Here is a 72089-nt window from a genome sequence, read left to right as displayed (position 1 = left end):
TAGATTAAAGTGCCTTCTATCTAAATCTTTAATCGAAAAATATTTTTATAAAATATAGAATATTTTCAGATTAATTATTTACAAATCAGTGCACAGACCTGAGACCTATTTCCGATTGTTTTCAAATCAGTGCACAGACCTGAGACCAATTTCCGATTTTCAGACTTTAAACGTATACTGTGGAATCAAAAATTTTGGTTTTGCGTTAATTCTTTTTGGAAAAGTTATGATTAAGTGTCTTCTATCTAAAATTTAATCGAAAAATATTTTTATGAAACACAAAATATTTATGGATTATTTTAAAAACGGTGCGCAGACAGTTTTTGGCAAAAATTTTAATGTTAGATTTTAGCACTTCTTTTATTTTTAATAAATAGTAAAAATATTATTTTGGCCGTGGTGCCTTTATAAAAAGTGATCAAAATTATGTTTTATACGTACTGGAATAGTTACAGAAATTTTCTCAGAGTTTTAGTTTTTCACCAAAACCCTAATAGCCAAGGGAATTTTGGTAATTTCACATTGAATGTCGTTTCTGAAAACTTGCAACACAGATTAGTTCAAAATAAAATACGATAAGTATATGATCTGAATGAGTTAATAATATTTTTTTTATTGTTATTATGTGATTGTTGACATATGTGTTGTATGGTATGATATGATAAATTATGAATGATATGTTATGTATGCGGAGTTTATGATATGATATAGTATAGTATGATATGTAAAGATATGATATGATATGATATGGTATGGTATGATAAATTATGAACGATGTGTTATGTTATGCTGAGTTTATGCTATGATACGGTACAAGGGAGTCGTACCGCCTCGAGCTACAGAGGTCTAAAGGAGAATTTCTCGAGCCGACTTACGGGCCCAAATGGGGAAATTTCTCGGGCGGATGCCCTAATAAGTTTATAAGATAGAGCGAAGTGTGCGACCTTGCAACCTGTCACGCCCCGGGAAAAGATGAGGCGTGATTATTGTATAAAATGAAACACTAATAAACTTTGCATAACTATCCCACGATGCATACTCAGTTGATTACTTTACAAGTCCAAAGATAAAAGAAAGAAAACGAAACAAAACAAACCTTCGACACTTGATAGTCTATCCAGCGAAAACTTTCAAACTCTTGACCACACTTAATCTCGAGGTCTTCCTAACCCTTATCCTTCTCACATCCTGATTATAAGAAAAATTTGAGGAAATAGGGGTGAGCCTGAGGCTCAGTAGGTGCTATAGTAATGGTTTGATTTTTATAAAGATTTTCAAAAATAATACCTACTTTATAATAATAATATCCTTGTCACGCGTAAATCACCATACACGTACAAGTATAATAATAGTCTTATACGTGTAAATCACCATACACGCACAAGTATAACTTGCAGGAATGTAAATTGCATGAATGTAAATGACAGAAATGTAAATGACGGAATGCTGATGCTAGAAATGCAATTGAATTTAAATGTGCATCTACGCCCATTTAAACTTATGCTATTTCCTGAGCCCCTGTCAACATAACCCGTGATAGTCCTCTAATCAGAATGGTGCACTCTCCACACCCTTATATATATATATATATATATATATATATATATGTATATATATACGATTACACTATCCGCTTCATATATATACGTTCCCGGCTCTATCAGGATATACAAAACATTTTATTTCGCAAATACGGGATATATGTATAATATCGAAATATTCTCAACTTCATGATCAGATATCCTGAGATCAAGTTACTCCACATTTTCTAAAAACGGTTTAGGTTTCGTGGCACGTTCACAACCATTTTCATTTCGAAAAAAATATATCCTTGAGGCCAAACCATAAAATCAGGAGAGAAGGGTTATAATAACCTACCTCGAGAGTAAGCATCTATGTCGCTCTTCCACGAGACGTTCGCTCGTCCTGTGAACCTGAACGTTCACTAAAACCGAGAATCCAGACGTTCAGTTACTCCGTGAACCCTCTAAACGACTTTCAGTCTTGAGTCCTATCACGGTAAATCAAACCGATCCTGAATCAGAATTCTACGAGTAATCCACGATACTCAAACTCAAACGTACGATTTAAAAATCGTATGACTCAAAGACATATCCAACTATAAAGAATCCAAGTCCTCGGAACAAAACCTCAAACGATACGAGAACGTGTAAACTCGAACGAAAACTACGATCAATCTCAAAAACCCGAGAAGTAATCCTAATAAACAAGCCTCGTTCTTCTCTTTTCTGAATTCCAAACGAAATGCTTAAATCCTCTTATTGCTACGCTTGAGAAACCGAGAAATTAAACGTTAAACTAAAGTCGAGATTTAATTTCTAAAAATCCTTAAACGAGCTTCGTGAATATGATAAGCTCACCCATTATTACATTTTGTTTTCCTTTTCAACTTGCATTCGAACTCGACTTAGAAAATAAAATAAAACGTCTTAATCTAAAATAATTGTACAAAATAACTTAATGTCGCAATTACAAAATTATAAAAACGATAACTCGTTAAATCTAGACGAACACTTCGCGAGTCTTCGAGCCTAAACCGAAACGTTGTTATTCACCCGGTCTCGGTCTCGCCTCGTCGACGCTCGCGCGATAGTTCCGTCGTTTCCCGGTCATGCCCTCGCCGTCCCGAACTCGCTGTTTTGGGCTCTACGTAGCCCACCTATACCGTACCTAGACCCTTGGCAATAACCTCGTAAACGAAGACTAACACGTTAGCTTGTCATACAAATCTCCAAAACGTCATAACCCGTTATTTCCGACCCCGAATTCCACAACAATTATACCCAAATCAACAATTATTCATACTCTGAACTTCAAAATCAACACCATACAATTATTCTCCTCGGCGTTGTGGTTGTTCCTCGGACCCTCGCGTTCGTATCTCTCTCTCTCTCGCGCTCAAGCTCTCTCTCTCTCTCTCTCTCTCTCTCTCTCTCTCCCCTTTTGTTTTCTCGGTCGGTTTCCTCAAGAGCTCGGGCTCTATTTTTTTTTCTCTGTTTGCTTCAGTATTTAACACGTCCAAGAAGATAAGGAGGAAGAGAAGAATTGGTTCAATATAGGATAAGGCTGAAGCAATTTTTCCAAAATTGCTACTAGATCCTTCCTTTTCTGCAACTTTTAATTTTCCATCCCGAATCGATGGAAACAAAGTTTAGAAAATTAATTACATAATTTTCTATCCATAAACTCTTATCGATATTTTATTTCCATTAACCACTGATTTGTGTCCATTCAAAATTCTAATTTGCAACATTTTTATCTTTTAAATTTCGAGATGTTACAGCTCTCCCCTCCTTAGAGAAATTTCGTCCCGAAGTTTAAGATCTAACTGGGCACGTGGAATAAGTACGGATATTTTTCCATCATATCGCTTTCCAGTTCCCAAGTCACTTCTTCGCTTCCGTGATGTGTCCACGAAACATTCACCAACGGAATCTCACGGTCACGAAGACTCTACATCTTTCTATCGACAACTTGGGTTGGAACTTCATCATAAGTGACATCCTCTTGGTTCGCTACATCTTCAAGTTGAACGATAGCTGTAGGATCAGGTTCGCTCTTCCGAAGCATTGATACGTGAAAAACATCGTGCACAAACGATAATTCTTGCGGTACAGCAAGTCGATAAGCTACAAGACCTACTCGTGCAGTAATCTGAAAAGGTCCTACATGTCGAGGAGACAATTTCCCTTTCTTTCCAAAGCGGGAAATACCTTTACGTGGAGATACTTTTAAGAGCACGTAGTCTCCTACTTCAAATTCGAGTGGCCTTCGTCTCTTATGAGCATAGCTCTTCTGTTGACTCTGAGCTGTCTTCAATCGCTGCTGAATGATGGCGATTTTCTCATTAGTTTCTTCGATAATTGTAGCTCTTGTTTGAACATGGTCTTCTGGTTCAATCCAACACACATGAGATCTACACGGTCTTCCATATAGAGCTTCAAAAGGGGCCATGCCTATGCTGAACTGAAAACTATTATTGTATGTGAACTCAGCAAACGAGAGATTATCTTCCATTTGTTACCAAAATCCAAAGCACACGCTCTCAACATGTCTTCCAGGATTTGAATAACTCTCTAAGATCTCCCATCTGTCTGTGGATGAAAAGCAGTACTGAAATTCAATATGGTTCCCATGACTTCCTGGAAACTTCTCAAATAATGAACAACAAACCGTGTATCCCTATCTGAAGTAATGCTCAAAGGAACACCGTGATACTTCACCACGTTTTCAAGATACACATCTGTTAGTTTCCTCTTGAAGTACGTTACCTTGATCGGAATGAAATGTACAGACTTTGTAAGCCGATCCACGATTACCCAAATCGTATCAAAGCCTTGCTGCGACTTTGGTAGATTGGTAAGAAAATCCATAGTTATCTCTTCCCATTTTCATTCAGGTGTGGGTAACGGTTGTAACATTCCTCCTGGCTTCTGTCTCTCAGCTTTTACTTTGAGATAATCCCGACAACTCCTTACATAGTCAAGGACGTCTCTTTTCATATTGCGCCATCAGAACTTTTTCTTCAAATTCTGATACATCTTATTGGCTCCAAGATGAATGGCGTAACGAGACTTATGAGTTTCTTCCACAATCGCTTTCTTAATCTCATTTACGTGTGGAACAACTAAGCGATTCTTAAAATACAAGCTACCATCCCCTCTAACATTCCAATGTTCTAGCGTCTCACCATTCTTCAATCTTGTTAGAACGCTCAGAAGATACTTATCTTGCTGCTGATTCTCTTTGATTTGCTGAACCAAGTACAGTGGATCTACCAGATTATAAATCACCGCTGAATCACGACTATCGAAAAGCTTGATATTGTAATCCCTAATTACCATTTCTCTTTTCCAATCCAGCAATGCTAGCATGCTAAAACACTCGCACATTTCATACTCAGTGCATCAGCTACATCGTTACCTTTGCCAGGATGATATTCGAGAGTGAAATCATAATCTTCCATGTACTCAATCCTTCGACGTTGTCTCAAGTTCAGATCTCGCTGAGTGAAGAGATATTAAAAACTTTTATGATCAGAAAAGATTTGAAATCTTACCCCGTAAAGGTAGCATCTCCATATCTTCAACGCAAAGATGATGGCTGCTAACTCCAGATCATGAGTAGGGTAGTTCTTCTCATGAGGCTTTAATTGACGAGAAGCATAAACGAGTACGCATCCATTTTGCATCAGAACGCACTCCAAACCTTATGTAAACCAAAAATCACATTCCTTCTTAGCATATAACTGATGCTCCTGAAGAGTCTGTAAACCGATTCTAAGATGTTGCTCATGCTCTTGCGCATCCTTCGAGTAAATCAAAATGTCATCAATGAAGACAATGACAAACTGATCCAAGAATGGTCGAAAAACTCGATTCATCATATCCATAAAAGCTGCAGGAGTGCTCGTTAATCCAAAAGGCATTACCAGGAACTCAAAATGACCATAACAAGTCCTGAAAGCCGTCTTGAGAATATCCTCTTCACGAACCTTCAGCTGATGATACCCAGATCTCAGATCTATCTTGGAAAGAATCAAGATCCTCCCAATTGGTCAAACAACTCGTCAACTCTTGAAAAGGTATCGAGGATAAGATCAATACATAACTCTATCTCCCAATCAGGCGGCAGACTAGTTAACTCTTCTGGAAAACGTTGGGAAATTCATCCACAACAGAAATAACTAATCATGTATTAGCGTCTTCTATGTCGACTTCTGATGCCGAAAGAAGTGCATAACATGAAAAGTTTCTTCGTCCTTCAATGTAGGACTTGATGATACAATTTTGCATCCCCTGACCTTATCCTTCCTGATAAGGATCTATCTCCCTAGATTCCATACGTAGCGTAACTCTTTGCCAATGGAAATCTAACTGAACTCTATACGTTGACAACCAATCTATGTCAGAACATTACCTTTCACGTACATCGTATTTTCCCGATTCAACCAACATTTCTAGGCCATATCCTAGAACACTTTCCAAGTCCAGCTCATCCTTGTTCATGCGCTTGGCTATCTTTAGACAAAAGCCCCCAAACCATCCTCAAACCTTATGCACTTCATGTGCTTGGTTTCGATAATGAAAGTGCAAAACGCACTCAATCGTAGTCTTGTCCCTTATTGAGACGTTATCATCTTCCTTTATCAAGGTCTACCAACTTTCATCCAGAAAGCATTGTACGTAGAACAATCCCTCTATTTGTTCCTACGTTATGAGCATCGTACATTTCCTTGAACAGTCATTACGTTAAACTAGCACGAGCTTCGTGCTTAGCTACCATGAACTCTACGCAATACTCTAGCAGAGTTCTTATCATATCCAACTGCATTACGATATTCTGAACCCAATGACCTACAACTCGCAGAGCCATATATCCTTATATACGTGAATATAGAAGTCCTAAAACTTTCAAAGACATCGACTTCTAGACGTACTAACACGCGCTTCATCCTAAACACGTGTTGTCACTTCCTGAAAAATGATTCATTACTCGGCCATACTCAAGAGGCTCGGGTGAACATAATTGTCACGCCCCGGGAAAAGTGGGGTGTGATTATTGTATAAGAATGAAACACTAATAAACTTTACAAAACTAACCCACGGTGCATACTCAGTTATTTACTTTACAAGTCCAAAGATAAAAGAAAGAAAGCGGAAACAAAACCAACCTTCGACACTTGATAGTCTATCCAACGTAAACCTTCAAACTCTCGACCACACTTAATCCCGAGGTCTTCCTAACCCTTCTCCTTCTCACATCCTGATTATAAGAAAAATTTGAGGAAATATGGGTGAGCCTGAGGCTCAGTAGGTGCTATAGTAATGGTTTGATTTTTTAAAAAGATTTTCGAAAATAATACTTACTTTATAATAATAATATCCTTGTCACGCGTAAATCACCATACACGTACAAGTATAATAATAGTCGTATACGTGTAAATCACCATACACGCACAAGTATAACTTGCAGGAATGTAAATTACATGAATGTAAATGACAGAAATGTAAATGACGGAAGGCTGATGCTAGAAATGTAAATGCAAGAAATGCAATTGAATTTAAATGTGCATCTACGCCCATTTAAACGTCTACTATTTCCTGAGCCCTTGTCAACATAACCCGTGACCGTCCTCTGATCAGAATGGTGCACTCTCCACACCCTTATATATATACGATTGCACTATCCGCTTCATATATATACGTTCCCGGCTCTATCAGGATATACAAAACATTTTATTTCGCAAATACGGGATATATGTATAATATCGAAAATATTCTCAACTTCATGATCATATATCCTGAGATGAAGTTCCGCCACATTTTCTAAGAACGGTTTAGGTTTCATGGCACGTTCACAACCATTTTCATTTCGAAAATAATATATACTTGAGGCCAAACCATAAAATCAGGAGAGAATGGTTATAATAACCTACGTCGAGAGTAAGCGTCTATATCGCTCTTCCACGAGACGTTCGCTCGTCCTGTGAACCCGAACATTCACTAAAACCGAGAATCCAGACGTTCACTTACTCCGTGAACCCTCTAAACGACTTTTCTTCTTGAGTCCTATCACGGTAAATCAAACCGATCCTGAATCAGAATCCTATGAGTACTTCACGATACTCAAACTCAAACGTACGATTTAATAATCGTTGAACCCAAAGACATATCCACTATAAGGAATCCAAGTTCTCATAATAAAAATCCACACAATGGGGGAACAAGAAAACTCGAACGGAAAATCCACAATCAATTTCTAAAAACCCGAAAGGTAACTCTAGCAAGCAAGTATCGTTCATTTCTTTTCCGAATTCCAAAGGAAATATCAAATCTTATTATTACTAAGCTCAAGTAACCGAGAAATCCAACATTAAATCAAAATCGAGTCTGAACTCTTAAAATCCTTAAACGAGCTTAATAATAATAACGAATAATCTATATTTTTTTTCTTTTCAACTTTCATCGAAACCGACTAAAAAAAAAGTACTAACGTATTAACTCGAACCGATTCGTACAAAATAACTTTAAACTCTGTAAATTACAACATAATAAATAAATAACTCGCTAATCCTAAACGGATGCTTCACGAGCCTCCGAGCCAAAACCGAAACGCCATATCTACTCGACGTTCTCCCGATCTTGTTCGGCCTCGCCTCGTCGACACTCGCGCTATAGCTCCGTCGTTTCTCGGCCACGTCCTCGCCGTCTTGACCAGCCGTTGTGGGCTCTGCGTAGCCCGCCTATATCGAGTTTAGACCCTCGACAAATAAAACTCACAACAAAGCGACAAAATACGTTAACATGTCACAATTCTAATCATCACTACGAACCCGAGCTAACAAACCGTAGTAAATCATTCTAAAAAATTTAACCACCCAAACATCAAAATTTCAAAACAAACATCACACGGCCAAGAGATACACTAACGGCCAAGTCCAAAAATTCAAATCAAACCGTCCAAAATTCAAGAATAAATTCAAACCATCAATCTCAATCACACCCTGAGCACAGAATCACTCCGAGAACATTCCAAAATCGTCAACAACAACTCAGAATCACAAAGCCCCAAATCACAAATTCATAAACCCTAATATCTTAATTTTCGGCCAAAAATCCACAAATCTCAAACAACCATCTCAAATTCACATATCCATGTGACAATTGTTGTCGCACGAAAATGAACAACTATTTAAAACCTCGGGCAGTTCGATCCAAGGCCGGACCAAGTGATCGCACCCGGGCCAAGAGTGTGAACTCGATAGTCTCGAGCTAGGGTTTTCTCCGATCAACCCGCCTCTCGGAAGAGGTAGGGGGTGAGGAGGAGGAGTGACCGTGCCTTGGTTGTCGGCTGCCTACGTACCCGTGCGTGGGATCAGGTCAGAACGTAGTTCAAGCGTGTAGGACGATGCATGAGGTGTGGAACCTTGGTGGAGAGACGTGCTCGACGAAGGAGACGGGGCGCGAGGAGTCCTCGGCAGCGTTTTTGAACTTCGGAGATCGCGTATGCGAGAGAGAATGTGTGTTTTCCCTCTTTTGGAGACGTGGGAGACTCTAAGTCAAGAGTTCCTTGTTGTGGCGGAGAGTCCGGACGCGTAGGCGATTCCTAGTTGGAAAAGCCGGACGCGTAGATCGCGCGTGCGTCTAGCGTGTTAGACGCGCGAGGGAAACTCTAGTCGATAACCCTAGGGGCGTGCTTGAGCACCGGTGAACGTTTGGTCAGAGGGAGCGACATCCGGGAAGTCCCCGTGAGTGCTTCGGAACCTCTGAGAACGGGGGAGAGAAAAGAGAGACTGCTTCAGGCCAAATATGGCATCCAGAGAAGCAGTTGTGAGTAAGAAATCGAGCGTGTCGATAGGAGATGAAGGGATTTTTTGGATGGCTTTCCCCTCAATGGGAGGGGGTTTATATAGGTGTTTGGGGGCCTTAGAAGGGTCCTTTGGCGTCCATGTGGGACTAGGAACGCGCGCGGCATCAATTGGAGGCGCACGGAGCGCGCGGCGCACAAAGAGCGGCGCACAACGCGCGGCGCGCGTCGCGCGGCGCAGGGGGCGCGGCGCGCGGGTCATCTGGCGCGGCGCGCAGGTCACTGGACGCGGCGCAGGATGCGCGGCGCATGGAGCGCGCGGCACGGGCGTGTCTTGGCGCGGCGCGCACCTGCCTGGCGCGGCGCGCTGCTTGCTGCACGGCCGGCCGGCGCAGCGTGCCGTGAGCGCGGCGAATGGCCCGTCTTGCCGGACTCTTGCGGGCCTTTAGGGGTCTTCGAATACCATTCTTCTCACGTGAAATATGAAGGTTTCCACTTGACGAGAGTGACTCGACTCGAGGAGCAAGGCTCAACTCGACGAGAGTGACTAGTGGCTCGACTCGAGGAGCGACTCGAGAACGACTCGAGGCTCGACTCGAGGAACAACTCAAGGCTCGACTCGAGGAATAACTCGGGGCTCGACTTGAGGGGCATGAGGATTTGGCACGAGGACTTGTCAGTCGACTCGTGAAAGAAGGCTCGCCGCTCTTCAGGACCTCCGGCCTGACCATCGGCCCTTTGAACGACGTGTCTTCTTGGCGTCTCGGGTTTTCCGAAAATGACCGACAACATTAGCCCCCCAAGTTCATTGCTCGGGAGGCCCCGGGCGGTGAACTTTTAGTTGTTTCCGCCGGGTGTTTGAGGAAAATAGACTTCCCAAAGCTTCACTGTTGCGAAGCCTTTGTGATTATAAAGAATACTCTCACAATTGTAAGTGTTCTTTCTCGCTTTTCCGTCTTTCTCGACACGATTGTGTGATCGACATGTGGAGGGGGATCCAAGCGGATAGGAGGCGTAACTCAACGTGGGCGAGGCGAACGCGCTTGCGTAAGTCGCTCTAGCCCCGGAGCAAATGGGATATGCATGCGCAAGTGGGGCGTGCATTTGTGTAGAGGCGTATCGGCACGTTACGGCCAGTTGATCTTTGGGTGAGGTCATGCCCAAGTCTTTCTTCGATGGCGTTTTGTTTGATGATATCATCAACCCGGAGTCCATGGGACTCGACGGTGACTAGCAGGGTGACGATTGTGTAATCGTGACCTATTAGGGGAAGATCATGGCTCCCGTCTCGGCCAGCTTGGAAGGCGACTGCACTTTTGCATTTTGCAAAGGCGTGCTCATTCCGAGGTCTCGAAGACGGAGGTTGATGCTGCGGGCTGATGCTTCGAGAAAACGGAGTGGCACCTGGCGGAAGGCTCTGCCGCACCGGAGGGCTTCGATTGCTCGGGGATAAACGCTAAAAGTTTGACCATGCATCAAGCATAAGTCGGCCTCACGGGGCATCCGCCATTCCCGCCTTGGTGACGCTTCTTCGTCTACGTTCGGAAGATCGGCCCTTATTCCCCAGACGCTTCTTCAGGTCGCTCCAGGTGTTTGTTCGAGGAGCGGGACTCGACTCGAGGAGACTGACTCAAGGCTCGGTTCGAGGAGCGAAGCTCGACTCGAGGAGACTGACTCAAGGCTCGACTCGAGGAGCGAAGCTCGACTCGAGGAGACTGAATCAAGTCTCAACTCGAGGAGCGAAGCTCGACTCGGGGAGCCGACTCAAGTCTCAACTCGAGGGGCTAGGCTGACTCAAGGAGATTGGCTGGATTTTAAGGAATATGACTCTACTCGAGGAGCGATGCTCGACTCGAGGAGTATGACTCGATTCGAGGAGCAAGACTCAACTCGGGAAGAATGACTTGGTGAGTGATGCTTGACTCGAGAGGGATGACTCAAGGAGAGTGACTCGACTCGAGGAGCATGGCTCGACTCGAGGAGGGTGTGACTCGACTTGAGGAGGATGTCTTGACTCGAGGAGCAGTGCTCGACTCAAGGAGAATAATTTGACTCAAGGTGCAAGACTCGACTCAAGGAGCGTGACTCGACTTTGAGGAGCGAGGCTCGACTTTGAGGAGAATGACTCGACTCGAGGAGCGATGCTCGACTTCGAGGAGAATGACTCGACTCGAGGAGCGAGGCTCGTCTCGAGGAGAATGACTCGACTCGAGGAGCGAGGCTCGACACGAGGAGAATGACTCGACTCGAGGAGCAAGGCTCGAATCAAGGAGAATGACTCGACTCAAAGAGCAAAGCTCGACTCGAGGAGAATGACTCGACTCAAGGAGCGAAACTCGACTTCGAGGAGAATGACTCGACTCAAGGAGAATGACTCGACTCGAGGAGCGAAGTTCGACTCGAGGAGAATGGTGCGATTTGAGGAGCAAGGCTCGACTCGAGGAGAATGACTCAACTCGAGGAGCGAGGCTCGACTCAAGGGGAATGACTCGACTTGAGGAGCGAAGCTCGACTCGAGGAGGATGACTTGTCTCGAGGAGCAAAGCTCGACTCGAGGAGAATGGCTCGACTCGAGGAGCGAAGTTCGACTCGAGGAGAATGGTGCGATTTGAGGAGCAAGGCTCGACTCGAGGAGAATGACTCAGCTTGAGGAGCGAGGCTCGACTCAAGGGGAATGACTCGACTCGAGGAGCGAAGCTCGACTCGAGGAGAATGACTTGTCTCGAGGAGCAAAGCTCGACTCGAGGAGAATGGCTCGACTCGAGGAGCGAAGTTCGACTCGAGGAGAATGGTTTGATTTGAGGAGCAAGGCTCGACTCGAGGAGAATGACTCAACTTGAGGAGCGAGGCTCGACTCAAGGGGAATGACTCGACTCGAAGAGCGAAGCTCGACTCGAGAAGAATAACTCGACTCGAGGAGTGCGTCTCGACTCGAGGAGACTGACTCGTTTCAAGGAGCGAGATTCGACTCGAGGAGAATGACTCGACTCGAGGAGGTTCTACACGACCTCATTTGTCGCATGGGACTCTTCCAGGAGGAGCTTGCTCGAGTGAAGTCTCAGCTAGCTCAGGCCGAGCGAGGTTCTCACTCAGAGGTGGAGTTTACGAGTTTTTACGAGAAGCTTTGATTAGCTCGCACGGAATGGAGAGTCTCCCAAGGCGGGTGTGATCGTGCTTAGTCGGCGGTGGTGAAGATGGCATGAGCTGCGCCTTGTATGGCTGTTCAGGTGCGTTGCGATTAGTCATCGTACACAGCGCCTTGCGGTGACTCAGAGCGCGTCATTAGAGACGGCTGTGTGCGTTGCTTTAGGCATCTTGGGCACGTCGCAATGGATGGCCTAGATGCGCTAAGTAGGCTACTTAGGTGTGCCATGTAGGCGTCTTAAGTGCGCCATGTAGGCGTCTTTGGTGTGTCGCGAGGGACGGCTTTAGCCTGCATCTCGGGGATGTCTTACGGCGCGCCGCAGGGGCGTCTTAGCCTGCATCGCGGGGATGTCTCTTGGGCGCGCCGCGGAGGCGTCTTTAGCCTGCATCTCGGGGATGTCTCTTGGGCGCGCTGCGGAGGCGTCTTTAGCCTGCATCTCTGGGATGTCTCTTGGGCGCGCCGCGGAGGCGTCTTTAGCCTGCATCTCGGGGATGTCTCTTGGGCGCGCCGCGGGGGCGTCTTTAGCCTGCATCTCTGGGATGTCTCTTGGGCGCGCCGCGGAGGCGTCTTTAGCCTGCATCTCGAGGATGTCTCTTGGGGGCGCCGCAGGGGCGTCTTTAGCCTGCATCTCGGGGATGTCTCTTGGGCACGCCGCGGAGGCGTCTTTAGCCTGCATCTCGGGGATGTCTCTTGGGCGCGCCGCGGGGGCGTCTTTAGCCTGCATCTCTGGGATGTCTCTTGGGCGCGCCGCGGAGGCGTCTTTAGCCTGCATCTCTGGAATGTCTCTTGGGCGCGTCGCGGAGGCGTCTTTAGCCTGCATCTCGGGGATGTCTCTTGGGCGCGCCGCGGGGGCGTCTTTAGCCTGCATCTCTGGGATGTCTCTTGGGCGCGCCGCGGAGGCGTCTTTAGCCTGCATCTCGGGGATGTCTCTTGGGCGCGCCGCGGGGGCGTCTTTAGCCTGCATCTCTGGGATGTCTCTTGGGCGCGCCGCGGAGGCGTCTTTAGCCTGCATCTCGGGGATGTCTCTTGGGCGCGCCGCGGGGGCGTCTTTAGCCTGCATCTCGGGGATGTCTCTTGGGCGCGCCGCGGAGGCGTCTTTAGCCTGCATCTCGGGGATGGCTTATGGCGCGCCGCGGAGGCGTCTTTGCCTGCATCCTTGGGATGTCTTACGGCGCGCCACGGAGGCGTCTTTAGCCTGCATCTCGGGGATGTCTTACGGCGCGCCACGGAGGCGTCTTACGTGCACGCTTGTTCCCGTTTTGTGTTCGGGTGTTTTGTTTTGATGGAGCGTGCTTTCTTTTTGTGGAGCGTACTTTCTTGAGGATTTTGAGCGTACTTACCATTGCCTATGGCACTAGCCCCCCGAGGTTTGTGTTTACAAGTGTAATCTTTGATGATTAAAAATCTTTGATAAAGTGGATTTTGAAAGAAAAACATCGAACTTTATTAATATTGCAAAAACTTTGAAATCCTAAAGCGTTGGCTCGTAGGCCTTATTGAATATTTAGAAAGCAAAGAAATAAAATGGGGGGAGCGCTGGCTAGTGGTAGTACTCTCTTCAAGTGTTCCGCATTCCACAGGCGATAGATCGGTGTCTCGTCCATATTGAGAGGAAATACCATTTGATTCGAGAGATCGCGCAACGCGGAGACGTGGAGTGAAGTAGATCTCTGGAAGATCCATTCACCAAGGCCCTAGCGAACATGGTCTTCGACCAACTTCGAGAGGGATTAGACATGTAGGACTACTCACATCTTCTTTGAGTCAAGTGGGAGTTTGTTGTCAATGGTGCCCACAAGAAGAGTAGTAGTGTCCATTTATGTACATTTGATGTCATATAGTCTTACGAAGACTCTTTCTTGTAATTGCTTATTCATTAATAAAAAGTTGAAACGTTCATTCAATCTTCCTTGTCTGAAGCTTTATGATAAAACCATAGTCTTTTAGTCCATAAACAAACTTAACAGCTTACGAAGAGACAAATGTAGATTTGCATGAACAAACTCTTCGTAGTTTGCTTAAAATGATATATTCGCAATCTTAGGGTCAAAGGACTATTGACCTCAGTATGATTGCTAGAAGAATCTATGATGTCTGGTTATGAGGCATTGAGAGTTGGAGACTCTATAGTTCTTCTAGGTATCTTCCGAAGGTACTGAATTGACCAGTGCACTTCTAGAGACAATATAAGAACAAACCATTTAACCTCTTATGTCTCGAAGTCACTATGTATGAATTGCATCATGCTTACCTTAATCCTGAAATGAGACATGCCATTTCACACCTTAGTATTCTCATTTGAGAAAGTCAGAGTTCGGACTCACTATGTCATTTCGAACAGGGCCTATTGGTGAAATACTAAGTTGTGAGTATGTCATGAGTAACTTTGTGAAGTTCTCATAGATATGGAATTCATGTACAAGATTGCTGAAATGCAATGTATGTCACCTCATGCTTTGTTCCTTGGAGTGTGAATAAATGAACTGGCCAGTGTCCAAATTGAGTCCTGACTCTTTTGGATGAAACAATGTGACTTGTTAGCTCCTCGTCAATACATTGTTTCTAACTTATTCACAAGCGACAAAGGAGTTGAGGAAATAACAGCTAGAAGGGTAAAATGGTAATTTAGTAAATCCCGACTAGCTGATGACATTCATGAAGGGTAGCATAGATAATATTCAGTGGATCCGCTCATCATAATTAGGTCGAATTCTTGAGTAGAAAATAAATTCATTTGAACCGAGAGATTTTCAGTGTCAGCTCTTTAGTGGAGTCAGTTGGCATTAAGCTAAACTTGGAAAAGGTTTGTGAACTTTTGAGTCCAAGTGTTTAGCTAAAGCTTTGTTCATTTGGGTCCATGAGGTCACTGTCACGAATCACATCGATAGGAATAGTTAAACTGGAAGCTAAGTCAAAACAAGAACGAAAATAGTTAAAAGGGTATTTTTGTCTTTTGAGACAAAGGATGAAATGAATGTCAATAAATTTTTTGACAAGGTCATTTTGTGACATGTTTCACTCGGCCATGACTTGATCATTGGGCCTTGTGGATTAATTTCATTTCATAAGAATTTTATTGAAAATTCTTAATGGGCCTTTTTCATGTTGTCATGAACAAAATGGAAAAGCTTCTAGAAGCCCCTTCTAGAAGGTGATAGGCGCCCATAATACCCATAGGAAGAGAGAATATTTTGTGCATAAATGTATCAAGATACTTGCCAAAAGAAAAAGAGGAAACAAATTTCCCCTAAGAGGAAACATGGTGGGCGCCCAAATGTGGTCAAGAGAGAAGCAAACAAAAGAGGAAACAAATCCAAGGACTTACTTGTTTTGTCTTGGACGTGCACCTCTTTGAAGGAAAAGGGAAATTGGCTCATGAATATGTGATATTCTATAGAAGAGGAAACTACCTTATTGAAGGTGAGACCTCTCCTATAAATAGGAGCCTCATTCCACACTTTTCATTCATGCAAAGTTTTAGAGATTGAGAGCTTCTCTCTCTAGACTTGGCCGCCCCTTCCTCTCTCTCTCTCTAGTTTATATTTTCGATTATTTCTTGTCTTGGCACCTAGGTCCTCACTCGACCTAGTGTTTAGCTCTGCGACTTCGAGACTCGTTCTCAAGTCGTAGTGTTTAAAAGTGCCCACTCACTGATTCCTTCTTTTCGAGTGATTTAGTGATAGAAACTTTCGTGGTTGCTCGAGGTGCCGAGGAAAGAAAGAGAGACGTGCTGCGAGGGGAGACGAGCGTTGCAACTTTCCAAAAGCTTCTACAAGGTTCAAGCTTCAAGAAAGGTTAGTAACTTTAATAGCTCATATTAGTTTTTATTTACATGCATATGCTCTTGTCTAGGTTAGTAAAAACTAGTTTTACTTAAAAAGAAATTTTTTAAAATTCCGCCGCTTAACGAAGCGTTAAACTTTTTCTCAAACCCTAGATCGATTCCAACAAATGGTATCAGAGCTATGGTCAAAGGAATGCATGTGCATGTTTTTAAATTATGAGCTTGAAAATCGTTTTCGAAAGTTTACTAATTTTGTGACAAGTTAGAATTGTAATCTTAGATTTTTTTTAATTTATTGCTCATGCCTTTAAATTAAAAACCATGTTGTTTTTCTATGAGTTTGGGATGATGTTAAAACACATTAGAATCAGTTCTAAAAGTTTTTAATTTTTTATATTGAAAAACGTGTTTTAAAGGTTTGAGAATTTTCGAGTAAATTTTGTGACTAGTTTTATTTTCTTGCTAGTTTCGTTTATTTACTTGAATCGTTTTATGCATGTTGTTATTTCTTTTATTCTATGTTATTACCCTGCTAATAAAACACAAATAAAAGCTTTAAACAACTTCATAAAACGTTCCGTTACACTCGATTCTTTTTCGCACCTAAAATGACAAAGCTTTAATTTATTTCTTTTTCTTCGAGCTGGAATGTAAACCCGCATTAAAAGCGGAATAACTCTCTGCTCAGAAATCTAAATTTAATGATTCTTGAATCAAATTAAAGCTCTGTCTGTCCTCTGTCCAATGCCACCGGTTTCGGCTCTAAAGGACATCGGAGCCGCCAGATATGGCGATTTTACTCCGAGGTGCGCGGCTGTCTGAAACTCCAGTTTTTTAGAAATCCGGATTTTCAAACCCCACTACCATGAGTTATAGAACTCTAATGAGAAAACTTTCTTGAGCAAAAATGTTTTTCATATGATTATAAACATGATGTGTAAAGATTAAAAGTTTTGATTTTTGAAAGATTAATTGAAATTGAATTTTTACAAAACTAGTTTGAATTTTGAAAAACCGTTTTCACTTTCAAACTTGAAAATATTTTGTCATCCAAATCAAATAAGTTTTCAAAATGTTTTCAAAACTATATCTATATCACATATGTTCAAAATCTATATGCTCTTGAAATTTTGAGTGGGAGGTCTCTTTGTAGACAAAGCCGAAAAATAAAAAGATGTGTAATCTCAAACTTTCAAGTGTTCGAGTGAGTTGAAGTTCACACTTCCCTCACGCACTTTCCCGAAATAGAAAATAGGAAAAGATCGAGTATGTCCCTTGTGCCTTTATGCACTAATACTGCTCTGAACATGTCGATCTAGGATTCTCTTCTAGTTGTCCGCTCTGTCGCTCTCTAACTAGGAAATTTGTTTCCGAACTTAAAAGAGTCGATGAACCATCTCCAAAAACTAAGTGGGAGGGTTATACTTGTTGTTTGTAACCCACGATCCCCAACACTAATGAAAAGTGCAAGTGTCGCCGGACTAAGAGTCACCCTCGTGGCCCTCTCTTAAATGAGAGTACTCAAGGGCGCTTTGCTCTGATCATTGCTCAATGAGCTACGTTCGAGAGTGAGACGATGATGACAAGACCTCCCCTCGGCGGATTGTTTTTCAAAGTCAATCTTTTGGACTAAGTGGTTGGTTACACACTTAGACTCAATCCCTAGTAATCCTCCCTCGAGGCCCTGCGAAAGGATGTGAGTGATCAAACCAATTTACAAGGTGGCTAGTCAAAATTGATGTATTGACATCTTGGCTATGCATTAATGATGAGTCATTTACTTATGAAAGGAGACTCGTTGCGGCCTTCCCTCGAAGGAGTAAAGTGTCATTTCGTTCATAACACCTTTGGATTTTACAAAAGTCTTAATGAAACTTAAATCCTAAACCAAAGACTAATCATAAACTTGTTTCAACTTACATAAGCAATATGTCTCTCAACCATCTCTCGATCTTTCTTTCCTCGATCAAACTCGAAAACGAAAACTACGTAGATTCGAAACGTAACCTCGACATAATACCTACCGTTAACAAGCACAAATGGGTACTCACCACCCCGTGTCCTCCTCTGACGAATGATGATTCAACTCAAGAGGACAATGACGCCTTAGCGGCCTGGTTTCGATCCGATGAGATTGTGAGGTGCTATATTTTGGCATCTATGAACAATATGCTGAAAGAGCAACATCATGACATCGAGACTGCCGCTGACATGCTCTACAATCTCCTTGAGATGTTTGGAGGGCAAAGGCATCAAACAAGGCTACAAGCAGTCCGACAGTTTATGAACTGTCACATGAAGGCTAGGACTCCTGTTAGGGACCATATGATGCTGATCATTAGTTACCTAAATGAAATGGAAATCCTAGGATCTGAGAGTAATGGGAAGAATATCATAGATATGATCTTAGAAACTCTCCCCGAGTCTCTTGATACCTTCATGCTGAACTACTCCATTACAAAGCTAAAGTACACTGTTACCGAGCTTATGAAGGAGCTTCACACTGCTGTAGGTCTCAATAAGAGAAAGAGGAATCAAGGAGAGGCACATGCTACTGAGCAAAAGGCCTCCGCCTCTGGAACTAAGAAGAGACCTCACAAGGCCGATAAAGAGAACTGTCCCGCCTATCTCAAAGCAAAGGAACATAGTATTATACTAGTTACCGAAGCATGCTTAGTAGCTGATAATGTATCAACGTGGATTCTTGACTCCGCTGCTACTAACCATATTTGTTGTTCCTTGAATGGTTTCAAGAAAACCAAAAGCTTAGAGGAAGGCGAGTTCTGTTTCAAATGGGGTGATGGGAGCCTGGTGTCTGCGAAGGCTGTGGGATCCGTGACGCTGTCTTTTGAAGACCGCACTTTAAACTTGAATAATGTTTATTTTGTTCCTACCTTTGGGAAGAACTTAATATCCGTTGCTCGTCTTCTAGAGCAAGATTATTGTTTAAAGTTCATTAAGAATGGAATTCGTATTTCGTTTCCTGATAATTCTTTTGTCACTGATGCATGTATGAAGAATGCTCTTTTCTACATCTATCCCACTAAACCTTCTCTTTTAGACACCGAAATAGATGACGATCTAATCAGGGAGCCAAAGAGGATCAAACTTTCTTAATCCTCCGATCTAACAAAATCAACATACCTCTGGCACTTTAGACTTGGTCATATCAGTCTAGATAGGATTAAGAGACTTGTGAGGGATGGTCCACTCCAAGCCTCTGCAATAGGCTCACTACCTACTTGTGAATCCTGTATAGAAGGAAAAATGACTAAGCGACCTTTCTCCGATAAGGGTCGAAGAGCCACTGAGTTGCTGGAACTAATACATTCTGATGTATGTGGTCCGCTCAACCAACAGGCACGTGGAGGATACGAATACTTCGTTACCTTCACTGATGATTACTCAAGATATGGGTTTGTCTATTTGCTTAAACACAAATCCGAGACCTTTAACGTATTTAAGGTCTTTAGGGCTTTAGTGGAAAAGCAAACTGGCAAAGTGATCAAAACCCTTCGATCTGATCGAGGTGGTGAGTATATGTCTGGAGAGTTCGATGACTTTCTTAAAGAAGAAGGTATCGCTTCTCAGCTTACCGCACCTGGCACACCTCAACAAAACGGAGTGTCAGAGAGAAGAAACCGAACTCTTATGGAGATGGTTAGATCAATGATGAGTTACTCATCACTCCCGCCTTCCTTTTGGGGATATGCCCTCGAAACAGCCGCCTACATTCTGAACCAAATTCCGTCCAAAACGGTTCCTGGTACTCCTTATGAACGATGGACTGGCCGTAAAATGAATCTTGGCCGCATCCGAATTTGGGGTTGCCCTGCACACGTGCTGAGGCAAAAGACTAGCAAGTTGGCTAGTAGGTCAGAATTGTGCCTGTTTGTAGGATATCCGAAGGAAACCAAAGGTTTTACTTTCTATAGTCCCGAAGACGATAAGACTTTCGTTAGCACGAATGCTCGTTTCCTTGAGGAAGACTTTATGAAGGATGCGAAACCTAGAAGCAAAATTGTGCTTGAAGAAAAGTTGGGTGAGGAAGCTTCTACCTCGTCTGTAAGAACTGTTCTTACCCCAACTGAAACACAACCTAACTCAACAGAATCTCGTCAAGTAGTACTTCGACGTAGTGGGAGGGCTGTTCAAAAGCCTGACAGGTACATGTCTTATGGAGACTCTCTTGTAGCCGTCTCCGACATGGATGATCCTGTTTCCTATAGCCAAGCAATGGCTTGTTCTGAATCAAACCTTTGGCTTGACGCCATGAAAGTTGAGATGCACTCGATGTATGTCAACAAAGTCTGAAAACTTGTAGACCTTCCTGAAGGGATTAAACCCGTAGGGTGTAAGTGGATATACAAGAAGAAAAGGGGTCCTGATGGGAACGTTGAGACGTTCAAAGCACGACTTGTGGCGAAGGGTTATACCCAACAAGAAGGGATTGACTATGAAGAAACCTTCTCGCCAGTCGCGATGCTTAAATCCATCCGCATACTCCTATCCATAGCTGCAGCTCTCGACTATGAGATCTGGCAAATGGATGTCAAGACAGCCTTTCTGAATGGCAATCTTGACGAGCGCATTTACATGGCTCAACCAGACGGTTTCGTGGATAAAGGTCAAGAGACCAAGGTTTGTGAGTTGCTTAAATCCATTTATGGACTAAAGCAAGCATCTAGGTCATGGAATATTAGATTCGATGAAACTGTAAAGAGCTTCGGCTTTGAACAGTCAATAGATGAGCCTTGTGTTTACAAGTTAATACACGAAGGCAAAGTTGTGTTTCTGGTACTATATGTCGATGATATACTACTCATTGGTAATGACGTGGGTAAGTTATCTGAGGTTAAGGTCTGGCTAGCAAAGCAATTCGATATGAAGGATCTAGGAGAAGCCGCGTACATTCTGGGAATCCAAATCTTTCGAGATAGGAAAAACCGGACCCTGTCGCTCTCTCAAGCATCTTATATTGATAAGGTGATGGATCGCTTCTCGATGCAAGACTGCAAGAGGGGTCAAACACCCTTTAGGCATGGAGTTTCACTCTCTAAGGACCAGTCTCCCAAGACTGCACAAGAGATTGAAGACATGAGAAAGATTCCTTACGCCTCTGCCGTGGGAAGTCTCATGTATGCCATGCTTTGCACTAGACCTGACATCTGTTTCGCCGTTGGCATAGTTAGCCGTTTCCAATCCAACCCTGGACCCGAGCACTGGATTGCTATTAAGCATGTTCTTAAGTATCTTCGAAGAACTAGGAACTTGATGCTTACATACTCAGGTACTGACCTGACTATGACGGGATATACCGACTCCGATTTTCAAGCGGATAAGGATTCCAGGAAATCCACTTCGGGATCTGTGTTCATCCTTAATGGTGAAGCTGTTGTGTGGAGAAGTATTAAGCAATCTTGCATTGCTGACTCCACAATGGAAGCAGAATATGTGGCTGCTTGTGAAGTATCCAAAGAGGCTGTATGGCTTAGAAAGTTTCTTAAGTATTTGGAAATTGTTCCAAACGTCGACGAGCCCATGACCCCTTATTGTGATAATAGTGGGGCTGTCGCTAACTCAAAGGAACCTAGAAGCCATAAGCGCTCTAAGCATATTGAGAGGAAATACCATTTGATTCGAGAGATCGCGCAACGCGGAGACGTGGAGTGAAGTAGATCTCTGGAAGATCCATTCACCAAGGCCCTAGCGAACATGGTCTTCGACCAACTTCGAGAGGGATTAGACATGTAGGACTACTCACATCTTCTTTGAGTCAAGTGGGAGTTTGTTGTCAATGGTGCCCACAAGAAGAGTAGTAGTGTCCATTTATGTACATTTGATGTCATATAGTCTTACGAAGACTCTTGCTTGTAATTGCTTATTCATTAATAAAAAGTTGAAACGTTCATTCAATCTTCCTTGTCTGAAGCTTTATGATAAAACCATAGTCTTTTAGTCCATAAACAAACTTAACAGCTTACGAAGAGACAAATGTAGATTTGCATGAACAAACTCTTCGTAGTTTGCTTAAAATGATATATTCGCAATCTTAGGGTCAAAGGACTATTGACCTCAGTATGATTGCTAGAAGAATCTATGATGTCTGGTTATGAGGCATTGAGAGTTGGAGACTCTATAGTTCTTCTAGGTATCTTCCGAATGTACTGAATTGACCAGTGCACTTCTAGAGACAATATAAGAACAAACCATTTAACCTCTTATGTCTCGAAGTCACTATGTATGAATTGCATCATGCTTACCTTAATCCTGAAATGAGACATGCCATTTCACACCTTAGTATTCTCATTTGAGAAAGTCAGAGTTCGGACTCACTATGTCATTTCGAACAGGGCCTATTGGTGAAATACTAAGTTGTGAGTATGTCATGAGTAACTTTGTGAAGTTCTCATAGATATGGAATTCATGTACAAGATTGCTGAAATGCAATGTATGTCACCTCATGCTTTGTTCCTTGGAGTGTGAATAAATGAACTGGCCAGTGTCCAAATTGAGTCCTGACTCTTTTGGATGAAACAATGTGACTTGTTAGCTCCTCGTCAATACATTGTTTCTAACTTATTCACAAGCGACAAAGGAGTTGAGGAAATAACAGCTAGAAGGGTAAAATGGTAATTTAGTAAATCCCGACTAGCTGATGACATTCATGAAGGGTAGCATAGATAATATTCAGTGGATCCGCTCATCATAATTAGGTCGAATTCTTGAGTAGAAAATAAATTCATTTGAACCGAGAGATTTTCAGTGTCAGCTCTTTAGTGGAGTCAGTTGGCATTAAGCTAAACTTGGAAAAGGTTTGTGAACTTTTGAGTCCAAGTGTTTAGCTAAAGCTTTGTTCATTTGGGTCCATGAGGTCACTGTCACGAATCACATCGATAGGAATAGTTAAACTGGAAGCTAAGTCAAAACAAGAACGAAAATAGTTAAAAGGGTATTTTTGTCTTTTGAGACAAAGGATGAAATGAATGTCAATAAATTTTTTGACAAGGTCATTTTGTGACATGTTTCACTCGGCCATGACTTGATCATTGGGCCTTGTGGATTAATTTCATTTCATAAGAATTTTATTGAAAAATCTTAATGGGCCTTTTTCATGTTGTCATGAACAAAATGGAAAAGCTTCTAGAAGCCCCTTCTAGAAGGTGATAGGCGCCCATAATACCCATAGGAAGAGAGAATATTTTGTGCATAAATGTATCAAGATACTTGCCAAAAGAAAAAGAGGAAACAAATTTCCCCTAAGAGGAAACATGGTGGGCGCCCAAATGTGGTCAAGAGAGAAGCAAACAAAAGAGGAAACAAATCCAAGGACTTACTTGTTTTGTCTTGGACGTGCACCTCTTTGAAGGAAAAGGGAAATTGGCTCATGAATATGTGATATTCTATAGAAGAGGAAACTACCTTATTGAAGGTGAGACCTCTCCTATAAATAGGAGCCTCATTCCACACTTTTCATTCATGCAAAGTTTTAGAGATTGAGAGCTTCTCTCTCTAGACTTGGCCGCCCCTTCCTCTCTCTCTCTAGTTTATATTTTCGATTATTTCTTGTCTTGGCACCTAGGTCCTCACTCGACCTAGTGTTTAGCTCTGCGACTTCGAGACTCGTTCTCAAGTCGTAGTGTTTAAAAGTGCCCACTCACTGATTCCTTCTTTTCGAGTGATTTAGTGATAGAAACTTTCGTGGTTGCTCGAGGTGCCGAGGAAAGAAAGAGAGACGTGCTGCGAGGGGAGACGAGCGTTGCAACTTTCCAAAAGCTTCTACAAGGTTCAAGCTTCAAGAAAGGTTAGTAACTTTAATAGCTCATATTAGTTTTTATTTACATGCATATGCTCTTGTCTAGGTTAGTAAAAACTAGTTTTACTTAAAAAGAAATTTTTTAAAATTCCGCCGCTTAACGAAGCGTTAAACTTTTTCTCAAACCCTAGATCGATTCCAACAAATGGTATCAGAGCTATGGTCAAAGGAATGCATGTGCATGTTTTTAAATTATGAGCTTGAAAATCGTTTTCGAAAGTTTACTAATTTTGTGACAAGTTAGAATTGTAATCTTAGATTTTTTTTAATTTATTGCTCATGCCTTTAAATTAAAAACCATGTTGTTTTTCTATGAGTTTGGGATGATGTTAAAACACATTAGAATCAGTTCTAAAAGTTTTTAATTTTTTATATTGAAAAACGTGTTTTAAAGGTTTGAGAATTTTCGAGTAAATTTTGTGACTAGTTTTATTTTCTTGCTAGTTTCGTTTATTTACTTGAATCGTTTTATGCATGTTGTTATTTCTTTTATTCTATGTTATTACCCTGCTAATAAAACACAAATAAAAGCTTTAAACAACTTCATAAAACGTTCCGTTACACTCGATTCTTTTTCGCACCTAAAAGGACAAAGCTTTAATTTATTTCTTTTTCTTCGAGCTGGAATGTAAACCCGCATTAAAAGCGGAATAACTCTCTGCTCAGAAATCGAAATTTAATGATTCTTGAATCAAATTAAAGCTCTGTCTGTCCTCTGTCCAATGCCACCGGTTTCGGCTCAAAAGGACATCGGAGCCGCCAGATATGGCGATTTTACTCCGAGGTGCGCGGCTGTCTGAAACTCCAGTTTTTTAGAAATCCGGATTTTCAAACCCCACTACCATGAGTTATAGAACTCTAATGAGAAAACTTTCTTGAGCAAAAATGTTTTTCATATGATTATAAACATGATGTGTAAAGATTAAAAGTTTTGATTTTTGAAAGATTAATTGAAATTGAATTTTTACAAAACTAGTTTGAATTTTGAAAAACCGTTTTCACTTTCAAACTTGAAAATATTTTGTCATCCAAATCAAATAAGTTTTCAAAATGTTTTCAAAACTATATCTATATCACATATGTTCAAAATCTATATGCTCTTGAAATTTTGATTGGGAGGTCTCTTTGTAGACAAAGCCGAAAAATAAAAAGATGTGTAATCTCAAACTTTCAAGTGTTCGAGTGAGTTGAAGTTCACACTTCCCTCACGCACTTTCCCGAAATAGAAAATAGGAAAAGATCGAGTATGTCCCTTGTGCCTTTATGCACTAATACTGCTCTGAACATGTCGATCTAGGATTCTCTTCTAGTTGTCCGCTCTGTCGCTCTCTAACTAGGAAATTTGTTTCCGAACTTAAAAGAGTCGATGAACCATCTCCAAAAACTAAGTGGGAGGGTTATACTTGTTGTTTGTAACCCACGATCCCCAACACTAATGAAAAGTGCAAGTGTCGCCGGACTAAGAGTCACCCTCGTGGCCCTCTCTTAAATGAGAGTACTCAAGGGCGCTTTGCTCTGATCATTGCTCAATGAGCTACGTTCGAGAGTGAGACGATGATGACAAGACCTCCCCTCGGCGGATTGTTTTTCAAAGTCAATCTTTTGGACTAAGTGGTTGGTTACACACTTAGACTCAATCCCTAGTAATCCTCCCTCGAGGCCCTGCGAAAGGATGTGAGTGATCAAACCAATTTACAAGGTGGCTAGTCAAAATTGATGTATTGACATCTTGGCTATGCATTAATGATGAGTCATTTACTTATGAAAGGAGACTCGTTGCGGCCTTCCCTCGAAGGAGTAAAGTGTCATTTCGTTCATAACACCTTTGGATTTTACAAAAGTCTTAATGAAACTTAAATCCTAAACCAAAGACTAATCATAAACTTGTTTCAACTTACATAAGCAATATGTCTCTCAACCATCTCTCGATCTTTCTTTCCTCGATCAAACTCGAAAACGAAAACTACGTAGATTCGAAACGTAACCTCGACATAATACCTACCGTTAACAAGCACAAATGGGTACTCACCACCCCGTGTCCTCCTCTGACGAATGATGATTCAACTCAAGAGGACAATGACGCCTTAGCGGCCTGGTTTCGATCCGATGAGATTGTGAGGTGCTATATTTTGGCATCTATGAACAATATGCTGAAAGAGCAACATCATGACATCGAGACTGCCGCTGACATGCTCTACAATCTCCTTGAGATGTTTGGAGGGCAAAGGCATCAAACAAGGCTACAAGCAGTCCGACAGTTTATGAACTGTCACATGAAGGCTAGGACTCCTGTTAGGGACCATATGATGCTGATCATTAGTTACCTAAATGAAATGGAAATCCTAGGATCTGAGAGTAATGGGAAGAATATCATAGATATGATCTTAGAAACTCTCCCCGAGTCTCTTGATACCTTCATGCTGAACTACTCCATTACAAAGCTAAAGTACACTGTTACCGAGCTTATGAAGGAGCTTCACACTGCTGTAGGTCTCAATAAGAGAAAGAGGAATCAAGGAGAGGCACATGCTACTGAGCAAAAGGCCTCCGCCTCTGGAACTAAGAAGAGACCTCACAAGGCCGATAAAGAGAACTGTCCCGCCTATCTCAAAGCAAAGGAACATAGTATTATACTAGTTACCGAAGCATGCTTAGTAGCTGATAATGTATCAACGTGGATTCTTGACTCCGCTGCTACTAACCATATTTGTTGTTCCTTGAATGGTTTCAAGAAAACCAAAAGCTTAGAGGAAGGCGAGTTCTGTTTCAAATGGGGTGATGGGAGCCTGGTGTCTGCGAAGGCTGTGGGATCCGTGACGCTGTCTTTTGAAGACCGCACTTTAAACTTGAATAATGTTTATTTTGTTCCTACCTTTGGGAAGAACTTAATATCCGTTGCTCGTCTTCTAGAGCAAGATTATTGTTTAAAGTTCATTAAGAATGGAATTCGTATTTCGTTTCCTGATAATTCTTTTGTCACTGATGCATGTATGAAGAATGCTCTTTTCTACATCTATCCCACTAAACCTTCTCTTTTAGACACCGAAATAGATGACGATCTAATCAGGGAGCCAAAGAGGATCAAACTTTCTTAATCCTCCGATCTAACAAAATCAACATACCTCTGGCACTTTAGACTTGGTCATATCAGTCTAGATAGGATTAAGAGACTTGTGAGGGATGGTCCACTCCAAGCCTCTGCAATAGGCTCACTACCTACTTGTGAATCCTGTATAGAAGGAAAAATGACTAAGCGACCTTTCTCCGATAAGGGTCGAAGAGCCACTGAGTTGCTGGAACTAATACATTCTGATGTATGTGGTCCGCTCAACCAACAGGCACGTGGAGGATACGAATACTTCGTTACCTTCACTGATGATTACTCAAGATATGGGTTTGTCTATTTGCTTAAACACAAATCCGAGACCTTTAACGTATTTAAGGTCTTTAGGGCTTTAGTGGAAAAGCAAACTGGCAAAGTGATCAAAACCCTTCGATCTGATCGAGGTGGTGAGTATATGTCTGGAGAGTTCGATGACTTTCTTAAAGAAGAAGGTATCGCTTCTCAGCTTACCGCACCTGGCACACCTCAACAAAACGGAGTGTCAGAGAGAAGAAACCGAACTCTTATGGAGATGGTTAGATCAATGATGAGTTACTCATCACTCCCGCCTTCCTTTTGGGGATATGCCCTCGAAACAGCCGCCTACATTCTGAACCAAGTTCCGTCCAAAACGGTTCCTGGTACTCCTTATGAACGATGGACTGGCCGTAAAATGAATCTTGGCCGCATCCGAATTTGGGGTTGCCCTGCACACGTGCTGAGGCAAAAGACTAGCAAGTTGGCTAGTAGGTCAGAATTGTGCCTGTTTGTAGGATATCCGAAGGAAACCAAAGGTTTTACTTTCTATAGTCCCGAGGATGATAAGACTTTCGTTAGCACGAATGCTCGTTTCCTTGAGGAAGACTTTATGAAGGATGCGAAACCTAGAAGCAAAATTGTGCTTGAAGAAAAGTTGGGTGAGGAAGCTTCTACCTCGTCTGTAAGAACTGTTCTTACCCCAACTGAAACACAACCTAACTCAACAGAATCTCGTCAAGTAGTACTTCGACGTAGTGGGAGGGCTGTTCAAAAGCCTGACAGGTACATGTCTTATGGAGACTCTCTTGTAGCCGTCTCCGACATGGATGATCCTGTTTCCTATAGCCAAGCAATGGCTTGTTCTGAATCAAACCTTTGGCTTGACGCCATGAAAGTTGAGATGCACTCGATGTATGTCAACAAAGTCTGAAAACTTGTAGACCTTCCTGAAGGGATTAAACCCGTAGGGTGTAAGTGGATATACAAGAAGAAAAGGGGTCCTGATGGGAACGTTGAGACGTTCAAAGCACGACTTGTGGCGAAGGGTTATACCCAACAAGAAGGGATTGACTATGAAGAAACCTTCTCGCCAGTCGCGATGCTTAAATCCATCCGCATACTCCTATCCATAGCTGCAGCTCTCGACTATGAGATCTGGCAAATGGATGTCAAGACAGCCTTTCTGAATGGCAATCTTGACGAGCGCATTTACATGGCTCAACCAGACGGTTTCGTGGATAAAGGTCAAGAGACCAAGGTTTGTGAGTTGCTTAAATCCATTTATGGACTAAAGCAAGCATCTAGGTCATGGAATATTAGATTCGATGAAACTGTAAAGAGCTTCGGCTTTGAACAGTCAATAGATGAGCCTTGTGTTTACAAGTTAATACACGAAGGCAAAGTTGTGTTTCTGGTACTATATGTCGATGATATACTACTCATTGGTAATGACGTGGGTAAGTTATCTGAGGTTAAGGTCTGGCTAGCAAAGCAATTCGATATGAAGGATCTAGGAGAAGCCGCGTACATTCTGGGAATCCAAATCTTTCGAGATAGGAAAAACCGGACCCTGTCGCTCTCTCAAGCATCTTATATTGATAAGGTGATGGATCGCTTCTCGATGCAAGACTGCAAGAGGGGTCAAACACCCTTTAGGCATGGAGTTTCACTCTCTAAGGACCAGTCTCCCAAGACTGCACAAGAGATTGAAGACATGAGAAAGATTCCTTACGCCTCTGCCGTGGGAAGTCTCATGTATGCCATGCTTTGCACTAGACCTGACATCTGTTTCGCCGTTGGCATAGTTAGCCGTTTCCAATCCAACCCTGGACCCGAGCACTGGATTGCTATTAAGCATGTTCTTAAGTATCTTCGAAGAACTAGGAACTTGATGCTTACATACTCGAGTACTGACCTGACTATGACGGGATATACCGACTCCGATTTTCAATCGGATAAGGATTCCAGGAAATCCACTTCGGGATCTGTGTTCATCCTTAATGGTGAAGCTGTTGTGTGGAGAAGTATTAAGCAATCTTGCATTGCTGACTCCACAATGGAAGCAGAATATGTGGCTGCTTGTGAAGTATCCAAAGAGGCTGTATGGCTTAGAAAGTTTCTTAAGTATTTGGAAATTGTTCCAAACGTCGACGAGCCCATGACCCTTTATTGTGATAATAGTGGGGCTGTCGCTAACTCAAAGGAACCTAGAAGCCATAAGCGCTCTAAGCATATTGAGAGGAAATACCATTTGATTCGAGAGATCGCGCAACGCGGAGACGTGGAGTGAAGTAGATCTCTGGAAGATCCATTCACCAAGGCCCTAGCGAACATGGTCTTCGACCAACTTCGAGAGGGATTAGACATGTAGGACTACTCACATCTTCTTTGAGTCAAGTGGGAGTTTGTTGTCAATGGTGCCCACAAGAAGAGTAGTAGTGTCCATTTATGTACATTTGATGTCATATAGTCTTACGAAGACTCTTGCTTGTAATTGCTTATTCATTAATAAAAAGTTGAAACGTTCATTCAATCTTCCTTGTCTGAAGCTTTATGATAAAACCATAGTCTTTTAGTCCATAAACAAACTTAACAGCTTACGAAGAGACAAATGTAGATTTGCATGAACAAACTCTTCGTAGTTTGCTTAAAATGATATATTCGCAATCTTAGGGTCAAAGGACTATTGACCTCAGTATGATTGCTAGAAGAATCTATGATGTCTGGTTATGAGGCATTGAGAGTTGGAGACTCTATAGTTCTTCTAGGTATCTTCCGAAGGTACTGAATTGACCAGTGCACTTCTAGAGACAATATAAGAACAAACCATTTAACCTCTTATGTCTCGAAGTCACTATGTATGAATTGCATCATGCTTACCTTAATCCTGAAATGAGACATGCCATTTCACACCTTAGTATTCTCATTTGAGAAAGTCAGAGTTCGGACTCACTATGTCATTTCGAACAGGGCCTATTGGTGAAATACTAAGTTGTGAGTATGTCATGAGTAACTTTGTGAAGTTCTCATAGATATGGAATTCATGTACAAGATTGCTGAAATGCAATGTATGTCACCTCATGCTTTGTTCCTTGGAGTGTGAATAAATGAACTGGCCAGTGTCCAAATTGAGTCCTGACTCTTTTGGATGAAACAATGTGACTTGTTAGCTCCTCGTCAATACATTGTTTCTAACTTATTCACAAGCGACAAAGGAGTTGAGGAAATAACAGCTAGAAGGGTAAAATGGTAATTTAGTAAATCCCGACTAGCTGATGACATTCATGAAGGGTAGCATAGATAATATTCAGTGGATCCGCTCATCATAATTAGGTCGAATTCTTGAGTAGAAAATAAATTCATTTGAACCGAGAGATTTTCAGTGTCAGCTCTTTAGTGGAGTCAGTTGGCATTAAGCTAAACTTGGAAAAGGTTTGTGAACTTTTGAGTCCAAGTGTTTAGCTAAAGCTTTGTTCATTTGGGTCCATGAGGTCACTGTCACGAATCACATCGATAGGAATAGTTAAACTGGAAGCTAAGTCAAAACAAGAACGAAAATAGTTAAAAGGGTATTTTTGTCTTTTGAGACAAAGGATGAAATGAATGTCAATAAATTTTTTGACAAGGTCATTTTGTGACATGTTTCACTCGGCCATGACTTGATCATTGGGCCTTGTGGATTAATTTCATTTCATAAGAATTTTATTGAAAATTCTTAATGGGCCTTTTTCATGTTGTCATGAACAAAATGGAAAAGCTTCTAGAAGCCCCTTCTAGAAGGTGATAGGCGCCCATAATACCCATAGGAAGAGAGAATATTTTGTGCATAAATGTATCAAGATACTTGCCAAAAGAAAAAGAGGAAACAAATTTCCCCTAAGAGGAAACATGGTGGGCGCCCAAATGTGGTCAAGAGAGAAGCAAACAAAAGAGGAAACAAATCCAAGGACTTACTTGTTTTGTCTTGGACGTGCACCTCTTTGAAGGAAAAGGGAAATTGGCTCATGAATATGTGATATTCTATAGAAGAGGAAACTACCTTATTGAAGGTGAGACCTCTCCTATAAATAGGAGCCTCATTCCACACTTTTCATTCATGCAAAGTTTTAGAGATTGAGAGCTTCTCTCTCTAGACTTGGCCGCCCCTTCCTCTCTCTCTCTCTAGTTTATATTTTCGATTATTTCTTGTCTTGGCACCTAGGTCCTCACTCGACCTAGTGTTTAGCTCTGCGACTTCGAGACTCGTTCTCAAGTCGTAGTGCTTAAAAGTGCCCACTCACTGATTCCTTCTTTTCGAGTGATTTAGTGATAGAAACTTTCGTGGTTGCTCGAGGTGCCGAGGAAAGAAAGAGAGACGTGCTGCGAGGGGAGACGAGCGTTGCAACTTTCCAAAAGCTTCTACAAGGTTCAAGCTTCAAGAAAGGTTAGTAACTTTAATAGCTCATATTAGTTTTTATTTACATGCATATGCTCTTGTCTAGGTTAGTAAAAACTAGTTTTACTTAAAAAGAAAATTTTTAAAATTCCGCCGCTTAACGAAGCGTTAAACTTTTTCTCAAACCCTAGATCGATTCCAACATAGGTGGTATATTGAAGTGATTGCCCTTAGCCGGTTCAACGTGGGTCGCCCAACGATTACGTTGTAGGGGGACTCTTGGTCGACCACTAAGAATGGGACCATGTGAACGACTTCAATGTCTCCGGGAGTTCTGAAGGTGACCGGTAGATCGATGATGCCTTCGGTCATGACTATCTCCCCAGTGAACCCGAATAGAGGCGTTTGGGTCGGGGTTGGGCGTAGCCCCCCGAGCTTCATGCGCTCTAGGGTGGACTTGAAGATTATGTCGGCAGCACTGCCGTTGTCGATGAGAACTCTTTTCACCAAGTTATTAGCTACTTGGGCTTTGAGCACAATCGCGTCATTGTGCAGATGCACAACTTGCTTGGCCTCTTTGTTGGTGAAATGCATCGTCTCGTGAGGCACGGACGGAGGTTCTTCATACGTGAGCTTGACGTGCATAGCAGTGTCTTCTTGAGCCACGGCCCTTAGGAATTTTTTCCGTTGTCGAGCCGAATCTCCATCTTGTGGACCTCCCAATATGGTGGTCACAACGTGGAGTTGTGGATTGGCATTGGCAGTAGCCATGGTTCGGTCGGCAGAAGCGGCTGTTCCTCCTCCCTTGCCAGACTGTGGTCTGTTCGAGGTGGGGCCCGCAGCGCTAATCATGCGTAACACAAACTCTTTTAGCTCACCCCGTTGGATCAATGCCTCGATCTGCCTTTTAAGACTATAGCATTCAAAGGTGAAATGACTGTATTCCTGATGGAACTCGCAATATTTAGATCTATCACGAGTCGCGGGATCTTTGTTCATTGGAGCCAAGGGAGTGAACTTGTCACACGCTAAAGCTAGGATTTGCTCCGGCGTTGTGTTCAACGGTGTGAACAACGAGTAGCCCTTAAAGTCTTCCGCAAGTCGCGGCTTCTGGGGCATCGGAGGTCGTCTATTAAAAGTCTGACCTCCTCTATTTCGCCTTTTACGGGAGTTTCCTTGCTCGTTGCTAGGCTCGTCTCGGTGGTGAGGGCTTTGATCATTGCCCTTGCGACCATCGAGGTAATCTTCGACTCCCATGAAGGTCTTGGCTCGAGTCATTAACTCGGCCATGGTAGAAGGGACACGGCCGACGATGGACTTAAGGAAGTCACTTGTGCGCAAGCCTTCAGTGATGGCAGTGATTGCGTCTTTGTCGTCAAAGCGGTCGACCTTATTCGATTCTTCAGTGAATCGGGCGAGGTATCGTCTAAGAGACTCGTCATCCTCTTGCCTGATTGACCACAGGTACATCTTGGTCTTCTTTTGGACCATAGACGTAGCGAACCGTGCTAGGAACATGTCCTTCAGGTCTTTGAACGAGCGGATGCTTCCCGGCCTTAAGTTTTTGAACCACTCGAAGCCGGGTCCGGCGAGGGTAAGACTAAAAGCTTGGCACATGGCGCCAGGAGAGACACCCTGCATCGTCATCCAGGTTTCATAGTGCTGGATGTGGTAAGCAGGATCTGCTTTTCCATCATATGGAGCGAGGTTCGGGAGTTTGAAATTTCCCGTGCATACCTCGGCCAATATCTGAGCCGTGAAAGGCGAGGACTTCTCCTCAATGACCCCATAGGCACTTCCACCTATTCCGTGTTCTCGGAGATCTCGTACTTCATTTCGAAGATTGTGGATCATTGTGATCACATCGAGACCGGTAGTCGGAGTAACTCCCTGTTCAGGAGGAGTTATCTGCCGCCTTACATTAGACCCTTGACCCGTGCGGCGGTTCCCGTTAGTTGGGGCTGCAACGGGGATGTTTGGCCGAGAGCTTAGTCGCTCTCTTAGGTCATCGCCACGCTCGATGCGCTGAGCAGTGAGATGGTCCCTAAGATCAGGGCTTGGCGTACGGAGGCGCAGGCTTCGTCTGTGACGGCGCGCTCTCCGCGTGCCCTGACTTTCCTCAACGTTCTCCCTTCGACCTAGTCGGTCGAGAGCCGAGCGTCGGGAGTTTCCCTCTTGAGAAGCAGCCGGCGCGTCGCCTTTCCGCGGTAGGGGATTCGAAGGACCGGCTTCAAACACGGCGGGGGGTTCCCCGTCCTTCGTGAGAGAAGTCTCGATACCCTCCGAATCGCCAGTACCCTCGTAATCAGGGTCGCGGTCGTGACTTCCCTCGGTGAGGTTCTCAGGATCCCCGTTGGGGGTCATTGTGTCATACGCGGGTTGCTTCGCAGCTAGTCGGTTGTGGTACCTCGCGTTCTTCGCCTTTAGTTGGCGGATATTCTCCTCCAACTCCATGATGCGGTCGTTCCTTCTATCTGGAGATGGAGATGGTGAGCGGGTCGAGCTCTCTTCGTGGAGAGACTCTTCGTCACCATGCGCGTGGGAGCGCAAGAAATATTTCTTGGTCCCAGTGACATTTTCGGGGTTGTTCACGCCCTCAGAACATACGGGTGGTTGGCTACTCATCGTTTCTCAAGTTCGAGAAGGTTGAGTTCGCAGAAGAAAAGAAGATGAACAGAAGGGATTTCGGGCTGAATAGGTCGGGAAGTCCCCTCCTTCTAGCGCCAAAATGTTGTCGCACGAAAATGAACAACTATTTAAAACCTCGGGCGGTTCGATCCAAGGCCGGACCAAGTGATCGCACCCGGGCCAAGAGTGTGAACTCGATAGTCTCGAACTAGGGTTTTCTCTGATCAACCCGCCTTTCGGGAGAGGTAGGGGGTGAGGAGGAGGAGTGACCGTGCCTTGGTTGTCGGCTGCCTACGTACCCGTGCGTGGGATCAGGTCAGAACGTAGTTCAAGCGTGTAGGACGCTGTATGAGGTGTGGAACCTTGGTGGAGATACGTGCTCGACGAAGGAGACGGGGCGCGAGGAGTCCTCGGCAGCGTCTCAGAACTTCGAAGATCGCGTATGCGAGAGAGAATGTGTGTTTTCCTCTTTTGGAGACGTGGGAGACTCTAAGTCAAGAGTTCCTTGTTGTGGCGGAGATTCCGGACGCGTAGGCGATTCCTAGTTGGAAAAGTCGGACGCGTAGATCGCGCGTGCGTCTAGCGTGTTAGACGCGCGAGGGAAACTCTAGTCGAGAACCCTAGGGGCGTGCTTGAGCACCGGAGAACGTTCGGTCAGAGGGAGCGACGTCCGGGAAGTCCTCGTGAGTGCTTCGGAACCTCTGAGAATGGGGGAGAGAGAAGAGAAACTGCTTCAGGCCAAATATGGCATCCAGAGAAGCAGTTGTGAGTAAGAAATCGAGCGTGTCGATAGGAGATGAAGGGATTTTTTGGATGGCTTTCCCCTCAATGGGAGGGGGTTTATATAGGTGTTTGGGGGCCTTAGAAGGGTCCTTTGGCGTCCATGTGGGACTAGGAACGCGTGCGGCATCAATTGGAGGAGCACGGAGCGCGCGGCGCACAAAGAGCGGCGCACAACGCGCGGCGCGCGTCGCGCGGCGCAGGGGGCGCGGCGCGCGGCGCAGGGGGCGCGGCGCGCGGCGCAGGGGGCGCGGCGCGCGGGTCAATGGACGCGGCACAGGATGCGCGGCGGATGGAGCGCGCGGCACGGGCGCGTCTTGGCGCGGCGCGCTGCTTGCTACACGGCCGGCCGGCACAGCGTGCCGTGCGCACGGCGAATGGCCCGTCTTGCCGGACTCTTGCGGGCCTTTAGGGGTCTTCGAATACCATTCTTCTCACGTGAAATATGAAGGTTTCCACTTGACGAGAGTGACTCGACTCGAGGAGCAAGGCTCAACTCGACGAGAGTGACTAGTGGCTCGACTCGAGGAGCGACTCGAGAACGACTCGAGGCTCGACTCGAGGAACAACTCAAGGCTCGACTCGAGGAACGACTCGGGGCTCGACTCGAGGGGCATGAGGATTTGGCACGAGGACTTGTCAGTCGACTCGTGAGAGAAGGCTCGCCGCTCTTCAGGACCTCCGGCCTGACCATCGGCCCTTTGAACGGCGTGTCTTCTTGGCGTCTCGGGTTTTCCGAAAACGACCGACAACAACAATCATCACCAACAGAGTCTAATCATGATCCAAAACTAGCCCATTTCACGAAATCAAACCAAGAAATCAAAATCCCAATTTGAGCTACAAACCCTAGAATCACAAATCCATTTCGGGTTTGATTCCTTGCCTAATTTTCGTGGATTTGGACTCTCCGGTGTGTCTTCTCTCTTTCCCGGTGGTTCTCTCTCGGGCGGCGGCCACGGTGAGCTCGCGACGGTGGTGCTCTGCTCCGTCGAGGCGCGCGCGACGACGTAGGCTCGGGCTGGAGATGGAGGCCGAGCGCGATGGAAGAAGAAGAAAATAAAGGAGGTGAGGATGGTGATGGAGGTTCGGCCGTTGTTCTCTGTTGTGGCTATTGTTTTTTTTTTCTCTCTGTTTTTTTGCAGGTGACGAGCAAAAATGAGGAGAAGAAGAAGAAAAGAATCGAAGAAGAAGAAAAGAGAAGGAAGAGAAGAATGTAGAAAGTTCTTCCAAGTTTGCAAATAAATCCTTCCTCACTTCCACCTCAAACAAACTGACCCTGAACTTAACTTTTTATTTCACTGAGCCCAGAAAAATATGACAATTACGTCCTTGTCACAAAATTTTGTTACTTGAACCATAACAAAACGAACATTTAATTTAGAGCTTCAAACCGAGAATTTTCTCGTATGTTCTCGATTAACTCAAATATATTCAAGGTTTCTCGAAATTAATTCTCGTCCTTGAGAATTTCCTTTCCTAAATTAAATTCCGGAATATCTCCTCGGAATTAATTCTCGTCCTTTATTTTATTCCGAGATTTCTCCTTACCTTAATATATTTCAAATCCAAAAATACTGGAAATACTACTTAGAAAATTAATTTACATAATTTTCTCGTCCTTTGATAAACTTAATTTACAAAATTAAATCTTAAAATTTCGAGTCGCTACAGCTGTCCCCTCCTTAGAGAAATTTCGTCCCGAAATTTAAGATCCATCATATCGCTTTCCAGTTTCCAGGTCGCTTCTTCGCATCCATGATGTGTCCACAAAATCTTCACCAATGATATCTCACGGTTACGAAGACTTTTCATTTTTCTATCGATAACTTGGGTTGGAACTTCATCGTAAGTGACATCCTCTTGAATTAGTACATCTTCAAGTTGAACGATAGCTGTAGGATCAGGTTCACACTTTCGAAGCATTGACACGTGAAAAACATCGTGCACAAACACTAACTCTGGGGGTAGAGTAAGTCCATAAGCCACAAGACCTACTCGTACAGTAATCTGAAAAGGTCCTACATATCGAGGAGACAATTTCCCTTTATTTCCAAAGCGGGAAATACCTTTACGTGGAGATACCTTTCAAAAGTACATAGTCTCCTACTTCAAATTCGAGTGGTCTTCGTTTCTTATCAGCATAGCTCTTCTATCGACTCTGAGCTGTCTTCAATCGCTGCTGAACGATAGAGATTTTCTCATTAGTCTCTTCGATAATTGTAGCTCCTGTCTGAACACGATCTTCTGGTTCAATCCAACACACAGGAGATCTACACGGTCTTCCATACAGAGCTTCAAATGGGGCCATGCCTATGCTGGACTAAAAACTGTTATTGTATGCAAACTCAGCAAACGAGAGATTTTCTCTCCATTTGTTACCAAAATCCAAAGCACACGCTCTCAACATGTCTTCCAGGTTTTGAATAACTCTCTCAGATTGTCCATCTTTCTGAGGATGAAAAGCAGTACTGAAATTCAATATGGTTCCCATGGCTTCCTGGAAACTTTTCCAATAATGAGTAGTGAATCGCGTATCACGATCTGAAGTAATGCTTAGAGGAACACCGTGATATTTCACCACGTTCTCTATATACACTTATGCTAGTTCCCTCTTGGAGTATGTTACTTTGATAGGGATGAAATCTGCAGAGACTTGGTAAGTCGATCCACGATTACCCAGATCGTGTCAAAGCCTTCCTACGACTTTGGTAGATTTGTAAGAAAATCCATGGTTATATCTTCCCATTTCCATTCTGGTATGGGCAACGATTGCAACATTCCTCTTTGCTTCTGTCACTCAGCTTTTACTTTGAGACAATTTTAGCAACTGCTGACATAGTCGAGGACGTCTCTTTTCATATTGTGCCACCAGAACTGTTTCTTCAGATTCCGATACATGTTATTGGCTCCAGGATGAATGGCGTAACGAGATTTATGAGTTTCTTCCATAAGCGCTTTCTTGATCTCACTTACTTGCGGAACAGCTAAGCGATTCTTGAAATACAAGCTTCCATCCCCTCGAACATTCCAATGTTCTAGCGTCTCACCATTCTTCAATCTTGTCAAAACGTCCAGAAGATGTTTATCTTGCTGCTGATTCTCTTTGACTTGCTGGACCAAGTACGGTGGATCTACCAGATTATAAATCACCGCGGAATCACGATTCTCTAAGAACTTGAGATCGTAATCCCCAATCACCATTTCTTTTTTTTCAATCCAGCAATGCTAGCGATGCTAGAACACCTGCACCTTTCATACTCAGTGCATCAGCTACAATGTTCGCCTTGCCCGGATGATACTCGAGAGTGAAATCGTAATCCTCCATGTACTCAATCCATCGACGTTGTCTCAAGTTTAGATCTCGCTGAGTGAAAAGATATTTCAAACTTATATGATCAGAAAAGATTTGAAATCTTACCCCGTAAATGTAGTATCTCCATATCTTCAACGCAAAGATGATGGCTGCTAACTCCAAATCATGAGTTGGGTAGTTCTTCTCGTGAGCCTTCAATTGACGAGAACCATAAGCGACTTTGTGTCCATTTTGCATCAAAACGCATCCCAAACCTTATGTAAACCAAAAATCACATTCCTTCGTAGTATATAATTGATGCTCCCGAAGAGTCAGTAAAATGATTCTAAGATGCTGCTCATGCTCTTACGCATCCTTTGAGTAAATCAAAATGTCATCAATGAAAACAATGACAAACTGATCCAAGAATGGTCGAAAAACCCGATTCATCATGTCCATAAAAGCTGCATGAGCATTCGTTAATAAAAAATGCATTACCAGAAACTCAAAATGACCATAACGAGTCCTGAAAGCCGTCTTGGGAATATCTTCCTCACGAACCTTCAGCTGGTGATGCCCAGATCTCATATTTATCTTGGAAAAAGAATCGAGATCCTCCCAGTTGATCTAATAACTCATTAATCCTGGGCAATGAGTACTTATTCTTGATCGTTACTGCATTCAGCTTTCTGTACTCGATGTACAACCTTAAACTCTTATCATGCCTCTTCGCAACAACACAGTCGCTTCCCATGATGACGTGTTATTCCAAATGTATTCCTCGCTTGTCAACTTGTCAATCATGGCAAGGAATCGAGGATAAGATCAATAAAGAATCCTATCTCCCGATCAGGCGAGAGGCTAGTTAACTCTTCTGAAAAACGTTGGGAAATTCATCCACAACAAAAATAACTAATCAGGTATTAGCGTCTTCTACGTCGACTTCTGTTGCCGAAAGAAGTGCATAACATGAAAAGTTTCTTCGTCCTCCAATGTAGGACTTCATGATACAATTTTGCATCCCCTGACCTTATCCTTCCTGATAAGGATCTATCTCCCTCGATTCCATACGTGGCGTAACTATTGCCAATGGAGATCTAGCTGAACTCTATATGTTGAACACCAATCTATGTTAGAACATACCTTTCACGTACATCGTATTTTCCCGATTCAACCAACATTTCTAGGCCATATCCTAGAACACTTTCCATATCCAGCTCATCCTTGTTCATATGCTTGGCTATCTTTAAACAGAAGCCTCAAAGCCATCCTAAAACCTTATGCACTTCATGTGCTTGGTTTTGATAGTGAAAGTGAAAAACGCACCCAATCGTAGCCTTGTCCCTTATTGAGACGCTATCATCTTCTTTTATTGAGCCCATCAACTTTCATCCAGAAAGCATTGTACGTAGAAAAATCCCTCTATTTGTTCCCACGTCATGAGCATCGTACGTTTTCGTGAACAGTCCTTACGTTAGACTAGCACGAGCTTCGTGCTTAGTTACCATGAACTCTACGCAATACTCCAGCAGAGTTCTGACTATATCCAACTGCATTACGATATTCTGAACCCAAACACCTGCAACTCGCAGAACCATACATCCTTAAATACGTGAATGTCGAAGTCTTAAACCTTTCAAAGACATCGACTTCTAGACGTACACGCGCTTCATCCTAAACACGTGTTGTCACCTCCTGAAAAACGATTCATTACTCGGCCATACTCAAGAGGCTCAAGTGGATGATAAGGATCCTTGTAACAATGGAACATTCGAAGGACTCGCATCAGGCGACCTTCTAAAACGACTATTGATGGGCTATAAGTGTAAAGTAAACCGAGTATGCATTCCCTAGAGACTCTTAACCTAGAGCTCTGATACCACCATGTCACGCCCCGGGAAAAGTGGGGTGTGATTATTGTATAAAATGAAACACTAATAAACTTTACAAAACTAACCCACGGTGCATACTCAGTTATTTACTTTACAAGTCCAAAGATAAAAGAAAGAAAGCGGAAACAAAACCAACCTTCGACACTTGATAGTCTATCCAACGAAAACCTTCAAACTCTCGACCACACTTAATCCCGAGGTCTTCCTAACCCTTCTCCTTCTCACATCCTGATTATAAGAAAAATTTGAGGAAATAGGGGTGAGCCTGAGGCTCAGTAGGTGCTATAGTAATGGTTTGATTTTTTAAAAAGATTTTCGAAAATAATACTTACTTTATAATAATAATGTCATTGTCACGCGTAAATCACCATACACGTACAAGTATAATAATAGTCTTATACGTGTAAATCACCATACACGCACAAGTATCACTTGCAGGAATGTAAATTGCATGAATGTAAATGAAAGAAATGTAAATGACGGAATGTTGATGCTAGAAATGTAAATGCAAGAAATGCAATTGAATTTAAATGTGCATCTACGCGCATTTAAACTTATACTATTTCCTGACCCCCTGTCAACATAACCCGTGACAGTCCTCTGATCAGAATGGTGCACTCTCCACACCCTTATATATATACGATTGCACTATCCGCTTCATATATATACGTTCCCGGCTCTATCAGGATATACAAAACATTTTATTTCGCAAATACGGGATATATGTATAGTATCGAAAATATTCTCAACTTCATGATCAGATATCCTGAGATCAAGTTCCGCCACATTTTCTAAGAACGGTTTAGGTTTCGTGGCACGTTCACAACCATTTTTATTTCGAAAATAATATATACTTGAGGCCAAACCATAAAATCAGGAGAGAATGGTTATAATAACCTACGTCGAGAGTAAGCGTCTATGCCGCTCTTCCACGAGACGTTCGCTGGTCCTGTGAACCCAAACATTCACTAAAACCGAGATTCCAGACGTTCACTTACTCTGTGAACCCTCTAAACGACTTTCAGTCTTGAGTCCTATCACGGTAAATCAAACCGATCCTGAATCAGAATCCTATGAGTACTTCACGATACTCAAACTTAAACGTACGATTTAATAATCGTAGAACCCAAAGACATATCCACTATAAAGAATCCAAGTTCTCATAATAAAAATCCAAACAATGGGAGAACAAGAAAACTCGAACGGAAAATCCACAATCAATTTCTAAAAACGCGAAAGGTAACTCTAGCAAGCAAGTATCGTTCTTTTCTTTTCCGAATTCCAAAGGAAATATCAAATCTTATTATTACTAAACTCGAGTAACCGAGAAATCCAACATTAAATCAAAATCGAGTCTGAACTCTTAAAATCCTTAAACGAGCTTAATAATAATAACGAATAATCTATATTTTTTTTTCTTTTCAACTTTCATCGAAACCGACTAAAAAAAAAAGTACTAACGTACTAACTCGAACCGATTCGTACAAAATAACTTTAAACTCTGTAAATTACAACATAATAAATAAATAACTCGCTAATCCTAAACGGATGCTTCGCGAGCCTCCGAGCCAAAACCGAAACGCCGTATCCACTCGACGTTCTCCCGGTCTTGTTCGGCCTCGCCTCGTCGACACTCGCGCTATAGCTCCGTCGTTTTTCGGCCACGTCCTCGCCGTCTTGACCAGCCGTTGTGGGCTCTGCGTAGCCCGCCTATATCGAGTCTAGACCCTCGACAAATAAAACTCACAACAAAGCGACAAAATACGTTAACATGTCACAATTCTAATCATCACTACGAACCCGAGCTAACAAACCGTAGTAAATCATTCTCAAAAATTTAACCACCCAAACATCAGAATTTCAAAACAAACATCACACGGCCAAGAGATACACTCACGGCCAAGTCCAAAAATTCAAATCAAACCGTCCAAAATTCAAGAATAAATTCAAACCATCAATCTCAATCAAAACCTGAGCACAGAATCACTCCGAGAACATTCCAAAATCGTCAACAACAACTCAGAATCACAAAGCCCCAAATCACAAATTCATAAACCCTAATATCTTAATTTTCGGCCAAAAATCCACAAATCTCAAACAACCATCTCAAATTCACATATCCATGTGACAATCATCACCAACAGAGTCTAATCATGATCCAAAACTAGCCAATTTCACGAAATCAAACCAAGAAATCAAAATCCCAATTTGAGCTACAAACCCTAGAATCACAAATCCATTTCGGGTTTGATTCCTTACCTAATTTTCGTGGATTTGGACTCCCCGGTGTGTCTTCTCTCTTTCCCGGTGGTTCTCTCTCGGGTGGCGGCCACGGTGAGCTCGAGACGTTGGTGCTCTGCTCCGTCGAGGCGCGCGCGACGACGTAGGCTCGGGCTGGAGATGGAGGCCGAGCGCGAGGGAAGAAGAAGAAAATAAAGGAGGTGAGGATGGTGATGGAGGTTCGGCCGTTGTTCTCTGTTGTGGCTATTGTTTTTTTTTCTCTCTGTTTTTTTGCAGGTGACGAGCGACAATGAGGAGAAGAAGAAGAAGAAAAGAATCGAAGAAGAAGAAAAGAGAAGGAAGAGAAGAATGTAGAAAGTTCTTCCAATTTTGTAAATAAATCCTTCCTCACTTCCACCTCAAACAAACGGACCCTGAACTTAACTTTTTATTTCACTGAGCCCAGAAAAATATGACAATTACGTCCTTGTCACAAAATTTTGTGACTTGAACCATAACAAAACGAACATTTAATTTAGAGCTTCAAACCGAGAATTTTCTCGTATGTTCTCGATTAACTCAAATATATTCAAGGTTTCTCATAATTAATTCTCGTCCTTGAGAATTTCCTTTCTTAAATTAAATTCCGAAATATCTCCTCGGAATTAATTTTCGTCCTTTATTTTATTCCGAGATTTCTCCTTACCTTAATATATTTCAAATCCAAAAATACTGGAAATACTACTTAGAAAATTAATTTACATAATTTTCTCGTCTTTTGATAAACTTAATTTACAAAATTAAATCTTAAAATTTCGAATCGCTACAGCTGTCCCCTCCTTAGAGAAATTTCTGCTCCGTACAGTCTATGTCTTCACCGTTTGAATCCTTTATGGCAATGGAGGCAAAACGTCGTTCGTCGATTCAAATCCTCTGCTCCGTACAGTCTACGTCTTCACCGTTTGAATCCTTTATGGCAATCAGAACAGCCAACTTTGAGATATTCTCCAAGAGCTCTCCGACGAAACTTTTTGCCGCCGCGATAGGCCGCTCTCAGAGAAGATGAAGCCGAACAAAGGCTACGAATCGGTGGGGATCCGTGCCGTCGCGGAGGCGCTCGGATCGGTCGCCGAAGAGCTCGAATGACAGTGGCGTTGATCCAATTGGACTGGAGCTCTGGAGAAGCCTCTTGATGATGTCGCTGATTTTAGGGCTTTTCCTCGACCTCACCGCTGTGGGACTCGCTAAGATCCTCTTCCTTATGCTCAGTTTAGTTTTGAGCAATGTTCTAAATTCTGACGATTTTCGTCGATTTGCGACGGCAGCGCCGCTATCATTGGGTGTCTCGCTGATGAAAGCAGATTTGTCTACTTATTAAAATTATACATACTATGTATTATGTCTATAGATCATATAACATTTTACAAGTTTAAAAAATTTAAAAATATATATATATGTATATATAATTTAAATATATTATTCAACATTATATTTTTTTGGTTTTCATTGGTATATCGGTTTCCATGAAAAATGGCATTTGAAAATGACAAATAATTTTTTTTACATTTTTTTCATTCAATTTTTCGTTCATTTATCGATTTTTCGTAAATCAAGATGCTCGAAACGGGGTAAAAAACACAATTTTGAACTTTGGTTTTGATTACACTTCCGATTGAATACTTTTTTTTTTCAATCCCTACGTGTGAATCAATGAGACAAGATAGAGATATGACATGGTGTGATGAGGGATTCTCTATAGTGATGGAGGTTCGGCCGTTGTTCTCTGTTGTGGCTATTGTTTTTTTTTCTCTCTGTTTTTTTGCAGGTGACGAGCGACAATGAGGAGAAGAAGAAGAAGAAAAGAATCGAAGAAGAAGAAAAGAGAAGGAAGAGAAGAATGTAGAAAGTTCTTCCAATTTTGTAAATAAATCCTTCCTCACTTCCACCTCAAACAAACCGACCCTGAACTTAACTTTTTATTTCACTGAGCCCAGAAAAATATGACAATTACGTCCTTGTCACAAAATTTTGTGACTTGAACCATAACAGAACGAACATTTAATTTAGAGCTTCAAACCGAGAATTTTCTCGTATGTTCTCGATTAACTCAAATATATTCAAGGTTTCTCAGAATTAATTCTTGTCCTTGAGAATTTCCTTTCTTAAATTAAATTCCGGAATATCTCATCGGAAAATAATTTATTATTCACGACGAACTCGATAAATCCTTTATTTTATTCTGAGATTTCTCCTCACCTTAATATATTTCAAATCCAAAAATACTGGAAATACTACTTAGAAAATAAATTTACATAATTTTCTCGTCCTTTGATAAACTTAATTTACAAAATTAAATCTTAAAATTTCGAGTCGCTACAATAATAATCCTTGTAACGAAGGAACATTCGAAAGACTCGCATCCGGTGACCTTCTAAACGACTATCGATGGACTATAACGGTAAAGTAAACCAAGTATGCATTCCCTAGAGATTCCTAACCTAAAGCTCTGATACCACCCTGTCACGCCCCGAGAAAAGATGAGGTTGTTGTCAATGGTGCCCACAAGAAGAGTTGTAGTCTTTATTTTGTACATTTGATGTAATAAAGTCTCATGAAGACTCTTGCTTGTGATTGTCTATTCATTCATTAATAAAGTTGAAACGTTCATTCATTCTTTCTTTGTTTGAAGCTTTATGATAAAACCTTAGTCTTTTAGTCCATAAACAAACTTAACAACTTACGAAGAGACAAATGTAGATTTGCATGAACAAACTCTTCGTAGTTTGCTTAAAACGATATATTCGCAATCTTAGGGTCAAAGGACTATTGACCTCAGTATGATTGTTAGAAGAATCTATGATGCCTCACTAGGACAAAAGACGTTATCCGGTGCGACGAATGTCGCACCTAATGCCTCAAATGTCGCACCTAATGGTTTATTAGGTGCGACAATAGGTGCGACACTGTCGCACCTGATAACCCGTCGCAGAAGGTATTGGGTGCGACACGTCGCACCTAATAGGTACCCCATTAGGTGCGACATTTTCAGGTGCGACTAATCGCACCTAATGCCCAAGTTATTTTCCTGCCAAATTTTATAGAATTGGCGGGTAATGGCATATCGGGTGCGACATGTCGCACCTGAAAGTTTTCGCGCCATGGTATTCGGTGCGACAATGTCGCACCCAATACGTTTGTTTAATTAAAAAAAAATACAAAATTAAAAAAAGTAAATTAACAAAATAATATTAATTAAACAAAATTCTAAATGAATTAGAAATAATATTCTAAAAATAGAATTCTTAATTAAAAATACAAATTCTTTACAAAAAACGAAAAAAATGAATTCCTATTTTTTTTTCTTATAAAACTTATCGATAGTAGAATTTCCTCTGCCGAATAAGTTGCCAGAACTTCGAGAACCGCTTCCTCGTCCTCGTCCACCGCTGCCTGACGCGCTGCCGCTCGTTCCGCCGCTTCCGTAAGGACGATCTCGCAAGTAATCCATAGAACCTGGCGTGGAACCTGGCGTCTGCTGATCCGTCCCACCTGGTTGCGATGCAGGCGGAGGTTGAGGAGTCGTGGGAGGCTGGTTGTGCTGCTGGCTGAGGAAGGCGATCTGTTGCCGCATCAGTTGCAGCTCGGCTTGTTGGGCATCCATCTGAGCTCGCATCTCGGCAACCAATGGATCGGTCTGAGATGACGAACTTGACGAGCCTCCATCTAGCGTTTGGGCAACACCCAACGATGACCTTGGGATCGAAGGCCCTAAACCGACTTCCCAGTCTCTGCGCACTCCCAAAACATCGCGCATCGCGTACATCTCCGCATCTTCTTGGGAGATCACGATGTTTTGCTCCTCCGCTTGCCGCAAAATATCTATCGTCTGGGCGGTGACTTGATCCTTCAAAATAAAACCACAAAAAACTTATAAGATAAGAAGAAATAAAGTAATTAAATATAGTAAATAAAAAAAATTAACTTACGTATTGCGTCTTCGCGAAGTCCGTCGTCCACGATCCCTTAGCGTCCTGGTGTTTTTCTAACCATATCGCTAAAGCCGAGCCTATACTCCCATCTTCTCTTCGCTGTAATTTTTCAACATTAAAATATGAATCACATATATATTACATATTAATTTTAAGAGACTTACGTTCCTCGAGCGATGACCAAAAAAACTAAGCGAGCCTTGCCTCGCCTTCGTCTTCTTCATCTTCGAATTTTCCCGGTTGCGGAGAGATTTCGCCTGCAAGACATAAATACGTGAAGTTTACGTAGTGATCAGTGCTTTTCCTCAATCGGTGAGGCGTAGGCAAGAATCGACGATGGTCATAGTAGACAATCCTGTTTCTGATTTTCATAGATGGCGTCTCAATGTTGCACGTGGGGCAAGCAAGATACCCTTGGCCACTCCATCCCGACAAATACGATCGAGCCGAAAAGTCGTTTATCGTCCATAGAAGCGCGACACGCAACCAAAACACTTCATCGTTCGCCCCGTCTCGCACTTGGAATCCATTATCCCACAATTCTTTCAGCTCTTCAACTAGTGGTTCTAAAAATACGTCCATGTCTTTTCCAGGTGAGCTCGGTCCAGGTATCAAAAGCGTTAGCATCAAGTACTCTTTTTTCATGCACAACCAAGGTGGCAAGTTGTACGCAGTTAGTACCACGGGCCACATACTATACGCTAGACTCATTTCCCCAAACGGGTTGAACCCATCAGAAGCTAGTCCCAGACGTACGTTACGAGGCTCTGCAGCGAAATTTGGGTGTCTCTCATCTAGATTCTTCCACGTCGAACTATCTGCCGGATGTTGCAAAACGCCTTCTTCTTTGACGCGATCTCGTTCATGCCACTGCATCTCAAGCGACGTGTGTCGAGAAGCGTACAATCGCTTCAATCGATCTTTCAAGGGAAAGTATCGTAATATCTTTTGTGATACATTCTTCCCCGTTGGCTTCCATCTGCTCTCATTGCAAATTGGGCACACTTCAGCTTTCTCGAGATCTTTTCGAAATAACACACAATTGTTGATGCACGCGTCAATCATATCGTATCCCATGCCGAAACGCTTCAGCTTCGCCTTTGCCTCGTAGTGTTTTTCCGGAATTCGATTACCAATTGGGTGAGACTTCCTCAAGAGCTGCAACAATTCTGTAAACGACTTGTTCGTCCAATGGTTCGTGACTTTGATGTGCATCAACGAAACCAAGAACGACAAAGACGGAAACTCTTTGCACCCAGGGTACAATTCTGCTTCCAACTCAGCGAACAAATCTTCCACCTGCTCATCTGCACGCACTTCACTCGGAGTCGGATCCGTAAAATCGTCGAAGTCCTCATGATCCATTATATCATGGAGAGCATCGTGCAATCCACCGACTCCTCTTTGGTTAGTCTCGCTGGCAGCTTCTATCATTCGACGTTCGCCGTGATGATACCATTCGGTGTATCCCGGAGTAAACCCCTTGTTCAAAAGGTGATTCTTTACGACCCCGATGTCCAGACATCTCACGTTATTGCAAGACTTACAAGGACAACGATAATGACCGTTTTCGTTCGGGAGTCTGCTTGCAACGCGGATAAACTCGTTAACCCTTGTTTTATATTGCAAACTCAACCGATTGTTCTCGGTAATCCAGTCCCTACTTGGATTTGACATTCTTCTGAATGAGACAGGAAATTGGGGGATAAAACTGAATCGTTAGAATTCATTTTGTAGGATTGAATTATTAGGAAATTGAGAGGTAAAATTGAGAGTGAATCGTTAATATTTGAAATTTAGAGTGAATTATTATGAAATTGAGAGTGATGAATTGTTAGGAAATTGATAGTGGATCGTTAATATTTGAAAGATTCGAGAGCGAATTTGTAAGAATGAAAGAGAAATTGTGATTGACATGTATTAATTTTGAAAAGTGGTTAGAATTCGTTAATATATACAAATTCACTACTGATTTCATTAACGAGTTAACCAATTTCGACAAATTAGTTAATTCGTTAAAATATATTATCAAAAGAGTTAATTTTCTTGAGATATACGTTTTATTCTACCGAAAATTCGGCAGAGTTTCCCCTAAAATATTGACTAACCAAAATCTGCAATTAAAACAAAAACACATATATAACCAACCAAGACTATCTTATTAACATACTAAATACTAAATTGAACCAAGACTATCTTATTAACATACTAAATACTTAAACAAATCATGTTACAATTACATTAAATTACACTAAACACGTTACTAATTAATTTAATATATTACTTTTAACTTAATTAATCTAATATATCATATTACACATTATTAAAAAAAATTGACTATTACTATATGCTACTATTTTCATCAAAGTTCTATTATCATTTAATCTAACATGTTACTATTTTCATATATATTACTAATTAATCTATACGAAATAATCTAAAAATATTAAATAATCTATAAATATTAATAATTACAAATACCTAACGTTTTTCCGAGGCGACGACGAGGCACTGAGACGACGGGGCTACGAGTGACCAAGCTGCGGCGATGGCTGGGCCGAGGGTGGGCCGGGAGCTGGTCTATAGCCCTTCAAGAAGTTCTCTGCAAAAAAAGAAAAGAAGAAAAGGAAAAAAAAAAGATTAGTTGTGTGACCGATTGACAAGGCATTGAAATATCTAACGTGTTTTACGTACGTCCGATAATTCCGATCTCTTCTTCACCTGGTTGCACTGCCAAACAGAATCCCACTTGTACTCCCTGCACCGAAGAGAAGATCCTTTATCAAGGAAAGCGATGGCAATAGATAAAAGCACACGGACAGTAATTTATACATTAGATGAGAGTTAATCCTTTTTTTTTCTTTTTTTTTGGATTTTACAAGGAATTTTACGCGGTTGCCTGGCAGCTGTGACGATGGTGAATCCGAGAAGAGAGTGACAGTTTTAATGACACTGTTCGGGTGGGTCGGGAGGGGTCGGAGAGAGACAGAGTGAGATTGACGGAGAGAGAGTGAGACAGAGAGAGAGAGAGAGAGAGTGTGAGGCTTACCTGGAGGACGGCGCCGGGAATGGAGGCGGGGCTGGTCCGCCGGAGACGAGCGTCGGGCTGGAGGCGGGGCTGGTGGCGCCGGGGACGAGCGTCGGGCGCTGGAGGCGGGGCTGGTGGCGCCGGGGACGAGCGTCGGGCTGGAGGCGGGGCTGGTGGCGCCGGGGACGAGCGTCGGAGAGAGAGAGAGAGAAGAGAGAGTTAGACAGAGAGAGAGAGAGAGAGAGTGTGAGGCTTACCTGGAGGACGGCGCCGGGAATGGAGGCGGGGCTGGTCCGCCGGAGACGAGCGTCGGGCTGGAGGCGGGGCTGGTGGCGCCGGGGACGAGCGTCGGGCGCTGGAGGCGGGGCTGGTGGCGCCGGGGACGAGCGTCGGGCTGGAGGCGGGGCTGGAGGCGGGGCTGGTGGCGCCGGGGACGAGCGTCGGAGAGAGAGAGAGAGAAGAGAGAGTTAGAGAGTGAGAGAGTGAGGTTAGGCGAAGAAGAAGACGCTCGGGTATATAAATACCCTAAAACTATTAGGTGCGACATTGTCGCACCTAATAGTCATAAGTGTCGCACCTAATATGACTTTTAGGTGCGACACTGTCGCACCCAATGTGAAATTCCAGAACCCAAAACATTCGGGGGAACTTCTGACCGTTTTAAATTTTTTTAACCCATTAGGTGCGACACCTGTCGCACCCAATGGTATTAGGTGCGACATATGTCGCACCTAATAGTATCCGGTGCGACAATTTCATATCAGGTGCGACAAAGTCGCACCGGATAGCCATAAACATCAGCGAAATTTTTAGGCGCATGGAAGACTATCAGGTGCGACATGTCGCACCTAATATGTTCTTAGGTGCGACAGTTAGGTGCGACATGTCGCACCTAATACCCTTCCGCACCCAATATGTTAATTTGTAGTAGTGCCTGGTTATGAGACATTGAGAGTTGGGGACTCTATAGTTTTTCTAGGTATCTTCCGAAGGTACTGAATTGACCAGTGCACTTCTAGAGACAATATAAGAACAAACCATTTAACCTCTTATGTCTCGAAGTCACTATGTATGAATTGCATCATGCTTGCCTTAATCCTGAAATGAGACATGCCATTTCACACCTTAGTATTCTCATTTGAGAAAGTCAAAGTTCGGACTCACTATGTGATTCCGAACAAGGCCTATTGGTGAAGTACTAAGTTGTGAGTCTGTCATGAGTAACTTTGTGAAGTTCTCATAGATATGGAATTCATGTACAAGATTGCTTAAATGCAATGTATGTCACCTCATGCTTTGTTCCTTGGAGTGTGAATAAATGAACTGGCCAGTGTCCAAATTGAGTCCTGACTCTTTTGGATGAAACAATGTGACTTGTTAGCTCCTCGTCAATACATTGTTTCTAACTTATTCACAAGCGACAAAGGAGTTGAGGAAATAACAGTTAGAAGGGTAAAATGGTAATTTAGTAAATCCCGACTAGCTGATGACATTCATGAAGGGTAAACATAGATAATATTCAGTGGATCCGCTCATCATAATTAGGTCGAATTCTTGAGTAGAAAATAAATTCATTTGAACCGAGAGATTTTCAGTGTCAGCTCTTTAGTGGAGTCAGTTGGCATTAAGCTAAACTTGGAAAAGGTTTGTGAACTTTTGAGTCTAAGTGTTTAGCTCAAGCTTTGTTCATTTGGGTCCATGAGGTCACTTTCACGAATCACATCGATAGGAATAGTTAAACTGGAAGCTAAGTCAAAACAAGAACGAAAATAGTCAAAAGGGTATTTTTGTCTTTTGAGACAAAGGATGAAATGAATGTCAATAAATTTTGACAAGTTCATTTGATGACTTAATGTCACTCGGTCATGACTTGATCATTGGGCCTCGTGAATTAATTTCATTTCATAAGAGTTTTATTGAAAACTCTTAATGGGCCTTTTTCATGTTCTCATGAATAAATGAAGAAGCTTTTAGAAGCTACTTCTAGAGACATGTTGGGCGCCCAACATACCTAAAGAAAGAGAGTTTATTTTGTGCATAAATGTATTTAGATACTTGCCAAAAGAAAAAGAGGAAACAAATTTGCATATGCATGCATAAGAGAATCGGCCATGTTGAGAGAAAAGGCAAGCCTTGAACAAAATAGGAAACAAATCAAGGCTTCTAGAAGCCTTGTATTGGCCGAGTGTCTCAAAGGGAAAAAGAGGAAATTGGCTCATGAATATGTGATATTCTATAGAAGAGGAAACTACCTTATTGAAGGTGAGACCTCTCTTATAAATAGGAGCCTCATTTCCTCACATTTCATTCATCCAAGTTTAAGAGATTTGAGAGACTCTCTCTCTAGAACTTGTGGCCGAAAATCCTCTCTCTCTCTCTCTAGTTTATTTTCGATTTTTCTTGCTTTGGCACCTAGGTCCTCACTCGACCTAGTGTTTAGCTCTGCGACTTCGAGACTCGTTCTTAAGTCGTAGTGTTTAAAAGTGCCCACTCACTGATTCCTTCTTTTCGAGTGATTTAGTGATAGAAACTTTCGTGGTTGCTCGAGGTGCCGAGGAAAGAAAGAGAGACGTGCTGCGAGGGGAGACGAGCGTTGCAAAATTTCCAAAAGCTTCTTCAAAGTTCAAGCTTCAAGAAAGGTTAGTAAACATCTTAGCTCATATTGGTTTTTAATTACATGTACTTGCTCTTTGTCTAGGTTAGTAAAACCTGTTTTTACTTGAAAAGAAATTTTTTAAAATTCCGCCGCTTCCCGAAGCGTTTAATCTTTTTCTTAAACCCTAGATCAATTCCAACAAATGGTTTCAGAGCTATGGTCAAAGATTAGCATGTACATGTTTTTAAAATTATGAGCTTGAAAATCGTTTTCGAAAGTTTACTAATTTTGTGACAAGTTAGAATTGTTATCTTAGATTTTTTTTTAATTTATTGCTCTTATCTTTAAATTAAAAAGCATGTTGATTTTCTATGAGTTTGGGATGTTTTTGAAACACATTAGAATCAGTTCTAAAAGTTTTTAATTTTTTATATTGAAAAACGTGTTTTAAAGGTTTGAGAAATTTCGAGTAAAATTTTGTGACTAGTTATATTGTCTTGCTAGTTTCGTTTATTTACTTGAATCGTTTTATGCATGTTGTTATTTCTTTTATTCTATGTTATTACCCTGCTAATAAAACACAAATAAAAGCTTTAAAAAACATCTTAAAACGTTCCGTTACACTCGATTTTTTTTCGCACCTAAAAAGGACCAAGCTTTAATTTATTTCTTTTTCTTCGAGCTGGAGTAAACCCGCATTAAAAGTGGCATAACTGTCTGCTCAGGAATCCAAATTTAATGATTCTTAAATCAAATTAAAGCTCTATCTGTCCTCTGTCCAATGCCGCCGGTTTCGGCTCAAAAGGACATCGGAGCCGCCAGATATGGCGATTTTACTCTGAGGTGCGCGGCTGTCTGAAACTCCAGTTTTTTTTAGAAATCGGGATTTTCAAACCCCACTACCATGAGTTATAGAACTCTAATGAGAAAATTTTCTTGAGCAAAAATGTTTTTCATATGATTATAAACATGATGTGTAAGATTAAAATGTTTTGATTTTTGAAAGTTTAATTGAAATTGAATTTTTACAAAACTAGTTTGAATTTTGAAAAACCGTTTTCACTTTCAAACTTGAAAAATATTTTGTCATCCAAATCAAATAAATTTTCAAAATGTTTTCAAAACTATATCTATAACACATATGTTCAAAATCTATATGCTCTTGAAAATTTGAGTGGGAGGTCTCCTTGTAGACAAGCCGAAAAATAAAAAGATGTGTAATCTCAAACTTTCAAGTGTTCGAGTGAGTTGAAGTTCACACTTCCCTCACGCACTTTCCCGAAATAGAAAATAGGAAAAGATCGAGTATGTACCTTGTGCGTTTATGCACTAATACTGCTCTGAACATGTCGATCTAGGATTCTCTTCTAGTCGTCCGCTCTGTCGCTCTCTAACTAGGAAATCTGTTTCCGAACTTATAAGAGTCGATGAACCAACTCCAAAAACTAAGTGGGAGGGTTATATTCATTGTTTGTAACCCACGATCCCCAACACTAATGAAAGATGCAATAACGTGGGACTAAGAGCCGCTCTTGCGACCCTCACTTAAATGTGAGTACTCCAAGGCGTTATTGCTTCGATCATTGCTCAATGAGCTACGTCCGAGAGTGATGCAATGATGACAAGGCCTCCCCTTGGGGGATTGTTTTTCAAAGCTGATCTTTTGGACTAAGTGGTTGGTTACACACTTAGGCTCAATCTCTAGTAATCCTCCCTTGAGGCTCTGCGAAAGGATATGAGTGATCAAACCAATTTACAAGGTGGCTAGTCAAAGCTGATGTATTGACATCTTGGCTAAGCATTAATGATGTGTCATTTACTTATAAATGGAGATTTTTTGCGGCCTTCTCTTGAGGGAGTAAATTATCGTTTGGTTTATAACACCTTTGGATTTTATAAAAGTCTTAATAAAACTTAAATCCTAAACCAAAGACTAATCATAAACTTGTTTCAACTTTTATATGCAATATGTCTCTCAACCCTCTCTCTACAATTCTTTCCTCGAATAAACTCGAAGGCGACAATTACGTCGACTGGAAACGTAACCTCGACATAGTCCTTACTGTCGACAAGCACAAATGGGTTCTCACCACCCCCTGTCCTCAAACGAATGAAGATTCGACGCAAGAGGAGAAAGACGCCCTGGCGGCCTGGCTTCGATCCGATGAGATTGCGAGGTGCTATATTTTGGCATCGATGAACAATGTGTTGCAACAACAACATCGTGATTACGAAACTGCCACCGACATGCTCTACAATCTCCATGAGATGTTTGGAGGGCAAGGACGTCAAGCTAGGCAAAAAGCGGTCCGACAATTCATGAACTGTCGTATGAAGGCTGGAACTCCCGTTAGAGATAATATGATGTTGATCATTAGCTATCTAAACGAAATGGAGATTCTTGGATCTGAGATTGATGGGGAGACTAAAATAGATATGATCTTGGAAACTCTCCCCGAAACCTTTGATACCTTCAAATTGAATTATTCCATGAAAAAGCTGGAGTACACTGTTACCGAGCTCATGAAGGAACTTCAAACCGCTGAGGCACTCACTAAGAAAAAGAGGGCTCAAGGAGAAGTACATGCTACTGCCTCCACCTCTGGATCTAAGAAGAGACCTCGCAATGCCGAAAAGAGGAACCAACCTAAGGTTCAAACGAAGAAGAAGGCGCCAAAGGCTCCAAAGGTGGACAAGTCTAAAGACAAGTGCCACCACTGCAACGAGCCTGGTCACTGGCGTAGGAACTGTCCCGCCTACCTCAAAACCAAAGCAAAAAGTATTGTACTTGTTACTGAAGCCTGTTTAGTAGCTGATAATGTATCATCGTGGATTAGTGACTCCGCTGCTACTAACCATATTTGTTGCTCCTTGACTGGTTTTAGGAAAAGCAAAAGCTTAGAGGATGGCGACTTCTGCTTCAAGTGGGGTGATGAGAGCGTGGTGTCTGCGAATGCTGTGGGATCCGTGACGCTATCTTTTGAAGATCGAACTTTAAATTTGAATAATGTTTATTATGTTCCTTCCTTTGGGAAAAACCTAGTATCTGTTGCTCAACTTTTCAAGCAAGATTATTATTTAAAGTTTATAAAGAATGGAATTCGTATTTCTTTTTCTAATTCTTTTGTCACTGATGCATGTATGAAGAATGGTCTTTTTCACATCTATCCCACTCAACCTTCTCTTTTAAACACCGAAATAGATGACGATCTAATTAGGGAGCCAAAGAGGATCAAACTTTCTGAATCCTCCGATCTAACAAAATCAACATACCTCTGGCACTTAAGACTTGGTCATATCAGTCTAGATAGGATTAAGAGACTTGTGAGGGATGGTCCACTCCAAGCCTCTGCGATAGGTTCACTACCTACTTGTGAATCCTGCATAGAAGGAAAAATGACTAAGCGACCTTTCTCCGATAAGGGTCGAAGAGCCACTGAGTTGCTGGAACTAATACATTCTGATGTATGTGGTCCGCTCAACCAACAGGCACGTGGAGGATACGAATACTTCGTTACCTTCACTGATGATTACTCAAGATATGGGTTTATCTATTTGCTCAAACACAAATCCGAGACCTTTAACGTATTTAAGGTCTTTAGGGCTTTAGTGGAAAAGCAAACTGGCAAAGTGATCAAAACCCTTCGATCCGATCGAAGTGGTGAGTATATGTCTGGAGAGTTCGATGACTTTCTTAAAGAAGAAGGTATCGCTTCTCAGCTTACCGCACCTGGCACACCTCAACAAAACGGAGTGTCAGAGAGAAGGAACCGAACTCTAATGGAGATGGTTAGATCAATGATGAGTTTCTCATCACTCCCTCCTTCCTTTTGGGGATATGCCCTCGAAACAGCCGCCTACATTCTGAACCAAGTTCCGTCCAAAACGGTTCCTGGTACTCCTTAAGAACGATGGACTGGCCGCAAAGTGAATCTTGGTCGCATCCGAATTTGGGGTTGCCCTGCACACGTGCTGAGGCAAAAGACTAGCAAGTTGGCTAGTAGGTCAGAATTGTGCCTGTTTGTAGGATATCCGAAGGAAACCAAAGGTTTTACTTTCTATAGTCCCGAGGACGATAAGACTTTCGTTAGCACGAATGCTCGTTTCCTTGAGGAGGACTTTATGAAGGATGCGAAACCTAGAAGCAAAATTGTGCTTGAAGAAAAGTTGGGTGAGGAAGCTTCTACCTCATCTGTAAGAACTGTTCTTACCCCAACTGAAACACAACCTAACTCATCAGAATCTCGTCAAGTAGTACTTCGACGTAGTGGGAGGGCTGTTCGACAGCCTGACAGGTACATGTCTTATGGAGACTCTCTTGTAGCCGTCTCTGACATGGATGATCCTGTTTCCTATAGCCAAGCGATGGCTTGTTCTGAATCAAACCTTTGGCTTGACGCCATGAAAGTTGAAATGCACTCGATGTATGTCAACAAAGTCTAGAAACTTGTAGACCTTCCTGAAGGGATTAAACCCGTAGGTTGTAAGTGGATATACAAGAAGAAAATGGGTCCTGATGGGAACGTCGAGACGTTCAAAGCACGACTTGTGGCGAAGGGTTATAGCCAACAAGAAGGGATTGACTATGAAGAAACCTTCTCGCCAGTCGCGATGCTTAAATCCATCCACATACTCCTATCCATAGCTGCAGCTCTCAACTATGAGATCTGGCAAATGGATGTCAAGACAGCCTTTCTGAATGGAAATCTTGACGAGCGCATTTACATGGCTCAACCAGACGGTTTCGTGGATAAAGGTCAAGAGACCAAGGTTTGTGAGTTGCTTAAGTCCATTTATGGATTAAAGCAAGCATCTAGGTCATGGAATATTAGATTCGATGAAACTGTAAAGAGCTTTGGCTTTGAACAGTCAATAGATGAGCCTTGTTTTTACAAGTTAATACACGAAGGCAAAGTTGTGTTTCTGGTACTATATGTCGATGATATACTACTCATTGGTAATGACGTGGGTAAGTTATCTGAGGTTAAGGTCTGGCTGGCAAAGCAATTCGATATGAAGGATCTAGGAGAAGCCACATACATTCTGGGAATCCAAATCTTTCGAGATTGGAAAAACCGGACCCTGTCGCTCTCTCAAGCATCTTATATTGAAAAGGTAATGGATCGCTTCTCGATGCAAGACTGCAAGAGGGGTCAAACACCCTTTAGGCATGGAGTTTCAGTCTCTAAGGACCAGTCTCCCAAGACTGCACAAGAGATTGAAGACATGAGGAAGATTCCTTACGCCTCTGCCGTAGGAAGCCTCATGTATGCTATGCTTTGCACTAGACCTGACATCTGTTTCGCCGTTGGCGTAGTTAGTCGTTTCCAATCCAACCCTGGACCCGAGCACTGGATTGCTGTTAAGCATGTTCTTAAGTATCTTTGAAGAACTAGGAACTTGATGCTTACATACTCAGGTACTGACCTGACTATGACGGGATATATCGACCCCGATTTTTAAGCGGATAAGGATTCCAGGAAATCCACTTCGGGATCTGTGTTCATCCTTAATGGTGGAGCTGTAGTGTGGAGGAGTATTAAGCAATCTTGCATTGCTGACTCCACAATGGAAGCAGAATATGTGGCTGCTTGTGAAGCATCCAAAGAGGCTGTATGGCTTAAGAAATTCCTTAAGTATTTGGAAGTTGTTCCAAACGTCGACGAGCCCATGACCCTTTATTGTGATAATAGTGGGGCTGTTGCTAACTCAAAGGAACCTAGAAGCCATAAGCGCTCTAAGCATATTGAGAGGAAATACCATTTGATTCGAGAGATCGTGCAGCGCGGAGACGTGGAAGTGAAGAAGATCTCAACGGTGGACAACCTCGCAGATCCATTCACCAAGGCCCTAGCGAACAAGGTCTTCGACCAAAATCGTGAGGGATTAGGCATGAAGGACTACACACACTTTCTTTGAGTCAAGTGGGAGTTTGTTGTCAATGGTGCCCACAAGAAGAGTTGTAGTCTTTATTTTGTACATTTGATGTAATAAAGTCTCATGAAGACTCTTGCTTGTGATTGTCTATTCATTCATTAATAAAGTTGAAACGTTCATTCATTCTTTGTTTGTTTGAAGCTTTATGATAAAACCTTAGTCTTTTAGTCCATAAACAAACTTAACAACTTACGAAGAGACAAATGTAGATTTGCATGAACAAACTCTTTGTAGTTTGCTTAAAACGATATATTCGCAATCTTAGGGTCAAAGGACTATTGACCTCAGTATGATTGTTAGAAGAATCAATGATGTCTGGTTATGAGACATTGAGAGTTGGGGACTCTATAGTTCTTCTAGGTATCTTCCGAAGGTACTGAATTGACCAGTGCACTTCTAGAGACAATATAAGAACAAACCATTTAACCTCTTATGTCTCGAAGTCACTATGTATGAATTGCATCATGATTGCCTTAATCCTGAAATGAGACATGTCATTTCACACCTTAGTATTCTCATTTGAGAAAGTCAAAGTTCGGACTCACTATGTGATTCCGAACAAGGCCTATTGGTGAAGTACTAAGTTGTGAGTCTGTCATGAGTAACTTTGTGAAGTTCTCATAGATATGAAATTCATGTACAAGATTGCTGAAATTCAATGTATGTCACCTCATGCTTTGTTCCTTGGAGTGTGAATAAATGAGCTGGCCAGTGTCCAAATTGAGTCCTGACTCTTTTGGATGAAACAATGTGACTTGTTAGCTCCTCGTCAATACATTGTTTCTAACTTATTCACAAGCGACAAAGGAGTTGAGGAAATAACAGCTAGAAGGGTAAAATGGTAATTTAGTAAATCCCGACTAGCTGATGACATTCATGAAGGGTAAACATAGATAATATTCAGTGGATCCGCTCATCATAATTAGGTCGAATTCTTGAGTAGAAAATAAATTCATTTGAACCGAGAGATTTTCAGTGTCAGCTCTTTAGTGGAGTCAGTTGGCATTAAGCTATACTTGGAAAAAGGTTTGTGAACTTTTGAGTCCAAGTGTTTAGCTCAAGCTTTGTTCATTTGGGTCCATGAGGTCACTGTCACGAATCACATCGATAGGAATAGTTAAACTGGAAGCTAAGTCAAAACAAGAACGAAAATAGTCAAAAGGGTATTTTTGTCTTTTGAGACAAAGGATGAAATGAATGTCAATAAATTTTGACAAGTTCATTTGATGACTTAATGTCACTCGGCCATGACTTGATCATTGGGCCTCGTGAATTAATTTCATTTCATAAGAGTTTTATTGAAAACTCTTAATGGGCCTTTTTCATGTTCTCATGAATAAATGAAGAAGCTTCTAGAAGCTCCTTCTAGAGACATGTTGGGCGCCCAACATACCTAAGGAAAGAGAGTTTATTTTGTGCATAAATGTATTTAGATACTTGCCAAAAGAAAAAGAGGAAACAAATTTGCATATGCATGCATAAGAGAATCGGCCATGTTGAGAGAAAAGGCAAGCCTTGAACAAAATAGGAAACAAATCAAGGCTTCTAGAAGCCTTGTGTTGGCCGAGTGTCTCAAAGGGAAAAAGAGGAAATTGGCTCATGAATATGTGATATTCTATAGAAGAGGAAACTACCTTATTGAAGGTGAGACCTCTCCTATAAATAGGAGCCTCATTTCCTCACATTTCATTCATCCAAGTCTAAGAGATTTGAGAGACTCTCTCTCTAGAACTTGTGGCCGAAAATCCTCTCTCTCTCTCTAGTTTATTTTCGATTTTTCTTGCTTTGGAACCTAGGTCCTCACTCGACCTAGTGTTTAGCTCTGCGACTTCGAGACTCGTTCTTAAGTCGTAGTGTTTAAAAGTGCTCACTCACTGATTCCTTCTTTTCGAGTGATTTAGTGATAGAAACTTTCGTGGTTGCTCGAGGTGCCGAGGAAAGAAAGAGAGACGTGCTGCGAGGGGAGACGAGCGTTGCAAACTTTCCAAAAGCTTCTTCAAAGTTCAAGCTTCAAGAAAGGTTAGTAAACATCTTAGCTCATATTGGTTTTTAATTACATGTACTTGCTCTTTGTCTAGGTTAGTAAAACCTGTTTTTACTTTAAAAGAATTTTTTTAAAATTCCGCCGCTTCCCGAAGCGTTTAATCTTTTGCTTAAACCCTAGATCAATTCCAACAGAGGCGTGATTATTGTATAAAATGAAACACTAATAAAATTTACATAAGTATCCCACGGTGCATACTCAGTTGATTACTTTACAAGTCCAAAGATAAAAGAAAGAAAACGAAACAAAACAAACCTTCGACACTTGATAGTCTATCCATCGAAAACTTTCATACTCTTGACCACACTTAATCCCGAGGTCTTCCTAACCCTTATCCTTCTCACATCCTGATTATAAGAAAAATTTGAGGAAATAGGGGTGAGCCTGAGGCTCAGTAGGTGCTATAGTAATGGTTTGATTTTTAAAAAGATTTTCGAAAATAATACCTACTTTATAATAATAATATCCTTGTCACGCGTAAATCATCATACACGTACAAGTATAATAATAGTCTTATACGTGTAAATCACCATACACGCACAAGTATAACTTGCAGGAATGTAAATTGCATGAATGTAAATGACAGAAATGTAAATGATGGAATGCTGATGCTAGAAATGTAAATGCAAGAAATGCAATTGAATTTAAATGTGCATCTACGCCCATTTAAACTTATACTATTTCATGAGCCCCTGTCAACATAACCCGTGACAGTCCTCTGATCAGAATGGTGCACTCTCCACACCCTTATATATATACGATTGCACTATCCGCTTCATATATATACGTTCCTGGCTCTATCAGGATATACAAAACATTTTATTTCTCAAATACGGGATATATGTATAATATCGAAATATTCTCAACTTCATGATCAGATATCCTGAGATGAAGTTCCGCCACATTTTCTATAACGGTTTAGGTTTCGTGGCACGTTCACAACCATTTTCATTTCGAAAATAATATATACTTGAGGTCAAACCATAAAATCAGGAGAGAAGGGTTATAATAACCTACCTCGAGAGTAAGCGTCTATGTCGCTCTTCCACGAGACGTTCGCTCGTTCTGTGAACCTGTACGTTCACTAAAACCAAGAATCCAGACGTTCACTTACTCCGTGAACCCTCTAAACGACTCTCAGTCTTGAGTCCTATCACGGTAAATCAAACCGATCCTGAATCAGAATTCTACGAGTAATCCACGATACTCAAACTCAAACGTACGATTTAAAAATCGTAGGACTCAAAGACATATCCAACTATAAAGAATCCAAGTCCTCGGAACAAAACCTCAAACGATACGAGAACGTGTAAACTCGAACGAAAACTACGATCAATCTCAAAAATCGGAGAAGTAGTCCTAATAAACAAGCCTCGTTCTTCTCTTTTCTGAATTCCAAAAGAAATGCTTAAATCCTCTTATTGCTACGCTTGAGAAACCGAGAAATTAAACGTTAAACTAAAGTCGAGATTTAATTTCTAAAAATCCGTAAACGAGCTTCGTGAATATGATAAGCTCACCCATTATTACATTTTGTTTTCCTTTTCAACTTACATTCGAACTCGACTTAGAAAATAAAATAAAACGTCTTAATCTAAAATAATTGTACAAAATAACTTTACGTCGCAATTACAAAATTATAAAAACGATCAATCGTTAAATCTAGACGAACACTTCGCGAGTCTTCGAGCCTAAACCGAAACGTTGTTATTCACCCGGTCTCGGTCTCGCCTCGTCGACGCTCGCGCGATAGTTCCGTCGTTTCCCGGTCATGCCCTCGCCGTCCCGAACTCGCTGTTTTGGGCTCTACGTAGCCCACCTTTACCGTACCTAGACCCTTGGCAATAACCACGTAAACGAAGACTAACACGTTAGCTTGTCATACAATTCTCCAAAACGTCATAACCCGTTATTTCCGACCCCGAATTCTACAACAATTATACTCAAATCAACAATTATTCATACTCTGAACTTCAAAATCAACACCCTACAAGTCAATATAGACTCACGGCCAAGACAAAATTTCACACGGCCAACTATACAATTCTCGGCCAAAACCAAAACCGAACACCTAAACTCGTCCAAAAATCCGAAACCATCACAAATTCACACATAAACCAATCCAAGAATCACTAACAATCTCAAAAACATCTTATCACGTTCAAAAACTGAAAACCCCCAAATTGATTTCATAATTGGAACAAAATATTCGAGCCTCAAATTCGGGAATCCAAGGTTGAGGGTGAGGGAAACCGAGATTTTTACCTTGAATTTACTTCGGCGAAGCTCCCACTCAAGCCGGCCCTCGCGCGCAACCTCGGCGAGCCACCGCGGGTTCTCCTCGGCGTTGTGGTTGTTCCTCGGACCCTCGCGTTCGTCTCTCTCTCTCTCTCTCTCGCTCAAGCTCTCTCTCTCTCTCTCTCTCTCTCTCTCATTTCCTTTTGTTTTCTCGGTCGGTTTCCTCAAGAGCTCGGGCTCTATTTTTTTTTCTCTGTTTGCTTCAGTATTTCACACGTCCAAGAAGATAAGGAGGAAGAGAAGAGTCGGTTCAATATAGGATAAGGCTGAAGCAATTTTTCCAAAATTGCTACTAGATCCTTCCTTTTCTGCAACTTTTAATTTTCCTCCACAAAAGAATCTTTCCTTTCTCTAAATGTTGCAAATGAGTTCCTTAATCTCAAAACTTAATACTTAGATCCCGAATCGATGGAAACAAACTTTAGAAAATTAATTACATAATTTTCTATCCATAAACTCTTATCGATATTTTATTTCCATTAACCACTGATTTGCGTCCATTCAAAATTCTAATTTGCAACATTTTTGTCTTTTAAATTTCGAGATGTTACACAACCCCATATCGCTGTCTCTAAAGTGTGCACTGAAATAGGTACGACTACCCTAGGGGCACCCCGAATTAAAAGTTGATAGAATCAAGAAAAGAAAGATCAAGTCACCGTTTAGTTTTAAAATACTAATAATCGGTTCATGCATTGCATTACTCTTTTTATTTTGTGAACTTTATATTATTCTCGCTGAGCGTAAGGTCATCTCTTCGGAAAAAAAAATATACGTATGTGTTGTAGGTAAACATCTTACAAGGAACTGAGCAGGGCGGACTAGCGGCGTCAATAGCGAGAGGGTTAGGTCATGGTTTCCATTCACGAATTAAGTCTTCCGCCACAAGTTATTAAGAAATAAAGTCTAAAGTTTTGTTTTCGTTATTATGAAATAAGTCTTCCGCTACGAGTTTTTAAGAAATAATTTTTAAAAAGTTTTATTTTCATTTACTTCGAAGTTTCAAAGAGTTTTATTTTTTGGTTGAGATTTAGATTATGGATTATGTTTTAGTATATTTGTTGTTATGTTTTGTTTTAAATTCGTATTTTCAATTTGGTTAAGTTCTTCTCATGAAGTGTTCAATATGCAATTTTCATATTTTTCTTAAATGCTTTTGTTTCTTTTTAAGATCTTCAAAATTTTAGTTCGCCTTGATTCGATGTGTTTTAAAAAAAATTCCTCCAAGTTTTCTAAAGAATTTTCTAAAGTTTAAAAAGTAAGATAAGTAAGACCGTCCGAAAAATCGGGTCGTCACAGAATTAATTACGAAATATAACAAATTAACACGAGTTAACATGCATTAACACGAATTAATATAAATTAACACAAATTTTCTTACATATATCAGTGGCATGATGGTCGTCTCGCTGCTGGTGCCGCAGATTTGTGTCAGTGCGTCCGGAGACCGTCTTGTCTTGGCTCGCAGATCTTTGGCTCAAAATCAATGGAGGCAAAACGTCGTTCGTCGATTCAAATCCTCTGCTCTGTACAGTCTACGTCTTCACCGTTTGAATCCTTTATGGCAATCAGAACAGCCAACTTTGAGATATTCTCCAAGAGCTCTCCGACGGAACTTTTTGCCGCCGCGATAGGCCGCTCTCAGAGAAGATGAAGCCGAACAAAGGCTACGAATCGGTGGGGATCCGTGCCATCGCGGAGGCGCTCGGATCGGTCGCCGAAGAGCTCGAATGACAGTGGCGTTGATCCAATTGGACTGGAGCTCTGGAGAAGCCTCTTGATGATGTCGCTGATTTTAGGGCTTTTCCTCGACCTCGCCGCTGTGGGACTCGCTAAGATCCTCTTCCTTATGCTCAGTTTAGTTTTGAGCAATGTTCTAAATTCTGACGATTTTCGTCGATTTGCGACGGCAGCGCCGCTATCATTGGGTGTCTCGCCGATGAAAGCAGATTTATCTACTTATTAAAATTATACATACTATGTATTATGTCTATAGATCATATAACATTTTACAAGTTTATAAAATTTAAAAATATATATGTATATATAATTTAAATATATTATTCAACATTATATTTTTTTGGTTTTCATTGGTATATCGGTTTTCCATGAAAAATGGCATTTGAAAATGACAAATCATTTTTTTTACATTTTTTCATTCAATTTTTCGTTCATTTATCGATTTTTCGTAAATCAAGATGCTCGAAACGGGGTCAAAAACACAATTTTGAACTTTGGTTTTGAGTACACTTCCGATTGAATACTCTTTTTTTTTTCAATCCCTACGTGTGAATCAATGAGACAAGCTAGAGATATGACATGGTGTGATGAGGGATTCTCTATAGTGTTGTCATACATCTTTCGTTATCTTGTTCAGCTTATCTCCTGGCAACGTGAGTGTTGTCATTGTAACATAACCTTATCACATAATATTTTAACCTTATCTCTTTCTGAAAAAAAAAAAAAAACTTATCTCTTGCAGCTTTTTTTTTTTTTTTTTTTTTTGCTTACCCCAGTGCTTTTAACTTCTGCCAACCGAAATTTTTTTACATTTTCTTCATGTCCCACCTCTTTTTATTAGTTATTTTTTTGGACATAACATTAAATGACATTTCACTCTAACCAAACAACTAATGGCTCGAATAGAATTAACCATGCAAGTGCCACTGTGAAGATTTCAAGAGACTCATATGTGAACTAAAATAATTATCTGGACTTTCCATTAAAAAAGCCATGTTTACGCATGAAACATTATATATAATACGACAACAATATATATATATATATATATATGTGTGTGTGTGTGTGTGTGTGTGTGTGTGTGTGTGTGTGTGTGTATAGAGCAGGAAATAAAATTTCAGGAAAGTCAGATATGTCTAAATTTATTTCATAAGGGTAAATTAAAATAATTATTTTATCATATGCCTAATTATTTAAACTCATTAAATCGTGTTGATCGATATCTAACCATTAGAAGTGTATTTAAACTTTAATGTGTGACCAATACCCTCAAAATCCTAATATCAAATATCAGCCATTTTACTAATAATAGGCTATATATGTCATATATATATATATATATATATATATATATATATATATTTATACTGGTTCTTGAAAGGAAAAAATAGAAGGGTCCACACAAGCCTATGTGTAATTGTGTGTTTTAGTCTTACTCTTAATACAAAATTTCTCTCTTTGCTAATAACAAGTTCCAAAGCACAAAAAGGACACCATGCATGATTGCAAGGATGAGTGGGATGTACTACTCTGAATTTCGGGTTTCTGAATATTCAACTAATTAATTTTTGTTTCAGCCATGAATTCAAATTCTAGTTTAAATTATATATATATATATATATATTAAAATTTAAAAGCAGATTCATATATGAAGACAAAAGTCCCAATAGTACATATTTTTAATTGCAAATGTGCTAGTTGTCTGTGCTTCTACTCGAGCATGATTAGTTTTTTGTTTGCTCAACTTACTCTCCATATATTTATTGTTTTCCGTGCATAAGCTCACAGGTTATTTATTTATTTTTTTATTTATTGATTTTTTTTTCATCAATATAAGCTTATTGTTTCTCACGAATTAACAAGTAATAAAAGACAACTTAAAATAATGATTGCATAACCACAAATTTCCCTATAAATATAGACTTGATCCACAACAAGTTTTCATATCTCTCAACAACACAGAAGTTAATAACATCACTGCTCTTCTCATCTCTCTCTCTCTCTCTCTCTCTCTCTCTCTCTCTCTCTCTCCCTCTCTCTAAATTTTCCTATATCTAGTATCAACCACAAAAAATATCACCGCTCGAAGCATTTAAAAAAAATATTACCGCTACTCCATCTCCCTCTATCTTGATGTTTGTATATACATACATATATATATATATATATATATATATATTATTCATGTTTGTGTTAATTAGAGGAGACATGGTGGTGTATGTTTATAGATGCTGACAGACGATAGAGAGCACAGATGATTTGAAATGCATGGAAGCTATATCATCTCACTCATTCGTGCTCTCTATCTTTCTGTCGTCGTCACTTTGATATACAACATTATCACCTAAGTCCCTCTGGTATAACCTGGTGTTTTCCAATCTAAATTTTCTTTATTATTTTTATTTTTTTATTATCTACTGTGTTATATTGTTCGTGGGGTATTTTTATGGTAGTAGAGTTAATCTTTTGCTTTTAATACAGACGCATTGATTTTAAAATTTTGCCGATCTACATACATCTCTGGGTTTTCATTTGTATATGTATATATTTCTAGGCTGACCTCTAATTTCAGCGTGGCATACAATTTATAGATTCTCATTTGATTACGAATGTATCAATGATCAAGTTCATTTCGTAAATCTGATGCGTGCTTTTCCTACTGCAAGGTAGTTTTGAAAGTCCACTCTTTCCATTTAATGTTTGTAATACCTTTTTATTTTACTTTATTTCAGTACCCTGACAGACTATTGCATTAAGTATATTTATTCAACAGTTAAGATATATCTGAAAAAATAATTCACCCATACAAATAACATATGAGTTCTGTTATGAACTAGTATTTTTTTTAGCAACTACGTACAAAACAAAAGCTTTGTTTGGCTTAGTTTAAGTGTCGTATATGTAATTTTGATATGTTCTTTTCAATATCATCTGTATCTGTCACTACTACAAAAACAGTTTTCCGGTGCGGATGACTTTTGGGTGCGACTATTCGCACCTAAAAGTCGCACCAATAAGACTTTCAGGTGCGAATAGTCGGACCCAAAAATCAATTAAGCGCTGGAAAATTTTCGCGAAATTTTTTGACGTTGGGTGCGACTAGTCGCACCCAAAAGTGTGGTACCACTATTGGGTGCGACTTAGTCGCACCCAATACTTTCTCTAAGGTTATAGGTGCGACTAAGTCGCACCTAAATTATCTAAATGACCTAAATGACTAAGTCACACCCGAAACCACTGACACAGGTCATTGGGTGCGACAAAGTCGCACCCAAAGGTGTCATTGGAATGCTGTTTTTTGTACTAGTGTGTGTGCATACATTGGAATGTTTCTAAGAGCTGGAATCTATTTAGTAGCAAGTGTTTCGTCACGATTTAATCGAAAATGAGTGTTTTGATGTCTGATGTCATAATTATTAAAAAGACGAAGAAGAAATTTGATGTCCCATTATGTGCATTTTTTATTTATTAGAAACAATCCATAACTTCCAGTTTATTGCAAACCCTAAACCTACATTATTAGATATATATAACAAAAAAACAAAATATAAGCAAAGTAACATCTATATCTATGTATGGATTATATGTTTAATTTCTGCAGATTCGAAACCCTAGAATTGAGGATGGTGACCGAAAAGCCCTTTTGGAATGGTGGTGAACCCTTATGTAGGAACGATGTTATGAAATCAAGTTCGTCTTATTTCGTGAAAGCCAATATCATTCTTCAATAATCTTACCAGCTATTGTAACTTTGGACGATTACAGTTAATGTCACCACAAACATTATACGACTAATTGGAAGAATGTATATGGGACTGAATGAAAACTAAGATGTTTTTTTAAGTCTTTATCTTTATGTGAGAGTGTTTTCGAGGGATATAACTTCTTATAATGCCTTTTATCAAGATGAAAAAAATAGTATGAATGCAAAGTGTCTGAAACTAATAACACAGCGGATCGAACCCTGATTGAATCCTGAAACCAAATTTAAAAAAATCATAAAAAATGAAACAAATGAAATAAAATCAAGGAGTAAAAAAATCTGGCGTATCTGCAGCACATGATAAACTGTAACAATGGAGTCTTAATTTCAAAAAATACACCTGCGGATAATTCTTGAGAAAATCTCTAGTCTACAGACAAAAGATCAATTATTTCTTGTTTAGGAGTTTCTTGTTTCCTTTTAATTTCATTCATGATTCTTATCATGCTCCTAAAAATCATGTTTTTACATGCTCCTTCATTTCTAACCTGTTCTTCAAATTCAGGTTCGATACTTCCAACGATTTCTTCTGAATCTTCATTATTGGTTACTATTGCTTGTTCTAATGCAGACTTTACTTCATTATAGTCTTCATTAAAATCTATAAAGAAAAATCCTCGAATAAATTTTTCTATCCTTTCAGAATTTCTGGGAAAAGGCGTATGCATTCTACTTGATTCCGGTTCCATAATTACAAACTTTATTTTCGTTTTAATATCGTGTCGTATTTGTCTTTGATAATTTCTTTTCTTATTTGTAAAATGTTTTGTATCATATTTCTAAAAGGTTCGATTTTCCTTTCTGTTAACATATTTTGATATTTTAGTTCTTCTTTTGTCCAAATGTGTCGGACTTCGTTTTCAAAATTTTCTTGTTTAATTTTTATGTTTTCAATTCCTCTTCTTAAAACCTGTTCAAATTCTTCATTTCTTTCAAGGTTATCCTCGAAATCAACATCGTTTAGTTTGTCAAAAACTGTTTCCATTATGAGGTTTGTATTATATACCTGAGATAGTCTTCGTAGTTATGAAACTAGAAATCTAATTCTCGAAGGTACCCTCTTGTATATTTTTGAAAATAGATTAGTTTTGTTTTAAATTATTTTCTTTAATTGTTTCCAAAACTTTCATCATTTTGGTTATAAAGTATATTTTCCATGCTAAGTTTTCTTCTTCTCTTTCTCTAATAACTCCTGTTATTTTGTATGTATTAATGAGTTCTTTTAAATTATTTACTAGAGGTTGTTTAACTGAATGTAATTCAGATTTGAACATTCTATTGGTGTTCATGTTTGATTCAAAGTCTATTTCACATATATTTCGTACGATTATCATAATTTCTTCATACATAACAATTATCGGAAAAATAGAGGCTCAGGATACTTACGGTATGTGGTTCGAAGCTTTTTCCCCCTTGGTACTTTATCGCTTCTGCACTCTCCTGGTATCTTCCAGAGTTTCTTCTTCCTTTTTGATATATGGTTTTCGTATGATTTCGAGGATCTGGGTGGCTAAATGCCAAAACTTGTATTTTTATTTCAGAGAATATTACAGGGATGAAAAGTAGTATTCATATTAGGGATGGATTGTTTACAAATGAAATGAGAGCTCGCTTTTATAGGCGAGGGGTGAGGAATAAAGTGAAGGGCCATTTGCTTCTTCAAAAAAGTAAAAGCCAAAGTTGTCTACAGGAAAAAGCAATTGGCCTAAACAGGTGGCCGACAAAAATAATTAAAAGATAAGTAGTTTAACGTCTTCCTACGGACGCGTTTTATCGTGGTAGGGTCCACGTTGGAGATAAGATATTTCACATCTTATCTTTTTGTTTGGCGGCTTCTGCTTTGTCGTCTGGTGGGGTTGTTGCCGACGTTTCTTCGTCGCTGGATGATGTTATTGATGACGTTTTGTTCATCCTGATGCAGTAGAGGCATCGATGTTCCATCGGGGGATCGCTCATGCTGTCCATGTCATTCAGTTTTGCGCATATGAGTGCGCGGGTGAAGGTTCCTCCCATCTTTTGGCTGTTTCCTAGAATGAGGTCTTGGAAATCGGAAATGTGTCCGATGGATGTTTCTTCGATCTTTTCTTTGCTCTCTATTGTTATCAGAATATTTTCTGAAACCAATTCTGCTCTGAGTTTTGTTTCAAGGTTGATCCTGGATATAGCTTTCAGTATGTTGATGGCAGCCGTGGTTCTGAGCTCGGTTACCCTTTCTGGGAAAACGTCATCCTTTGATTCGTTGGATGTGTACAAGGCCGTCATTGGTCGGATCTTGATGTAGAATATGGGTTTGATGTACTCTTCTTGTTGTCCGTCCCAATCTGCGATAGTAGACATGATGTCTAGTACGCATTCACTCCTTCGTGTGACTCTGAGGTACTTCTGGACATTTTTAACAATGTCCTTTGGTAGAAGTAGAATTTCTCGTGCATCTTCTGAGACTTGGATCATCGTGATAAGACCGATGTCAAAGAATCTTCTAACTATTGAAGGGTCGACTCCTTTGCGGGTCTTTATTCGTGATATTTTTGCGCCGTCAGTTGTCTGAACGGTGGCCGTTTCTCCGTTTGCAAGTTTCCTAATGCTGTTAGCATCTTCAAAGAAACTATGGATTGTGGGTTTTGGTATTTGGGTTTTTGTTTCTTTTTCTTCAAGGTTCATCCTATGAAGGTTTAAAAATTGATTGTTTTTGTTTCCTGGTCTAAGGTTCAACTTAGGTCTAAGGATTTTCTCTTCCCTAGGCTTGGGTCTTTCTAAGGCCTGTTTATAGTCTCGATCTTCTTCGACGATTCTAGAGAAACTGGTAATTCTCCTAATTTGGTCTATTTGCTTTTGGAAATCACTTGGGGTCAGAAGGGTTGGTTCTTTCTGGTCCACTGGTTTTTTCTGTTCAGTGTTTGTCTGGGTTAGGTTTGAAGCTGTGTTTGATTCTACTCCTTCTTGGGGTATTTCAAACATTCTGAAAAGAGTGAGGGGTGTTCCTATCTTTCCATCTAGGCGGTGTATCTTTTGTATTAGTGCTCTTCTTTTGTGGTTGGCTTCTATCATAAATTCTTCGTAGTCTTCTATGGCTTGTTCCCGCTTTAGTTTGAGTTCTTCCATGTTTGTAGTTCGTTTCCTGCGTTTGGAAAGTATACCTGTATTAGACTCTTTCTCACCGTCATGTGAGGAGATTCCCGACCAACTTTCATTTGTATCGAGGGTTTTTATAGACTTATCCTTGTCCTGTTTTATACCGTTTTCTCGGTGGATCGTATATGATCTCTTTTTATATATATATATATTTGGGTTTATTATTACCCATATTTATTCGGACATTGTTGGTTATTATAAACCTAATCCCCTGGTCTCCATTTGTTGGAATCGATCTAGGGTTTGAGAAAAAGTTTAACGCTTCGTTAAGCGGCGGAATTTTAAAAATTTTCTTTTTAAGTAAAACTAGTTTTTACTAACCTAGACAAGAGCATGTACATGTAAATAAAAACTAATATGAGCTATTAAAGTTACTAACCTTTCTTGAAGCTTGAACCTTGTAGAAGCTTTTGGAAAGTTGCAACGCTCGTCTCCCCTCGCAGCACGTCTCTCTTTCTTTCCTCGGCACCTCGAGCAACCACGAAAGTTTCTATCACTAAATCACTCGAAAAGAAGGAATTAGTGAGTGGGCACTTTTAAACACTACGACTTGAGAACGAGTCTCGAAGTCGCAGAGCTAAACACTAGGTCGAGTGAGGACCTAGGTGCCAAGACAAGAAAAAAAAATCGAAAATAAACTAGAGAGAGAGAGAAGAGGACTTCGGCCAAGTTCTAGAGAGAGAGTCTCTCAAATCTCTTAAACTTGGATGAATGAATTGTGAGGAAATGATGCTCCTATTTATAGGAGAGGTCTCACCTTCAATAAGGTAGTTTCCTCTTCTATAGAATATCACATATTCATGAGCAAAATAACCCTTATTTCCCATTCCTCTTAGGCGCCCAAGGCAGCCTTCTAGAAGGCTAGGATTTGTTTCCTTTTTTGTTCCTTGGCTTGCCTTTTACTCTTATGGCCGAAATTCTATATGCATCCTTATG

General features: G+C 41.2%; 2 protein-coding genes across 2 annotated transcripts; both read right to left on the bottom strand.

The window, feature by feature from the left end:
- Positions 1 to 36887: 36887 nt before the first annotated feature.
- On the bottom strand, positions 36888 to 37530 carry LOC149388634 (uncharacterized). The gene is made up of 2 exons (XM_089622484.1): positions 37380 to 37530; positions 36888 to 37240 (listed from the first exon to the last, which is right to left on the bottom strand). The coding sequence occupies exons 1-2, from the start codon at positions 37528 to 37530 to the stop codon at positions 36888 to 36890; spliced, it is 504 nt and encodes a 167-aa protein (XP_089478610.1).
- Positions 37531 to 45700: 8170 nt separating this feature from the next.
- Positions 45701 to 48345, bottom strand: LOC149388633 (uncharacterized). The gene is made up of 3 exons (XM_089624652.1): positions 48328 to 48345; positions 46613 to 46714; positions 45701 to 46530 (listed from the first exon to the last, which is right to left on the bottom strand). Exons 1-3 carry the CDS (start codon positions 48343 to 48345, stop codon positions 45976 to 45978), a joined length of 675 nt encoding a protein of 224 aa, XP_089480778.1. The 3' UTR covers positions 45701 to 45975.
- Between the last annotated feature and the right edge of the window lie 23744 nt (positions 48346 to 72089).

This window comes from Urtica dioica, chromosome 8 (assembly GCF_054948205.1).
Source record: "Urtica dioica subsp. dioica isolate 48M chromosome 8, U.dioica_male_clone48M_v1_H2, whole genome shotgun sequence".
Classification (NCBI taxonomy): Eukaryota; Viridiplantae; Streptophyta; class Magnoliopsida; order Rosales; family Urticaceae; genus Urtica; species Urtica dioica.
Note: the sequence above shows the minus strand (reverse complement) of the source record. Positions and strands in the feature narration are given on the sequence as shown.

What these genes read in the sequence shown, in the direction of transcription:
- LOC149388634 (XM_089622484.1), bottom strand. Translation starts at nt 37,530, where the DNA reads ATGGCCCCATTTGAAGCTCTGTATGGAAGACCGTGTAGATCTCCTGTG. An exon ending in GCGATTGAAGACAGCTCAGA is followed by an intron (nt 37,241 to 37,379) that starts GTCGATAGAAGA and finishes CTCGATATGTAG; the next exon opens with GACCTTTTCAGATTACTGTA.
- LOC149388633 (XM_089624652.1), bottom strand. An exon ending in ACTTCGCGAAGACGCAATAC is followed by an intron (nt 46,531 to 46,612) that starts GTAAGTTAATTT and finishes TTTATTTTGAAG; the next exon opens with GATCAAGTCACCGCCCAGAC.